Here is a 70,618-nt window from a genome sequence, read left to right on the forward strand (position 1 = left end):
GGATGACTACTACCTCCCACATGAGAAAAACACCACCACTAACTTCAGAAGAGCCTGGGACATAGCAGAGAAACATGCATCCATTCCAACAGATGGTCTGCAGAAAGTGCATTCCGTCTCTATGTATTTGTACACAAATAACAAACCCCAACCTCCTTCTGAATCCATCTACATAGACTTCAACAAAGCAGTTAGACAAGGCAGGTATGGGTATGGAACATCATTCCAGTACCATTCCCTGCACTTCTATCTGACTGACGCCATGCAGATTCTCAAACAAAGTCAAACAACATGTTGGACCACCTACCGTAGAACCAATGTAACTTTTGATCAGGAAGTTGTCAACAAAGAAATGCGCTTTGGTTATTTTGTCTCAAGTTCTTTACATAAGACTTTATACGATTTTGGAGACACATCTTGCTTTGAGATCAACACATGTTTTGGTGTTAACTTGACATATTACTCTGCCTATGCAAACGAGGGGGAAGTTTTGATTCCTCCCTATGAGGTATTCAAAGTGACCAACATCCAGACAAAGTCAGCAGTCAGTAACCTGTGGTGTAAAGTCGTGTACACTCTAAAGAGCACTGGGAAATGGAAGAGTGACCTGAATTGTAAAGCAATAGATACAGGCTACTGCTACATGAAGCTACTAACTATGTTCATTGTCACAATAGTGTTCATATATTTACAACACTAAAATAGTGATTTTGTCAGACAGTATAGGCAGCAGCTCTATAGAGATGAGATGACGACATGGAATGACATAATGAAGTCATAAAATAAAACCAATGTAACAGAAATATTTAATTAAAGTCATGTGAATAAATGTTGGTTAAAACGTATTAAGTGATAACAAGTAATGGTCAGTCACTACCATCATGGGACTTTTACTAAGAGTTTTATTATGTGTTACATCATTTAACCTACATAACGCATAGTGTATTGTTTAAAAAATAATACAACTATTTTTTATTGTCAAACTGAAACCAAACCAACCTCAAAAAGCACTAATCGCTCAGCACTACCTCCTATCGTGGAACCAAAGTGTATTTTGATCAGTACAAAATATCAGTTTCGGTACCTTCACTTTGAGCACTATAGGCAAGAAAATAGGCAGAGATTCATTTGGAGCGACGTCCTGCTTTGAGATCTCCACATGTTTTGGAGCTGACATATCACATTACTCTGTATTTACAGGAGAGAGAGAAGTCTTAATTCCTCCCTATGAGGTATTCACAGTGACCAACATCCAGAAGAAGTCACCAGAGAATAACCTGTGGTGTGAAGTTGTCTACACACTAGTGGCCACTGTAGTTTGGAAGAATTGAACAGCTCATACAGGCAACATAATGCTCTTTAATTATGTTCTGTATAGTACTGATCATCCCATCACCAATGTACAACGGGAAGTCATCTGAAACAAAGATGTCTTTCTCAGCTCTCAGGTGTAATGATCCTGTTAAATGGTTAATCCCGCATTACTTCCTCAGATTAAGAATTTAAAAAAATTGTGAAATTAAAAATGTAATGTGATTTGTAATTTGATTATATTTTCAGCATGTGCCCTCCAGCTTTTGATAAATAAATACAAAAATTGAGCATGATTAAATCCCATGTCCTATGTATCCACTACCTGTACATCAATTATAAAGATATGAATTTCATCTCACTTCAAGAAAATGTGTCTGTTCTTAGGTCATAATTAGAATGAACTACAAATATATTTAGATTTAAGGAAAGATTCAATGATATAGACAAAGGTAACCTGAAGCTTCATTGACTGTGCAGTTGGGCATCAGATTGCTATAGCATATTGATGTGGTTAGCTGATTTATGTTCCATATCTATCCAGGAGTTGTGAGATCTGGCAGGCGACTTCAATGTAGTCAGCCTGGAACGTAGCCTACCTCATTAACGGGGTTGGATGAGGGATGGGAAGGGACTCAGTTACCAAGAAGCTTTCAGCAGCAATCATGTTGACTAGCAGAGACAACAGAGGTCATTGGGTGGCAGTGAACTGTCATAACATCTACTGTCTATTCACAGGTTAACTGTCATAACTACCTACTGACTAAACGGGTTCTTTTGACAACTGTTTGCACTGAACTCAGCCTGATGATGACTGTGTCACACCTTCAAGACAGCCTCAGCCTTGATAGCAGGGGGTTTCTGAGGTGGGAAGACCACAAAAGTTACCTTGTTAGTGGGAAAGATATGAACAGAAGTCAGAAGTCACTCTGATGATTGACTGATGACTGGTATCGTTCCACATGTTATCAAATTAATAATATTTCATGAAATATTTAAATGGACAATAAGGATAATCTATTACATTCTATTGTGTGTACTTGTGTGTTCGTGCGCGCCTGGGGCTTTAGTGTTTGTGGTTTGAAGGGCACACTACTGTGTGTGCACAAATAACTAACCCAAACCCATCTACCTACACTATATTTGAACAAAGATAACTAATCCAAACCCAGCTCCCTAGACTGTGTTGGAACACAGATACCTAACCGAACCCCATCTACCTAGACTGTGTTGGAACACACAACTAAACCCATCTATCTAGACTGTATGAGAACACACAACTAAACCCATCTACCTACACTATATTTGAACAAAGATAACTAATCCAAACCCAGCTCCCTAGACTGTGTTGGAACACAGATACCTAACCGAACCCCATCTACCTAGACTGTATTAGAACACACAACTAAACCCATCTACCTTGACTGTATTTGAACACAAATAACTAACCCAAACCCATCTACCTTTACTATATTTTAACACAGATAACTAACCTAAATCCATCTACCTAGACTGTATTTGAAGGCAGATAACTAACCCAAACCCATCTACCTAGACTGTATTAGAACACATAACAAAACCCATCTACCTAGACTGTATTAGAACACACCACTAAACCCATCTACCTAGACTGTATTAGAACACACAACTAAACCCATCTACCTAGACTGTATTAGAACACATAACTAAACCCATCTACCTAGACTGTATTAGAACACACAACTAAACCCATCTACCTAGACTGTATTAGAACACACAACTAAACCCATCTACCTAGACTGTATTAGAACACATAACTAAACCCATCTACCTAGACTGTATTAGAACACACAACTAAACCCATCTACCTAGACTGTATTAGAACACATAACTAAACTCATCTACCTAGACTGTATTAGAACACATAACTAAACCCATCTACCTAGACTGTATTAGAACACACAACTAAACCCATCTACCTAGACTGTATTAGAACACACAACTAAACCCATCTACCTAGACTGTATTAGAACACATAACTAAACTCATCTACCTATGACATGTTTTCCTTGTTTTAGTGTTGGTCAGGACGTGAGCTGGGTGGGCATTCTATGTTGTGTGTCTGGTTTGTCTATTTCTATGTTTGGCCTGATATGGTTCTCAATCAGAGGCAGGTGTTAGTCATTGTCTCTGATTGGGAACCATATTTAGGTAGCCTGTTTGGTGTTGGGTTTGGTGGGTGATTGTTCCTGTCTTTGTGTTTGTGGCACCAGATAGGACTGTTTTGTTTTTCCCCCCACGTTTCTTGTTTTGTAGATTGTTGTATTTTCATCAGTATTTTCATTTTCATCAGATGTACAAAACTAACCACGCTGCATTTTTGTCCGCCTCTCTTTCACCAGAAGAAAACCGTTACAACATAGACTGTATTAGAACACAGTTAACTGTCGTGTCTTTACTATCATTAATTTGAAGACACAGTTTTATCAAAGATTCCCTGTAATTAGTATAACGCGAACAAAGTAATTAATCGCGTAACTGTAATTAACTAGGAAATAGGGGACACCAAGGAAAGTATTCAGATTACAAAGTTATAATTTCCCAATATAACCTTTCAGATATTTTCATATCTGATCAATAGTCTTCTGATTAATGATTTATTTATTTTATCTCACGTTAGTCTCATTCCAAACATCGTAAATTGTTGGTTATCTGCACGAATCCAGTCTTGACTATGAGTCATCCATACATCAATAGTCTTAAATCATTTATTTATTACTAAGAAATTCACAGAAATGCATAAACAAATAGTAAATATGGTTACATGAAATGATAGAATGTGCCCGGTTGTCGTTCTTCGCGTTCAATGATGCCGAATTCCTAGCTGCAGACTAGTAATTAGTATCAGACTTATTCTTATTCTGTCGGTATCGATAGTCTAAGAGTTTTAACCACGTGGTATGGTTAAAAGATTCAGCAATGGTCTACAACATTTGTCCTCTTCCTAATGGAGAAAAACATGGTCTACTGATAATTTCTCAAAGTGGGGTTTTATCCAGAATGGCAGAAAAGGGCTGTCCCAGGATGTCTGACCCTAACTGGCCTAGGGGGAGTCCTCTGATTTAGTTCAAATCAAAAGGGAATTGTATTTTTCTTCATTAAACAGTCCACAATCATATTACACCCTTATTCAACCAGTATCATCCTCACTCATTCATCTTATACAACAATTAGATGTAAACCTCTTATCTGAGACTATTATATAAACAGCATTATGGTAATGTGGCCACACCGTCTCTCTTGAGCTTCCCAAGCACACCAGTTCGTAGCTGGATTCTTCGCTGATCTTTTACACTTTCTCTGGAAGATGAAATTTGTTCGTACCTCACGTTCTGTGAGGTGGAAGGATTTCCTTTGTCTCCAAACCACTCTCTATAACTGTGTGTCCATGAGGCAGGGTCTTCCTTAGGAATGTATGACCTCACTCTGCCCACAGTAGTCTGGTTGTAGTAGCAGAGAGTGGGGGATGGTGCTCGATGTACTCAAAGAGGGCAACATCATGACATAACTAACTCAAACACATCTACCTAGACTGTATTGGAATAAAGATAACTACCCAAAACTCATCTACCTAAAGTGTAGTAGAACACAAAACTAAACCCATATACCTAGTCAAACGCTCCCTAAACCACTTATGCGAGCAGGCCTTTCTAATTGACCTGGCCCGGGTATCCTGGAAGGATATTGACCTCATGCTGTCAGTAGAGGATGACTGGTTGTTCTTCATAAGTAATTTCCTCACCATCTAAAATACGCATGCCCCTTTCAAAAAATGTAGAACTAAGAACAGATATAGCCCTTGCTTCACTCCAGACCTGACTGCCCTCGACTAGCACAAAAACATCCTGTGGCGTACTGCACTAGCATCGAATAGTCCCCGCGATACGCAACTTTTCAGGGAAGTCAGGAACCAATACACACAGTCAGTTAGAAAAGCAAAGGCTAACTAGCTTTTTCAAACAGAAATTTGTGTCCTGTAGCTCTAACACCAAAAAGTTTAGTGACACTGTAAAGTCCATGGAGAATAAGATCACCCCCTGCCCACTGCACTGAGGCTAGGAAACACTGTCACCATCGATAAATCCACAATAATCGAGAATTTCAATAAGCATTTCTCTACGGCTGGCCATGCTTTTCTCCTGGCTACCCCAACCCCGGCCAACAGCTCCGCACCCCCCGCAGCTACTTGCCCAAGCCTCCTTCGCCCAAATCCAGACAGCTGATGTTCTGAAAGTGCTGCAAAGCTGCAAAGAGCTGCAAAACCTGGACCTGTACAAATCAGCCGGGCTAGACAATCTGGACCCTCTATTTTTGTTGCAATCTCTCTTTGGTATCATCCAAGATTCCTAAAGATTGGAAAGCTGCCCCTGTCATCCCCTTTTTCAAAGGGGGTGACACTCTAGACCAAAACTGTTACAAATCTATATCCATCCTGCCCTTCTAAAGTCTTCGAAAGCCAAGTTAACAAACAGATCACTGACCATTTCGTATCCCACCGTACCTTCTCCGCTGTGCAATCCGGTTTCCGAGCTGGTCATGGGTGCACCTCAAGGTACTAAACGATATCATAACCGCCATCGATAAAAGACAGCACTGTGCAGCCGTCTTCATCGACCTGGCCAAGGCTTTCAGATAGAGTTCAGTGTGTCAGAGCCTGTTGTCCGGACCTCTGGCAGTCTCTATGGGGGTACGACAGGGTTCAATTCTCGGGCGGACTCTTTTCTCTGTATAAATCAATGATGTTGCTCTTGCTGCGGGTGTTTCATTCATCCACCTCTACTCAGACGACACCATTCTGTATACATCTGGCCCTTCTTTGGACACTGTGTTAACAAACCTCCAAACGAGCTTCAAACATACCCTCGTAAAACTGACTATCCTATCGATCCTCGACTTCGGCGATGTCATTTACTAAACAGCCTCCAACAGTCTACTCAGCAAACTGGATGCAGTCTATCACAGTGCCATCCGTTTTGTCACCAAAGCACCATATACCACCCACCACTGCGACCTGTATGCTCTAGTCGGCTGGCCCTCGCTACATATTCGTCGCCAGACCCTCCAGATCATCAGTCTTTGCTAGTTAAAGCTCCGTCTTATCTCAGCTCACTGGTCACCATAGCAACACTTCCTTACAATTCTCTGCTGCCAATGATTGGAGTGAATTGCAAAAATCGCTGAAGTTGGAGACTTATATCTATCTCCCTCACTAACTTTAAGCATCAGCTATCTGAGCAGGTTACCAATCACTGCAACTGTATGCAGCCCAACTGTAAATAGCCTATTCAACTACCTACAATTTGTTAGGTACGCTATCCTTACTAATCAAATAGCATATCATTACAGCAGTTGCTTGTATGTACTGGTATGTTAGCTGGCTACCGAACATTAGTTGGCTACTAATACGTCAAACTTGACAGTATATTAACTATATGCTATCTAACTAACTACCCAAAGTTTATTGACTTTATTATTCATGTCATGCTAAGCTTAGCTACGTGGTATAGTCCTTGTGTGTTCTCAATGGACATTGTTGATGAAGTTGTAAGATGTCTAGCTAGTCATTTGTTAGCTATGCTAACAAGTTAGCAAGAAGTTGCCTAGAAACAGCATCAACTTCTAATAGACAAGCGAAGCGTTAGTACACTCTACTGAAAGGATACCGTTCGTTTACAGTATACTAAAATGAAATTATAGTATGTAGTATGTACTCATTAAGTATGTAGTATACAGTATGTAAGTATGGGTATTCGAACACAGCACTGGTTTCTTATTGAAATGAACTGTAACCTTCTACTTCCTTCTTTCAAGACGGAAATGAATAACATCGATAAAAAGAAGACAATCGTCTTTTCTGTTATTTTTCTACTAGTTTTGATGGTAATCTTTGCTTTGATCTTAGGCATTCCCCATTCAAATGTGAGATATTTTACATTTTAATTAAATAATTAAAAAAAAATTGAAAAAAAAAATTTGAATTGTTTGCTCCTACAGTAGATCAGTGTTCCCAAACTGTACTACGGGCTGCCATAAGTCTTATACATGGAAACCTTTCTAAAAAAATAACTGTTACAGGATGGAGAAACTCAGAATGGAGGGATTCAAGATGGAGGGATTCAAGATGGAGGGATTCAAGAGATTCTACCTCTAGACATGGTTCGTTCTTCTGTTGATGACGAATATGATGGGTGCAGAGGTTTAATGTTATGGGCGGTTGAAAACGTGTACCTCTTCGATGAGTTAAACACTAATCCTCAATTCAATACATCCTGGAACATAGCAAAACCACACGTTATACCACATGGAGACAGTTTGAATACAGAGCATTCTATTGCTATCTATTTGTATACAAAAAACAAACCAGGAACAAATTCCAAATCAATGTACCTGGACTTTAACAAAGCAGTTCAAGAGGGCCATTCTGCATATATGACAACATCATTCAGGTACCATGCACTGTATTTCTACCTGACTGATGCCATTCAGATACTTAGAGAAAGACAAGAGACATGTAACAAGAAGTTTGATCAGAGTTCTCAACCACGAGATCCGTTTCGGCACCTTCGCCACAAGCTCTTTAAGATCCGACTTAACCAACTTTCAGAATGTGTCTTGCTTTGAGGTCCACACTTGCTTTGGCGCTGAGCTAACTTCTTACTCAGCCTTTCCTGAAGAGAGGTTTTAATTCTGCCATATGAGATTTTTGAAGTCACCAAAATCCAGAGAAAGTCACTAGTGAATAACCTGTTGTGTGAAGTAAACTAAAGAGCAAGGGAACAGACACTGATCTGAATTGCAAATACATTTTCAGTGGAGGAGAATCAAACATCATCAGAGCATCAGATACAGGCTACATTATTATGTTACTGATCATTACCACCACTTCTAACAATGAGAAGTAGCCTGATCTGACACAACAGCTGCCCCAGCTTCATAGTGTAGAGATCCTGGCCTTGTTCCAGGTCAGCTACATTGCAGACGCATGCCTAATCTCACACCTAGATAGGCTTTTATCAAATCAACTAACCACATCATTTAGAAATCTGATGCCCTACAGTGATGTCGATGACCTGGCACACAACGATGATGCAATGCAACATCTGCAATGAATTCCGCCTTTACTGCAAGCCCTGTTATGGCTTGATTTAACCTGCAATGATTGCAAATCCTTCAAATCACCTCATATTCTTGACTGTCATGCCTAATGGCTGTACAAAGAAATGACACGTTAGTACTGGCTTTAAAGCTTGCTTCACATTACATGGTTTACAAAATCCTACAGTTGTAATTCCTTTCACACTATGCAAGTCTTGACAGGATTGCATGTGTCCCATCATGTCTAATCTGTAATGAATTATATCAGACAAACTGACTCAATTGAACCTAAGGTCAGTTCGTAACGGGTTGTAAGAATAACAAGAGTGAGGAGAAAATAAAACTTGGAGGGCTCTCTGAGGCTGAGTGAGAGGGTTGGGTGAGAGAGCACTGAGAAGGGTTAGTCGTTTCCTGTGTTTTTGAGGTCACTGGCCGTACCCCTCTCAGAGTAGGAGTGCTGATCTAGGATCAGTTTGGCCTTTTAGATCATAATGAATAAGGTAATAGGGACAAGGGATCCTAGATCAGCCCCTGAGCTCCGTACTGCTCAATCAACCAATCACAACCAGCAGAGAGAGTGGGAGGAGTGGGAGGAGGACACAAAACATAGATGAATGATACAGCTACAGTAACAATCCTAAATACCATGCAGCCTTTTCATGGGGGGTGATATTCTGTCGGTTTCATTAAGTACATTGTTCATCTGACAAAACTGGTTTGAGAGACTCAGTCAAGCATAACCGACACAGGTTGATAACACTATAGTCTGGTATGTGATTCTACCATGAGACTAAACACACTGGCCATGTCCGACTCCCCATACTAACTAGTAGGCTGATGAGGAAATACAATGTTTTACACTATGTGAAGAGTCATTCATTTCAGCCTTTTAATGATTTTATTTATTTTATTTCTCCTTTATTTAACCAGGTAGGCTAGTTGAGAACAAGCTCTCATTTACAACTGCAACCTGGCCAAGATAAAGCAAAGCAGTACGACACAAACAACAACACAGAGTTACACATGGAATAAACAAACATACAGTCAATAATACAGTAGAAAAAGTCTATATACAGTGTTTGCAAATGAGGCAGGATAAGGGAGGGAAGGCAATAAATAGGCCATATTGGCAAAATAATTACAATATAGCAATTAAGATTCTTAATGCTATTGAGGAAGATAATTGTCACTTCAGACCCAGATTATAATTAGCTGATAATAAGATAAGTGGATAGACTGTAGAAGACACATTGTCATTAGCATGCTGTACTAGGCTCACCCATACTATTTGTTGCTTATTGCATACATTTTATCTAGACTACATTGTAAATAGCGTAGTAATAACCAGACAGATAACCATGTAGCGTAATATTAATGTAAGAGATCCAGCCGGCTCACCAGGCTCCAATCTAAATAGTGTGTAGTATGATCAGTACACAGTAGTTATAGTCAGTAGTAGTCAAGACAGATTTCAGACACGGTCTAGGTGGTTTGTCTAAGAGATCCGGCCGGCTCACCAGGCTCCATTCTAAATAGTGTGTAGATCAGAACACAGTAGTTTTAGTCAGTTGTAGTCAAGACAGATGTCAGACATGGTCTAAGTGGTTTGTCTAAGAGGCAGGTTGACAATAAACATCAAATAGTACAACAATCAAGGATATATTTTAGTCATTGACCTTTTATTAATTGATCTGATAAAGGGGTTTTCATATTCATATGACTGTCTCACACCTGCAAATGGGCCACACACTTATTTAGAAGTTGGATTCTGGGGGAACAAATGTTTTAAATAGATGGTTGACAGATCCTTCAGTTTAGGTAGGCTGCAGTGACATGGAGCATTGTTCACAGTTACCAGAAGAGGGAAGCATTTCACTTAACCAGCTAAAGGCCTGATTGACAGAGAAAGCTCAGACTGGGGTTATTCAAATCCAGTCTCACACAGTGGGGATCAGTATGCCGATAAAGGTGTTCCATAGGGATCAGTTCAGTGATTTGCCTAAATTCAACACATCTGTTCTTCCAGGTCGGTTAAATTAAAAACATGCCTGCTCCAGGACCACGGTTGCCTACAAGGTGCAGTACTTCCCAACCCTCTCCTCTGGGTTCACCAGACAGGCACACCTGCATCAATTAGTCAAGGGTTTGATGGTTAGTAGAATGAATCAGGTGTTTAGGACCACTGAAAACCAAACACACACTAATGTACCCAGAGGCCTTTAGTTAAAAGACACAGCTCATTCTGCACAACAGCCAGAAGAGGGCAGTGTTTCACTCCACAAGCTAAAGGAATGATTGGCAGACTAAGCTCTGACTAGACACACCTCTTTCTGCAGCACTCCAGGACCAGGGTTTTCTACTACACTGTAGGTGCAGTACTTCCCAACCCTCTCCGCTGGGTTCACCAGACAGGCACACCTGCATTAATTTGATGCACTACAGGGTTTGATGGTTAATAGACTGAATCAGGTGTGCCAGTTAAGTGCTAAAACCAAAATGTGAAATGTCTGATGGTCCCTGAGGAGAGGGTTGGGAAACCCTGGACTGGGGGCCTCAATCTTCACTTTAGTGCTGCTTTCCATTATTCTGGGTGATTGATTGATTAAAGTTTTATATTGGCTATTAGTATTCTAGACCTGAATCAGTCCCTGATTAGAGGAGAAGGATGATGATAAGGTTTAAGGGTCTTTCTGTACTGTTACTATAGGAAACCTTTTCTCAGTATCAGCAGTGGTGTTGCTGGTGCTGGTCATGTCCACAAATAGATCTGTATGAAAGAAGTGTGAACAAACCATTCTCAGAAGCCATGTGGTGTTTCCTGCCTGTGTGGGTGTGTGTGTATATGTATTAAAATGTGACCTCTATTGATCTGTGTGAACACACATCCCTCTACAGATATGTCTGCTGGATTAGATGCTACAGTATCTATATAGTGGCTGGACTCCAGCAGCTATGTTCCCAAACAGTAAGGCCACCTCCAATTAGTCTCAATCTGTTCCCTTACTTTACTTAACTCATTTCCTTGTCTCCTTTGCTTTGTTAAAATCAAAGATCTGAAAGACCTCACCATATGAATGCAATGTGATGGAACTCTATTCATCTTCCAGGTCTCTCACATCTCAGTCTTAACAAAGGAATGGAACCCTGTCAACCTACCAGGCCTCTCACATCTCAGTCATAACAAAGGACTGGAACCCTGTCAACCTACCAGGTCTCTCACAGCTCAGTCATAACAAAGGAATGGAACCCTGTCAACCTACCAGGTCTCTCACATCTCAGTCATAACAAAGGAATGGAACCCTGTCAACCTACCAGGCCTCTCACATCTCAGTCATAACAAAGGAATGGAATCCTGTCAACCTACCAGGTCTCTCACATCTCAGTCATAACAAAGGAACGGAAACAACCATAACCAGCACTATTAGAATATTGGGAAACTGTCTAAATCATACCCTGGACACTGGCATGAGAGACCACTGAAAACCAAACACACACTGATGTACCCAGAGGCCTTTAGTTATTTGACACGTTTCATTCTGCACGGCAGCCAGAAGAGGGCAGTATTGAACTCCACAAGCTGTAGGTGCAGTACTTTCCAACCCTCTCCACTGGGTTCACCAGACAGGCACACCTGCATCAATTAGTCAAGGGTTTGAGGGTTAGTAGACTGAATCAGGTGTGTCAGATTAGAGATAAAACAAACATGTTGGGAAACCCTGGACTGGGGGCCTCAAGGTTCACTGTAGCACTGCTTCCCTTTATTCTGGGTGATTGATTTATTAAAGTGGTATATTGGCTATTAGTATCCCAGACATAAATCAGTCCCTGATTAGAGGAGAAGGATGATGATGATGAGGTTGAAGGGTCTTTCTGTACTGTTACCATGGGAACCTTTTCTCAGTATCAGCAGTGTTGTTGCTGGTGTTGGTCATGTTCACACATAGATCAGCATTAAATACGTGTGAACAAACCATTCTCAAAAAGTCATTTGGTGTTGTGGGTGTGTGTGTGTGTGTGTGTGTGCGTGTGCGTGTGTGTGTTCACTGTGCTATGGTGTTTGAGGGGTACTTGTATCTGTATTTGCCTGTTGTCAGCAAGAGAGGAGGGACTGTGAACATAACCACAAGAGCTCTGTTATAACAAGGCCCCCTGAAAGTTGAACATTTGAATGCTGATTCTGTATCTTAAAAGACAATTCCTCTCCATTACAAGTTGACGTTGGACCAATACATTTTGACATCATGGCAAGACACAAGATCCTAACCTTTACTGTGATGTTATTCGTCCTGGCTTGGATTTTGGGTGTGGACTCCAAGATGGTAAGCTGCTACACTATTTTGAGAGAGAGTGAGTCAAAGAGGAAAATAACAGGCAACATTTTATTATGGACAAAGTTAAGTGTCACGTGACTCGTCTGAAGGTAACAGATATCGGTTTTAAACCGAAGTATGAAGGTAGTTTTGTGCCTACCCCAAAAAAGGCATTATATACAGTATGTGTAAAGAAATATATATATACATTTCCTGAGTTTTCTTATATCTCCTAGCTTTAGGACAGACACTTCAAAACCTTGTTTTTTCTGATTCATTTTTTGACTGTCCTTTCTGCATTTGATGAATGTCTTATCCAATGAGTTTCTATAGGGTTAGAAGGAAAGGCCAAAAACATTAAATTTTTCATCAAATTATTATTACTAATTATTATATATTTTTTGATTCCTAAAGGGATCCAAAATTCAAAATCAAATAGATATATGATCCATAGTATGACCATCTTAAAACAATTCCATGTCAACTCAGAACCTCCCACCCACCCCAACATCTTAAACTCAAAATAAATAACTAACAGACTTACAGCTGTCTCTCATCATAATAATATTATCTGCATTTTCTTGTTTCACACCTGTTTCTCTATTTCTCTTCCATTCACTAAAGGTCAGTCTCCCTCTGCATGATCCAAAATCCAACTTCCCCTTAGACATGGCTCCAGACTCTGTTGATGACTCCTACAAGGGCTGTGAGGAGAAGATGCTCAGGAAGGTGCATGACTATTACCTGCCAAAAGAGAGAGGAGAGAACAAAGATTTCAACCAGGCTTGGACCGCTGCTGAGGACCATTACACAAAAAAAGGAAAACTGTCTAAAAACTATTCCCTGGCAATCCAGGTGTATGTGAATGCAACATCCAACGTTTACAAGTCATTCAACGCTGCCACTCGTACCCAAAAGGAGAGCTACAAAACTATGTTCAAGTACCACTCCCTGCACTTCTTTTTGGCCAATGCCTTACGAATGCTGAACAAGAACAAGAACAACAAGAATAAGACTTTCCAAACCTTCCGTGGATCTAAAGACTCTTTCGAGGGTGTCCAATATGATGAAATGCGATTCGGACAGTTCACGTCGAGCTCTTTAGACAAGAAAATCACTAAACACTTTGGAAATCGCTCCTGTTTTGAGATCACCACCTACCTTGGTGCCCCACTGGGGGAGTACGCATCTCAGATGGCTCATGAGAAGGAGGTGCTGATTCCTCCCTACGAGGTGTTCAGAATTAAAGAGGTGCTGAAGAGAACAGACAAGAAAGACCTCTGGTGTGATGTCGTTTACAAACTGGAGAGTACTAAGAAAGAAAAAAGTGACCTGAATTGCAGTTTGTTTAAGCAACTCCATGGAGAATAAAATTAAACCAACAACACAGCTTTTCTGCATGCTGTCAAATTATGACATTTTGTGTTCTATTGTAGATAACCCTTAGTTTCCCCATCCATTGTTGCTCCCTCCCACAAATGCAGGAAATATGATTGTCAGATCTGTCCTGATATAAATGTTGGCCACATTGTTTGCTTAGATTGTTAAGATATCTTCTGCCAGTGAATTGGCGTGTGTGCATTGCAGCTTTTGTTAAAACCAATAAAGAAAAGCATTCAGCAATATTACATTTCCTGTCCTATTTATCTACTTCCTGTACATCTGTTATAGAGATCAATTTCAGCTCACTTGAAGAAAATTTGTTCTCAGTTTGATAATTAGAAGTGGCTACAAAGGTATTTAGATTTCGACGAAGATAAATAAATAGTTGTAGAAATAAATTACACTTATCAACGGCTTCAAAATAAACTTTATGCATGGAGGGATGGAGAGCGGTAGCAGGGTTAGTAGTTTCCTGTGTCTGTGAGGTCAGAGCCCTGTACTGCACAATCTATCAACCACAAGAAGGACAGAACGGTCTCATTCCAGGCCAACTATATTGCAGTTGAGTTGCACGCAGCAACCAATGGGCAAAAGATTCCTATACCACACGATATGGTTAACGGATGTGTTAAACACCTGAGCTCAGCACTGCTCAATCTATCAACCTCAATGAGGAGAGAGCGGTCTCGTTCCAGGCCGACTATATTGCAGTCAGGCTGCACACAGCAACCAATGGGCATTCGTTTGCTATATCAAATGATGTGGTTCGCTGATATGTTAAACACCTATCCAGGTGTTGTGAGTTCTGGAAGGCGACTTCCATGTAGTCAGCCTGGAACATGGTCAACGTCATGAGTGGGGTTGGAAGAGAGATGGGAAGGGACTCAGTTATCAAGAAGCTTTCAGCAGCCATCATGTTGACTACCAGAGACAACAGAGGCCATAGGGTTTGCAGTGAACTGTCATAACTACGTACTGACTAAACTGGTGCTTTGACACTACTATAAAACACAATATATTTAAGAGATGGGAATGATAATGAATATCTTGTAAGGTAATGATAACACCTGCACAGTTACTGAATGACATTTATCGTGGTCAGGTTGTTTGTGTTGTGGTTGTGGTTTGCATTAAACTCAGTCTAATGATGACTATGTCACACCTTTGAGAAGGCCTCAAACTTTAGTGTTGGTTCTTGCCACCTCCTATGTTATTGTCACACCCTGATCTGTTGCACCTGTCTTTGTGATGATTGTCTCCAACCCCCTCCAGGTGTCACCCATGTACCCCATTATCCCCTGTGTATTTATACCTGTGATCTCTGTTTGTCCATTGCCAGTTGGTTTTGTTCATCATACCTACCAGCGGTTTTCACCTTGCCTATAGGTCCTGTATTTCTATTTTTCCCGGTTTTGACCTTTATGTCTGACCTGACCCTGAGCCTGTCTGCCGTCCTGTACCCTTGCCCCACTACTCTGGATTTACCAACCTCTGCCTGACCCTGAGCGTGTCTGCCGTCCTGTACCTTTGCCTGCCAGTGTTCGATTTAATACACTTTTGTTACTTCAACACTGTCTGTACCTGGGTCATAACTCCAAACGTGATAGTTATTGTTTGGTGTGAAAATGGCATACAATTGTCAAGACAGCACAAACAGATCTGGGACTGAGGCTTGGAAAGAGCTAAACAGCAGTGAGAAGTTATGAGTGAAGTCACCCTGGTGACTGACTGGTATCATTCCATATTTAGCTAATGTGATATATTTTAATAAACAATGAAGATGTTCTATTTTATTATATTCTGTTTGATTCAAAATGCTAAAATGAAACTGTGGTGTGAAGTCGTCTACACAGTAGTGAGCACTGCAGTTCAGAGTGACGTTAAGAGAGAAAATGTCTGCTCCAAGCTGTTGCGCATGCAAAACGCTGCTGGCACCCAGTCATACAATGACGCGATGTGATCTTTCTCGCTAATTTTTCAAAATAAAAGCCTGAAACTATGTCTAAAGACTATTCACACCATGGGGAAGCCATAGGAAAAGGAATCTGGTTGATATCCCTTTAAATGGAGCGAAGGCAGGCAATGGAACAGAGAGCTTTCAGGAAAAACAGCACTTCAGGGTTGGATTTTCCTCAGGTTTTCGCCCGCAATATCAGTTCTATTATACACACAGACAATATTTTGACAGTTATGGAAACTTTAGAGTGTTTTCTATCCTCATCTGACAATTATATGCATATTCTAGATTCTGGGCATGAGAAATAGGCAGTTTAATTTAGGTGTGTTTTTCAACCAAACATCAAAGTACTGCCCCCTACAAACAGGTTAAATTACTATACAATATTCTTGCAACTAATAGAATGTTATATATATATATATATATGGGGGATACAATCTTCTCAGATATGCAGATTTTGCTATGAGGAGACAGAGTCATTAGATCATTTATTATGGTACTGTCCATATGTAGCTCGTTTTTGGTCACAGGTCCAGGAATGGCTGAAGAATTGCAACATTTGCCTAGAACTAACGCTGCAGATAGCAATACTGGGTGATTTGAAAAGCCATAGTCAATTAATCAATAATATAATAATTATTTTAGCAAAAATGTTTAACTTAATTTACAATCTGTAGAAGCTATTTGAATAGAAATATTCAGTACTTTTGTGAAACATCACAGCACAGTTGAAAAATATATGGCACATAGAAATCCAAAATGGATGGTGTTAAGAGATAGATGGGAGGGGTTGAATGGAGCTGAAGGGTGGGACTAATAACAAGATAAGGTCGCAGTTGTAAATCATAACTTGTTCTCAACTGGCCAACCTGGTTGAATAAAGGTGAAATAACAAAAGAAAAGAACCAATGTAAAACATACGGGTCTGTAAAATGTATATAGGTTCAGAGATTTTAGCACAGTTACAAATATAAATCAAACTGGATGGACATCATAAATAGAGAAAGGACAAAAAAATATATATAACTATTGTAAAATAGACTGTGTCTTTAAAATGTGTATAATATTGTGGCGAAATTATCCACGGAGCCGTCACTGTGCCCTGCCACTTTAAGAGCGCATGAGCAGTAAGGAAGGAGGAAATAAAGTAGTTTATAAAGTATTAAACTCAATCATCGTTGTGATCGCTCTACGTCGTGGTTATTTTTGTTTGGGGCCGCGCCGGTTGTGGATCGCATGGATTAGTAGCAACATTGTTGTGAAGCTTTAACCTACAAACCAACAAACCATCGGACAGTCAGACAGTACACCGTCATGCCTGAACACCACAGCTAAGATCTCTCTTGTTTCCTTTCTTTCATTCTCTTCCCTCTATCGTTCCAGTGCTTTACCCTGCAACAGAATCTCTATTTTCCTAATGCACTTCCCATTGAAGATCATTGGAGCTGGACTATTATTGCGCTGCCAGAAGTATTTGGGTGGACATTTTAGTTAAAAGGGGGGTTGCTTGCAAGTTGTGTATTGTTATTTGAACTGTATTGAGGTGGGGTGTACTAAGGACATGTGGCCGAGAAGATTGTGGACATTTTTTAAGGCCTTTGTGTCTATGAACACCCCCCACATTCCTACCCTCTGCACTCCTCCACTGGAAGATAATACAGATTATTGAAAATCCTATGACTGGGTTCTTTCTGGTATGAAGTTGCTGTTCAATTGCTCTGCCATTATTATTATTATTGTATGAGGTATTCTTGGTGGGGTTACCCCTGTGATGTGGGTTTTATAGGGTGTGTATTCTCTTTTCTCTCCACTGGCTATCTGGTAAACAGGCTACACTCTAGGCAGTCTCTTCTGCTGATGTGTGTGGGTCTGGTAGTGGTACTCTCTCTATTCTACTCTTTTCCTATGGTTAATACCTGCCTGGCGCCCGAACAAAGTCCTTCTTTACCCCTCTCTAATAAATAACGCTACAATATGTAGAAGCCTAAGTGTTATTGTTTGTTTACTCCAATTGGGGGAAGGGTGGTAGGGTTTGCGGGGAATAGAGGTATATTAAAAATATATATATATCTATATACTGTTACATTGGTGCCGTGACCTGGATCACTGGTTGCTGCAGAAAAGGAGGAGGCCAAAAGGGGGGTGAGTGTAACGGATGTGAAACAGTTAGCTGTGGTGCGCATTAAATAGCGTTTCAATCGGTGACGTCACTTGCTCTGAGACCTTGAAGTAGTGGTTCCCCTTGCTCTGCAAGGGCCGTGGCTTTTGTGGAGCGATGGGTAACGATGCTTCGTGGGTGACTGTTGTTGATGTGTGCAGAGGGTCCCTGGTTCGCGCCCAGGTATGGGCGAGGGGACGGTCTAAAGTTATACTGTTACATATGGGTATGAATACTTTCTGACGGCACTGAAGACCTTTTAAACAAATGTTTCAAGTGAGAATAAAGCAGGTCTGATTCTGAAAAATAAATACATTTTTGCAAAAAAAGTTATGTAGTTCCAGTAGTTAGCTACATGACAAACAAGTAATTAACGACTGAAAACACTACAAAGCTTTGAATTTTGTTAGACTACCACCAACCCAATGGGCACAGATGTTAGTTCAACCTCTAGTTGACAACTCAACCAAATGTAAATCAAAACTAACAGTGAATTCAATGTGAAATCAACAACAAATGTCATTGGATTTAGGTTAAAAGCTGGGTGATAAAAATATGAAACGCCCTTACGTTGATTACTTTTTGTAAATCCAATCAGTTATCCAGGGTGATTCAACGTCATCACATATTTTTTTGTTTTGAAATCACGTGGAAACAAAGTTGATTCAACCAGTTTTTGCCCAGTGGGGAACAATTGCTAAATTTTGTTCAGAACGGAAACAGCACCTATAAATATGTTTAACCATTTACTAAAGAATGAATAATTCAAGTCTTGGTGATAATAATAAATAGTCAATCACTGTCTGTTGCCCACAACAAATGACAGGATGTTTCAAGGCTATCCACCAATAAGAAGGAGACTTGAATTGTGTCTTTAATGGCACCCTATTCTATATATAGTGCACTACATGGGGAAACAGGGTGTAATTTGTGACACACTCTTGTAGACCAGACAGTTTGGTGTAACATCCTCTTCATCCCTTGTTCATTCCGTTTCGTGATATTTATTCTTTTATTCAGTGTTTTTGTCCTAGAAATGTAAGTGATTTGTCAACCCAAACACAAGTCATATTTTAATAAATGAATTAAGCTGATGCTGTGTTTGTTTATTAATTTGGGTTGAGTCATTGTGTGTTTAATTATACTTTTACATACTGTTCTCTAAATCTTAACAGAACTATAATTGGTTTCTCTTTTTGTTCTCTCTCTGATATTACCTTCATTTTCTTCTTCCTCTGCTATGGCTCATTCTGAATCCTAGATTCAATCCATAGAGCAGAAGATCTGCGCTATAGTGCTATTGAAATGGAAAGTTAATTTTCAATGAAGCTGACATATGTAGAGTTTACTGTGAATGCAGTCTTCACAAATGCAGGAACATTGCCTTTGTATTGCGTTATAGCGCAGATGTTCTGCACTATGGACTGAATCTAGTACGTGTGAGAGAATGGAGGAAGTTGTGTGCACTGTAGGCTGCTGTGTTTTACTGAATGTTGTCATGGTGATGTTAAACCACTTTCTCACAAATCCAGTTGAGTTTCCTGTCACATGACAAGTCATTCCTTTAGAGGACTCTGATCTTCCCTTATCTCAACACAGTCCTCCTCACCATTTTTCTGCTTGGCCCCCACAATTAGCAGGCTGTGGTTTATTTATACCACTACCTACAGGGTTAAAAATCATCAGATATCATGGTTAATACTAGTACCTACAGGGTTAATTAAAAATAGTCAGATATCATGGTTAATACCAGTACCTACAGAGTTAAAACCAGTCAGATATCATGACTAATACCAGGACCTACAGGGTTAACAACAGTCAGATATCATGGTTTACATGTTACTTTATAGCCCTAATCTAAAATGTATTAAATACAAAATTGTCCTTATCAATCTACACAAAAAAAACATAATGACTAATCGAAAACAGGTTCTGAGAAATATTTGTAAATGTATTGAAAATAAAAAAACTTTATACTTTATTTACATAGCTATTCAGACCCTTTGCTATGAGACCCGGAATTTAGCTCCGCTGCATCCTGTTTCTATTGATCATCCTTGAGATGTTTTTTTAAACTTGATTGGAGTCTACCTGTGGTAAACTCAATTGATTTGGAAAGGCAAACACCTGTCTATATAAGGTGTCATAGTTGACAGTGCATGTCAGAGCAAAAACCAAGCCATGAGGTCAAAGGAACTGTCCGTAGAGCTCTGAGACAGGATTGTGTCGAGGCACAGATCTGGGGAAGGGTACCAACAACTTCTGCATTATTGAAGGTCCCCAAGAGCACTGTGGCCTCCATCATTCTTAAAGAAACTTCCTAGAGATGGCCACCCGGCCAAACTGAGCAATAGGTGAAGGGCCTTGGTCAGGGAGGTGACCAAGAAACCAATGGTCACTCTGACAGAGCTCCAGAGTTCCTCTGTGTAGATGGGAGAACCTTCCAGAAGGACAACCATCTCTGCAGCACTCCACCAATTAGGGCTTTATGGTAGAGTGGCCAGACGGAAGCCACTCCTCAGTAAAAAGGCACATGACAGGCCGATTGGAGTTTGCCAAAATGCACCTAAACGACTCTCAGGCAATGAGAAACAAGATTCTCTGGTCTGATGAAAACAAGATTGAACTCTGTGGCCTGATTTCCAAGCGTCATGTCTGGAGGAAACCTGGCACCATCCCCATGGTGAAGCATGGTGTTGGCAGCATCATGCTGTGGGGATGTTTTTCAGTGGCAGGGACTGGAAGACTAGTCAGAATCGAGGCAAAGATGAATGGAGCAAAGTACAGAGGTCCTTGATGAAAACCTCAGACTGGGGAGAAGGTTCAACTCTCAACAGGACAACAACCCTAAACGCACAGCCATGGCAATGCAGGAGTGGCTTCGGGACAAGCCTCTGAATGTACTTGAGTGGCCCTGCCAGAGCCCAGACTTGAACCCGATTGAACATCTCCTAATAGAACTAAAAAAGCTGTGCAGCGACGCTCCCCATTCAACCTGACAGAGCTTGAGAGGATCTGCAGAGAAGAATGGGAGAAACTCCCCATCCAACCTGACAGAGCTTGAGAGGATCTGCAGAGAAGAATGGGAGAAACTCCCCATCCAACCTGACAGAGCTTGAGAGGATCTGCAGAGAAGAATGGGAGAAACTCCCCAAATACAGGTGTGCCAAGCTTGTAGCGTAATACCCAAGAAGATTCAAGAATGTAATCCCTGCCTAAGGTGCTTCAACAAAGTAGTGAGTAAAGGGTCTTAATACTTATGTAAATGTGATATATTTCAGTATTGTATCTTGATTGATTAGGGAAAAACCATTATAACCAATTTTAGAATTAGGCTGTAACGTAAATGTAAATGTTGGAACAAGTTAAGGGGTCTGCACTGTATATCACTCAATAGCCATTGTCAATGTTAAGATTTATAGTTCACTATGTAGCATAGCATGTAGGCTGTACACTAATATCCAATCCTAAACACACATCAGCCGGCCTGTAGAGTCTTGGTCTTCCATCTGCAGAAGAACACACACCCACACACACGCACGCACGCATGCACACACGCACGCACACACACATACTTACATCACTAATGCTGACGGAACCAAGTGTAAATCTCAACTAGATGTTGAACTGATGTATGTGCCCAGTGGGATGATTTTACCAACTGAGAGACTCTGTCAAAACTTCACTAGTGTTGTTTTATTATATGGTATTAGTGTTTGTATGGTTGTGTGTGTGTGTGTCACAGGAGGTTGGTGGCACCTTCATTGGGGAGGATGTGCTTGTGTTAATGACTGGAGCAAACAGGTGGACAACAGCAGAATGAAGGGTTGGATCATAAATAACCTTCCAAAAAGATTAAAAGAGGAAGAAAGATGTCAGGAAACAGAATGAACAAGGGATGGAGACGTTATACACAACAGTCTGGTCTTTAAGGGTGCATCCCAAGTGGCATCCTATTTCCCTATGTAGTGCACTATATAGAGAATAGGGTGCCATTAAGGACACATGTCAAGTCTCCTTCTTATTGGTGGATAGAGCCTTGACACATCCTGTCACCTGCTGTGGTCCACAGACAGAGAACAGAGAGGGAGAGGGTGTTGACCCCATTCATTACACACCATGCATGAGTGTGTAACAGTCAGGTCCTCTGGTGCTTGGTGTTGCCATTGGTTACCTACACGTTGTCCATTGTACAGTGAAGGTTGTGAGTCATTCTCACCTTTCATTAGCATTGTTTTTGTGTGTGTGTGTGCCCTCTCAGTATCCAATCACATTCAATCAGGAAGCTGGTAGACCTTGTTAATAAAAGACAATTGTTCCTTTTTTTTATTCAAAAGTGACTTTGTTATTCATATCACTAAAGTGATAAGCATTGGGGGCGGCAGGGTAGCCTAGTGGTTAGAGCGTTGGACTAGTAACCGGAAGGTTGCGAGTTCAAACCCCCGAGCTGACAAGGTACAAATCTGTCGTTCTGCCCCTGAACAGGCAGTTAACCCACTGTTCCCAGGCCGTCATTGAAAATAAGAATTTGTTCTTAACTGACTTGCCTGGTTAAATAAAGGTAAAATAAAAATAAAATAAATAAAAATAATTGGTCCCACTTTTTTTTACTAAGCATAAGTCTATGGCAAATCACATGACATGTTTCTAATAAAACCAATGAAGAATCATTTTACAGAGTACAGTATGTCTACATACTCTCCTCTAAAACTAAACACAACAATTATTCATATTATGTTTGCGCTCTTCCTCACTCTCTTAATTGTCTTCCTCCTCTATGTCTCTCTCTGACACTAAGGCTATATCTCAATTATTTTTTCCTAGATTCCTCTCCTACCTCCTCTCCTCCTTTCAACCCTATTAGAGAAGGTCCAAGGTCAGTCTCCTTGGATTCTGTTCTCCAATGTGTTTTGAGACAGAGTCTCAATTTCACCTCTATGTTGAGTTCATCTCTCACTTTAACCAGAAGGTGGAATCATCACTTCTTCAGGCTAGGGTCTTTTTTTCTGAATTTCCGCCTGACTGACGTGCCCAAAGTAAACTGCCTGTTACTCCGGCCCAGAAGCCAGGCTAAGCATATAATTGGTACCATTGGATGGAGAACACTTTGAAGTTTGTAGAAATGTTAAAATAATGTATGAGAGTATCAAATCAAATCAAATTTTATTTGTCACATACACATGGTTAGCAGATGTTAATGCGAGTGTAGCGAAATGCTTGTGCTTCTAGTTCCGACAATGCAGTAATAACAAGTAATCTAACTAACAATTCCAAAACTACTGTCTTGTACACAGTGTAAGGGGATAAAGAATATGTACATAAGGATATATGAATGAGTGATGGTACAGAGCAGCATAGGCAAGATACAGTAGATGGTATCGAGTACAGTATGTACAAATGAGATGAGTATGTAAACAAAGTGGCATAGTTTAAAGTGGCTAGTGATACATGTATTACATAAGGATACAGTCGTTGATATAGAGTACAGTATATACGTATGCATATGAGATGAATAATGTAGGGTAAGTAACATTATATAAGGTAGCATTGTTTAAAGTGGCTAGTGATATATTTACATCATTTCCCATCAATTCCCATTATTAAAGTGGCTGGAGTTGAGTCAGTGTCAGTGTGTTGGCAGCAGCCACTCAGTGTTAGTGGTGGCTGTTTAACAGTCTAATGGCCTTGAGATAGAAGCTGTTTTTCCGTCTCTCGGTCCCAGCTTTGATGCACCTGTACTGACCTCGCCTTCTGGATGATAGCGGGGTGAACAGGCAGTGGCTCGGGTGGTTGATGTCCTTGATGATCTTTATGGCCTTCCTGTGACATCGGGTGGTGTAGGTGTCCTGGAGGGCAGGTAGTTTGCCCCTGGTGATGCGTTGTGCAGACCTCACTACCCTCTGGAGAGCCTTACGGTTGAGGGCGGTGCAGTTGCCATACCAGGTGTTGATACAGCCCGCCAGGATGCTCTCGATTGTGCATCTGTAGAAGTTTGTGAGTGCTTTTGGTGACAAGCCAAATTTCTTCAGCCTCCTGAGGTTGAAGAGGCGCTGCTGCGCCTTCTTCACGATGCTGTCTGTGTGAGTGGACCAATTCAGTTTGTCTGTGATGTGTATGCCGAGGAACTTAAAACTTGCTACCCTCTCCACTACTGTTCCATCGATGTGGATAGGGGGGTGTATAACACAATAGATATGGTAGGAGAAAATCCAAAGAAAAACCAAACAGAATGTCTTTTTTTTTGAGAGCCCATGCTCTTACAATGGAAGGTATAGGGTCATATACAAATCCAGCTCATAGATTGCAATTCCTATGGCTTCCACTAGATATCAACAGTCGTTGTTCAAGGTTTCAGTTTTGTTTCTTCCCAAACAAGGAATAATTTTGAGTTGTAGTACTGGGAGTCAGAGTTGGAAATCAGTCTGGTGCGTGACGAAGAGGACGCGGACCTGCTAATTATGCTTTTCTATTGGACATACTACTTTCCCTATGAAATGTTAGAGTTGAATTACATTTTAGGGTATCTGAGGATTCAATAGAAACGTATTTGGACTTGTTTTATCAAAGTTTAGCCGTAGCTTTTAGGATTCCTTTCTCTGCATGTTGAACGAGTGGATTACTCAAATCGATGGTTCCAACTAAACTGACTTTTTGGGAAAGAAGGATTTTTATCTTGCATAACGACCATACATGTTGTAGTTGGGACCCTTTGGATTGCAAATCAGAGGAAGATTTTTTAAAAGTAAGTTAATATTTAACCGATATTTGTGATTTTACAAAGCCTGTGCTGGTTGAAAAATATTTTGATGTGGGGCGCCGTCCTCAAACAATTGCATGGCATGCTTTCGCTGTAAAGCCTATTGTAAATCAGACAATGCAGTTAGATTAACAACAATTTAAGCTTTTAACCGTTATAAGATACTTGTATGTACCTAAATGTTTAATATCCATAATTTTGATGATTATTTATTTGAAATGCGCACCCTCCAATTTCCCCCGGAAGTTGTCGACAGGTGTCCAGCTAGTGGGATGCTTAGCTTTAAGTGATAACCATTAAGGACCAATTCCAACTATTAAAATAATAACTACATATGTGTGTGTGAGTGAGAGAGAGACTAGATCTTCTGCACAGATTCTGACAGTAAATCTCAGAAAGACCAAAATAATGGTGTTCCAAAAAAAGGTCCAGATGCCAGAACCTCAAATACAAATTCCATCTTGACACTGTTGACCTAGAGCACACAAACAACTATACATACCTTGGCCTAAACATCAGTGCCACAGTTGACTTCGACAAAGCTGTGAATGTTCTGAGAGACAAGGCAAGGAGGGCCTTCTCTGCCATCAAAACGAACATAAAATTCGACATACCAGTTAAGATCTGGTTAAAAAGACTTGAATCAGTTATAGAACCCATTGCCCTTTTATGGTTGTGAGGTCTGGGGTCCACTCACCAACCAAGAATTCACAAAATGGGACAAACACCAAATTGAGACAATGCATGCAGAATTCTGCGAAAAATATCCTCCTTGTACAACGTAAAACACCAAATAATGTATGCAGAGCAGAATTAAGCCGATACCCGCTAACGATCAAAATCTAGAAATTATCCATTCGAATCTACAACCACCTAAAGCGAAGCAATTCCCAAACTTTCCATAAAGCCATCACCTACAAATAGATTAATCTGGAGAAGGATCCCCTAAGCAAGCTGGTTCTGGGGCTCTGTTCACAAACACAAACAGACCCCACAAAGCTCCAGGACAACAACACAATTAGACCCAACCAAATCATAAGAAAACAAAAAGATAATTACCTGAGACACAGGAAAGAATTATCAAAAAAACTGAGCAAACCAGAATGCTATTTGGCCCTAAACAGAGAGTACACAGTGGCAGAATACCTGACCACTGTGACTGACCCAAACTTAAGGAAAGCTTTGACTATGTACAGACTCAGTGAGCATAGCCATGCAATTGAGAAAGGCCGCCGTAGGCAGACCTGGCTCTCAAGAGAAGACAGGCTATGTGCACACTGCCCAAAAAATGAGGTGGAAACTGAGTTGCACTTTCTAACATCCTGTAAATGTATGACCATATTAGAGACACATTTCCCTCAGATTACACAGATCCACTAAGAATTTGAAAACAAACCAGATTTTGATATACTCTCATATCTACTGGATGAAATACCACAATGTGCCATCACAGTAGCAAGATGTCTTGTGGCAACAGGTCACACAAGGGCAACTAGTGAAGAACAAACACCATTGTAAATACAACCCATATTTATGTTTATTTATTTTCCCTTTTGTACTTTAATAATTTGCACATTGTTACAACACTGTATATATACATAATATGCCATTTGACATGTCTTTATTCTTTTGGAACGTCTGTGAGTGTAATGTTTACTGTTCATTTTTATTGTTTATTTCACTTCTGTATATTATCTACTTCACTTGCATTGGCAATGTTAGCATGTTTCCCATGCCAATAAAGCCCTTGAATTGAATTGAGAGAGAGACACACAGAGAGAGACACACAGAGAGAGAGTGTTTGTTACTGTGGGTTATTGTTATACCACTTTCTCACATATCCAGTTATGATATTTGTGACAATTTTCATCATTCCATGTCTTTGCAGGGTCATCTTGTCCATAGTATATCTCAACACAGTCCTCTTGCCCATTATCATCAGGCTGTCCTGCGCTCCAGTACCTAAACAACACAGAGAACCAGACAGTCAGACACTGTGGTACCAACATTCTCCTCAATTATAGACATAGTCCTATGTTTTAAAGACACACGCTGTAAGATGATCATACCATTATCAAGAATGGGCTATCAACACATGTCGAGTACCTTTTCATATGTAAATATTGCCTGGTTTCTATAATCTATAGTTCTCATGAATGACATTCATGAGTGGAAACGTACTTTTTTATGAACATGATTGGAAGCAATATGTCTTTGTTGTTTTTTATCAACTTATCACAAGGTAAAATGGTCAAATCTCTCACCCTGTGGTCAGTGGGGTGCCGTCCACCCACTTCCAGATCCCCTCAGTAACAGAGTCAGTCAGACCAATCCAGGCTCTCAGGTGGAGGTTGAAGAGAAATGTCTGTTGTTGAAAAAGATAAAAAACTAACTTTTTAAACATATTTATAAAAAACTGCACACACATTAGTTTACTGATGAAAAGTATTCTCTCACTCACTCACCTGTTCCTCTCTGCTGTTTATGATCACCAGGTCTGCTCCTCTCCCCTGACAGTCCTGTCTGCTCTCCTCCCAGGTTTTGGTCTCAGTAGACAGGAAGTACAAACTGGAGTCAAAGTATCTCCATCCCTCCTGACAATGCTGCTCTGTTGAAGAGCACAGGTGAACACATTGAGAAACTTAGCCAGTATCTTTATACTCATAAACCCAATGATATATAATTATTGTTGATTTGACTTCTAATTTATCACAGTTTATGCATCACCTATCACAAAAAGCTTTAGCTGAATATGGCCTTTCTCTTCAGTCAGGTTGTTGTATCTGGTCTGTAGCTGGTCTCTCTCTTCAGTCAGGTTGTTGTATCTGGTCTGTAGCTGGTCTCTCTCTGCAGTTGCGTTAGTCTTATAAAGGGAACAACTCTGTGACAAGTTGTTCCTTTTATCCTCAGAATCTTTGATGGCTCTGTTATCTACAAGGTATAAACACATAGTTACTAGGTAAAACAACAGTTAAATAGGCTTAGTAACCTACACTTCTTACAATTAAGCAATGAACTTGTACACTCACAGTAGACAGACAGGCCTATGATCCCAGCCAGTAGGAGAACACACAGCAGCCCCAGAAACACTGCAGCAACTAGGAAGGGTCTCTTCCCTGAGCTATCAGGCTCTGTGGACACATACAATATACTGTTATGTTTTGTGTGTGTGTGTGTGTGTGTTTTACCTGAGTGCTGGTCTCCTGGTCCATTATTAGGAGCAGAGTCTGCTGTCTCTTCTCTCTTGGTGCTGGTCTCACCGTCTCTCAGGGTGTCTGCACTGACGTAGATATCCACAATCCTCTCCTCCATCTGACCTCTGTCAAACGTGACCTTCTTGTTCATATCTGGTTCAGTATAGATGACCTTTGACATCTTTAACAATGCCTGGGTCTTTCTTTCTGTGTAGGTCTACTATACATGAAGTCTCTGCTTCTAGAATTAATGTGGTGGTCTTCCAACATGGCCACCAGGAGGAGTCGTACGTCAACTGTAAGACCTCTATTCTCTGTTTCTAGTGATGTCTCTGTCTCTGAGTCATCTGTGTGTCTCTGTCTGTGTCACTGCTGTAGCTGTTAACTCTAGGGACGTATCAACAAAATTACACGGGAAGTTGTGGCTATGCTAACACAAAAATGTTTACAAGTTTGAAAATGTGTGTGCTTAGTTGTGTGCGTAGTTGTGTGAGAGATTGTTACAGTGGTTATTGTGAAAGCATTTTCTGCGGCACATTTTAAACCATGTCATGTCTATACATGGTCATCTTGTCCAGAGTATATCTCAACACAGTCCTCCTGCTCAGGGAACAGGACTTGCTATTTGTGATGATGGACAGGACACCCTCATACCAGGAAGATATAGATCATAGAGTGGAAGTGAAGAAAAAAGGCTAACTGTTAACATAAATTAAATATCATATGTAACAGTCAAACATGAGCATTTGATGTTGTGTTTATATGTAACTTGACAACAAAGACTGACTGTCAAAGATTATTAGAACACACAGCAGCCCCAGTCACACTGCAGCAACTCCAGAGGGTCTCTTCCACCACTGAACATGTACTGAATAACACATTATTAAAGTAAGATATTTAGTTATGTGTATTACTCATCTAGGATTGGGACAAATAAAGGTATAGAAATACTGGGTAATCTCACCTGTTTAATATATTGTGTGTGTGTGTGTGTGTGTTCGTGGAATCGTACCTGAAGCAACAATTCCATCTCTTGGACTAGGCTTGAAGGCTCCTACATTGGAATATAATTGGCCATCGATGTTTGTGTTCTTCATAGCATCAGGCTCATCGTTATTAAATCCATCTGGGTTTTCATAGACTCCCTTTGACATCTTAACACACTTGTGGTCAAATACAGTAACTTCTACTTCTAACCTCAACTCTAATGTACGTTTGTAGCTGTGTCTTCTCCCTGCGCTGTTCTGCGTCTGTGACTTTTTAGGTAGTGAAACTCCTTATCAGTCAACCACAGTGGATGACAAATTGTGAAATCAACACAACACTGGCCACCATGTGACTTCCACCAGCCTTAGTTTGATAATATACATTATGTGACTCTATATCATGATATATGATGTATGTGTGAATTCACAGGGTCCCAATTTTTCAAGTTCTAAAATCCTTGTTAATTGACATATGCACTACATATATCCTGACTGAGTTTACTGCAACCCCAGCCTTCACATGGAGAACACATTATGGCTCTCACTCTGTGACTGGAGGTGTAGAGGGGAGTTGCCCTTAGATGCTGATCTTGTTCCGTTTTATATTTATTCCACAAATGGTTAAGGTTGGGATTGGGGGAAAGTAACCTGATCCTAGATCTGTACTTAGGGGAAACTTCCCCCTGTGTTGTGACCGGCCACCAATGGCCATGTAGGGGTCTATGCTCTATCTATGCTGACTGTGAAGAGTTACTCAGAATGAAAAAGCAGAAGATCTGACAATATCTCCATAGTTTCACTTTGACAGATTTAAGAGGAAGAAGAATAAAAACCCTTCACTTGTATTATGATAAAACGTTCATATTTCCACCCTGTCTTTCAAATCAAATCAAATCAAATGTTATTTGTCACATACACATGGTTAGCAGATGTTAATGCGAGTGTAGCGAAATGCTTGTGCTTCTAGTTCCGACAATGCAGCAATAACCAAGGAGTAATCTAGCTAACAATTAAAAAACTACTACCTTATACACAAGTGTAAAGGGATAAAGATTATGTACATAAAGATATATGAATGAGTGATGGTACAGAGCGGCATAGGCAAGATGCAGTAGATGGTATCGAGTACAGTATATACATATGAGATGAGTATGTAAACAAAGTGGCATAGTTTAAAGTGGCTAGTGATACATGTATTACATAAAGATGCAGTAGATGATATAGAGTACAGTATATACATATACATATGAGATAAATAATCTAGGGTATGTAAACATTATATTAAGTAGCATTGTTTAAAGTGGCTAGTGATATATTTTACATCAATTCCCATTATTAAAGTGGCTGGAGTTGAGTCGGTGTGTTGGCAGCTGCCCCTCAATGTTAGTGGTGGCTGTTTAACAGTCTGATGGCCTTGAGATAGAAGCTGTTTTTCAGTCTCTCGGTCCCAGCTTTGATGCACATGTACTGACCTCACCTTCTGGACGATAGCGGGGTGAACAGGCAGTGGCTCGGGTGGTTGTTGTCCTTGATGATCTTTATGGCCTTCCTGTGACATCGGGTGGTGTAGACAGACAGGCCTAGGTGTCCTGGAGGGCAGGTAGTTTGCCCCCGGTGATGCGTTGTGCAGACCTCACTACCCTCAGGAGAGCCTTACGGTTGTGGTCGGAGCAGTTGCCGTACCAGGCGGTGATACAGCCCGACAGGATGCTCTCGATTGTGCATCTGTAGAAGTTTGTGAGTGCTTTTGGTGACAAGCTGAATTTCTTCAGCCTTCTTCACGATGCTGTCTGTGTGGGTGGACCAATTCAGTTTGTCTGTGATGTGTACGCCGAGGAACTTAACTGACTACCCTCTCCACTACTGTTCCATCGATGTGGATAGGGGGATGTTCCCTCTGCTGTTTCCTGAAGTCCACAATCATCTCCTTAGTTTTGTTGATGTTGAGTGTGAGGTTATTTTCCTGACACCACACTCCGAGGGCCCTCACCTCCTCCCTGTAGGCCGTCTCGTCGTTGTTGGTAATCAAGCCTACCACTGTTGTGTCGTACGCAAACCTGATGATTGAGTTGGAGGCGTGCGTGGCCACGCAGTCGTGGGTGAACAGTGGGTCTGGCGACGAATATGTAGCGAGGGCGAGCCGACTAGAGCATACATGTCGCAGTGGTGGGTGGTATAAGGTGATTTGGTAACAAAATGGATGGCACTGTGATAGACTGCATCCAGTTTGCTGAGCAGAGTATTGGAAGCTATTTTGTAGATGACATCGCCAAAGTCGAGGATCGGTAGGATAGTTAGTTTTACTAGGGTAAGTTTGGCGGCGTTAGTAAAGGAGGCTTTGTTGCGAAATAGAAAGCCGATTTCTAGATTTGATTTTGGATTGTAGATGAGTCTGGAAGGAGAGTTTACAGTCTAACCAGACACCTAGGTATTTATAGTTGTCCACATATTCCAGGTCGGAACCGTCCATGGTGGTGATGCTATTCGGGCGGGCGGGTGCGGGCAGCGAACGGTTGAAAAGCATGCATTTGGTTTTACTAGTGTTTAAGAGAAGTTGGAGGCCACGGAAGGAGTGTTGTATGGCATTGAAGCTCATTTGGAGGTTAGTTAGCACAGTGTCCAAGGAAGGGTCAGAAGTATGCAGAATAGTGTTGTCTGCGTTGAGCAAGAGCAGCAACATTGATATATACAGAGAAAAGAGGCGGCCCGAGAATTGAACCCTGTTGTACCTCCATAGGGACTGCCAGAGGTCCGGACAACATGCCCTCCGATTTGACACACTGAACTCTTTCTGCAAAGTAGTTGGTGAATCAGGCGAGGCAGTCATTAGAAAAACCAAGGCTATTGAGTCTGCAGATAAGAATACAGGGATTGACAGAGTCGAAAGCCTTGGCCAGGTCGATGAAGACAGCTGCACAGTATTGTCTTTTATCGATGGCAGTTATGATATCGTTTAGTACATTTTTTATTTGTATCTTTATTGAACTATGCAAGTCAGTTATTAAGAACAAATTCTTATTTTCAATGACAGCCTAGGAACAGTGGGTTAACTACCTTGTTCAGGGGCTGAGCGACAGATCTTTATCTTGTCAGCTCAGGGATTTGAACTTGCAACCTTTCGGTTATTAGCTCAACGCTCTAACCACTAGGCTGCCCCATTGAGCGTAGCTGAGGTGCACCCGTGACCGGCTCGGAAACAGGATTGCACAGCGGAGAAGGTACGGTGAGATTCGAAATGGTCATTGATCTGTTTATTAACTTGGCTTTCGAAGACTTTAGATGGGCAGGATCGATATAGGTCTGTAACAGTTTGCTTCTATGGTGTCACCCCCTTTGAAGAGGGTGATGACCACGGCAGCTTTCCAATCTTTAGGGATCTTGGACGATACGAAAGAGAGGTTGAACAGGCTGGTAATAGGGGTTGCAACAATGACGGCAGATAGTTTTAGAAAGAGAGGGTCCAGATTGTCTAGCCCAGCTGATTTGTAGGGGTCCAGATTTTGCAGCTCTTTCAGAACATCAGCTGACTGGATTTGGGAGTTACATCACAAACGATTAACAAATTTGACAGGATTGCGTGCTTCTACATCTGCATTGCTTGCTATTGGAGTTTTAGGCTGGGTTTCTATATAACACTTTGACATCGGCTGATGAAAAAGGGCTTTATAAATACATTTGATTGAAATTTGATTTCCCACCGACCGTTTCTACATTCTCAAAAATATAATTATTGTTTAATTCTTCAATTTTGTGGATGTAGGCGTTTTGGCAGGGGAAGATCCTTGTCTCACATAGGTTTCTTTCCCCTCACACTTGCCAAACCCAAAGTTTCTACAAGGTATTTATGACCATCATAAAACCTGTGATGGGAGAGAGAGTGAGAGAGAATGGCTGTGATATACACACAAAAGGGCACCTTGTGACACCTTTGGCATATTGAGCAAGGCCTGGGTCTTTCTTTCTATGTAGGTCTACTATACATTAAGTCTCTGCTTCTAGAATTAATGTGGTGGTCTTCCAACATGGCCACCAGGAGGTGTCGTACATCAACTGCAAGACCTCTATACGTTAAGTCTCTGATTCTAGTGATATCTCTGTCTCTGAGTCATCAGTGTGTCTCTGTCTGTGTGACTGATGTATCAAATCAAATTGTATTTGTGACATACACATGGTTAGCAGATGTTAATGCGAGTGTAGCGAAATGCTTGTGCTTCTAGTTCCGACAATGCAGTAATAACCAACGAGTAATCTAACCTAACAATTCCACAACAACTACCTTATACACACAAGTGTAAAGGGATATAGAATATGTACATAAAGATATATGAATGAGTGATGGTACAGAACGGCATTGGCAAGATGCAGTAGATGGTATCGAGTACAGTATATACATATGACGTGAGTATTGTAGGGTATGTAAACATTATATTAAGTGGCATTATTTAAAGTGGCTAGTGATACATTTTTTACATCAATTTCCATTATTAAAGTGGCTGGAGTTTAGTCAGTATGTTGGCAGCAGCCACTCAATGTTAGGTCTAATGGCCTTGAGATAAAAGCTGTTTTTCGGTCTCTCGGTCCCTGCTTTGATGCACCTGTACTGACCTCGTCTTCTGAATGATAGTGAGGTGAACAGGCCGTGGCTCGGGTGGTTGTTATCCTTGATGATCTTTATGGCCTTCCTCTGACATCGGGTGGTGTAGGTGTCCTGGAGGGCAGGTAGTTTGCCCCTGGTGATGCGTTGTGCAGACCTCACTACCCTCTGGAGAGCCTTAGGGTTGTGGGCGGAGCAGTTGCCGTACCAGGTGGTGATACAGCCCGACAGGATGCTCTCGATTGTGCATCTGTCGACGTTTGTGAGTGCTTTTGGTGACGAGCCAAATTTCTTCAGCTTCCTGAGGTTGAAGAGGCGCTGCTGCTTCTTCTTCACAACGCTTTATGTGTGGGTGGACCAATTCAGTTAGTCCGTGATGTGTATGTCGAGGAACTTAACTTACTACCCTCTCCACTACTGTCCCTTCGATGTGGATAGGGGGATGCTCCCTCTGCGTTTTCCTGAAGTCCACGATCATCTCCTTTGTTTTGTTGACATTGAGTGTGAGGTTATTTTCCTGAATCCACACTCCGAGGGCCCTCACCTCCTTCCTGTAGGCCCTCTCGTCGATATTGGTAATCAAGCCTACCACTGTAGTGTCGTCCGCAAACTTGATGATTGAGTTGGAGGCGTGCATGGCTAAACAGTTGTGGGTGAACAGGGAGTACAGGAGAGGGCTTAGAACGCACCCTTGTGGGGTCCCAGTGTTGCGGATCTGCAGGGTGGAGATGTTGTTACCTACCCTCACCACCTGGGGGCTGCCCGTCAGGAAGTCCCGTACCCAGTTGCACAGGGCAGGGTCGAGACCCAGGGTCTCGAGCTTGATGACAAGTTTGGAGGGTACTATGGTGTTAAATGCTGAGCTGTAATCGATGAAGAGCATTCTCACATAGGTATTCCTCTTGTCCAGATGGGTTAGGGCAGTGTGGTTGCGATTGCGTCGCCTGTGGACCTATTGGGGCGGTAAGCAAATTGGAGTGGGTCTAGGGTGTCAGGTAGGGTGGAGGTGATATGGTCCTTGACTAGTCTCTCAAAGCACTTCATGATGACGGAAGTGAGTGCTACGGGGCGTTAGTCGTTTAGCACAGTTACCTTAGCTTTCTTGGGAACATTAACAATGGTGGCCCACTTGAGGCATGTGGGGACAGCAGACTGGGATACGGATTGATTGAATATGTCCGTAAACACACCAGATGTAGATGTTAACTCTAGAGTATTATCATCAACATGACACGGGTATGCCAATACAAAAATACATCAAGTTACATACTTGTGTGCATTTGTGCATGTGAGAGATTGTTACAGTGGTTATTGTAAAACTATTTTCTGCAGCACAATATACATCATTCCATGTCTCTACATGGTCAGCTTGTCAAGAGTATATCTCAACACAGTCCTCCTGCCCAGGGAATGGGACTTGCTATTTGTGATGATGGACAGGACACTATCATACCAGGAAGATATAGATCACAGAGGGGAAGTGGAGAACAAAGACTAGCTGGTAACATATATTAAATATCATATGTAACAGCCCCAAGATAATTCAGGGAGTTTCCAGAACTCCCCCTTCCTTTCTGCTGATTTGGACCCTCTGTTTACTACCAAATATACATCAACATGTTCAGGAGGTCCAGGACTACAAACATGGGTCATTATAATGTCCAGACAATAGATTTGACACTACAAACTGTTCCAAGTGGATATTGAGGGTGGGAAGGCTTAACCAGTGAGGATGAGATGTTGAGTGACATCTGTTTGAACAACTGAAAACATCCACTTCACTCTTTTGGGACCCTTATAAGGGAACATCAGTCAAATATGAGCATTTGATATTGTATGTGACTTGACAACAAAGACTGACGGTCAAAGATGACTTAGTAACATAATTTGAGATCCTTTGATATCTCTACTACACTCATTGATTGGTGATACAGTCACCTCCTTCCTATACTGTGTATGTAATGGTGGTTTGGTACTGTTGAGAGTGTTATCACCAGGCCACAATTAGAATATATTCTTTAGAATTATTTGAATTGGAATTTATGTTTTTGCACAAAGTCAACTGTACTAATTTCAAATTATATCTGATGACGTGTGAAACAAAATGAATAGTACACAGGAAGGTACAATCAGGAAATAAGTAGGACTTTTATTAATAAGATACTACAAACAAATACAATAATAGGTGCATTTGCATGTGTGTGTGTGTACGTGTATGCATGTGTGCTTGCGTGTGTGTGAAAATCTGTGTAAGGGTGTGTTTGGGATTGAGGCAGAGTGTGTGAGCGAGATCAAGACAGAGGCTCTATCTGTGTGTGTGTGAGAGAGAGAGAGAATGAAGGAGGAAGTTGTGTGCACTGCAGGCTACAGTATGTTGTCAGGATGATGTTAAACCACTTTCTCACAAATCCAGTTGAGTTTCCAGTCACATGGCATGTCATTCCATGCCTTAAGTGGAAAGATCCAATCTTTATGTATCTCAACACAGTCCTCCTCCCCACTAGGATCTCCACTATCAGGCTGATGGTCATTCCAGTACCTACAGGGTTAAAAACCATCAGAAACCATGTTTAATACCAGTACCTAAAGGGTTAAATACCATCAGATATCATGTTTAATACCAGTACCAACAGGGTTAAAAACAGTCAGATATCATGGTTAATACCAGTACCTACAGGGTTAAACACAATCAGATATCATGGTTAATACTAGTACCTACAGGGTTAAAAACAGTCAGATATCATGGTTAATACCAGTACCTACAGGGTTAAAAACAGTCAGATTTCATGGTTAATACCAGTACCTACAGGGTTAAAAACAGTCAGATATCATGGTTAATACCAGTACCTACAGGGTTAAAAACAGTCAGATATCATGGTTAATACCAGTACCTACAGGGTTAAAAACAGTCAGATATCATGGTTAATACAAGTACCTACAGGGTTAAAAATAGTCAGATATCACAGAACATCACAATCCTAAATAATATACTGACATTATTCAGCTTAATTCAGCTTTGTTGAATACCACCATCAATGACAATAACCTGTAGGGATAGAGGTTGAATGAACTGAACATTGGAGCCTTATTGTCATAGTAGTTATCATCTCTTACTTCGTGGTCAGTGTTGGTCTATCAGTTGAGTATGAAGAACCTAGAGTATGAACAACACAGAGAATCAGTCCTACTCCTTACACTGTGGTCAGTGTTGTAAGAGCAGTAGTCTCTTACCTTGGGGTGGTCAGTGTTATTATAGAGCAGTAGTCTCTTACCTTGGGGTGGTCAGTGTTATTAGAGCAGTAGTCTCTTACCTTGGGGTGGTCAGTGTTATTATAGAGCAGTAGTCTCTTACCTTGGGGTGGTCAGTGTTATTAGAGCAGTAGTCTCTTACCTTGGGGTGGTCAGTGTTATTAGAGCAGTAGTCTCTTACCTTGGGGTGGTCAGTGTTATTAGAGCAGTAGTATATCACCTTGGGTTGGTCAGTGTTATTATAACAGTAGTATATTACCTTGGGGTGGTCAGTGTTATTATAACAGTAGTATATTAACTTGGGTTGGTCAGTGTTATTATAACAGTAGTATATTACCTTGGGTTGGTCAGTGTTATTATAGCAGTAGTATATTACCTTGGGGTGGTCAGTGTTATTATAACAGTAGTATATTAACTTGGGTTGGTCAGTGTTATTATAACAGTAGTATATTACCTTGGGTTAGTCAGTGTTATTAGAGCAGTAGTGTATTACCTTGGGTTGGTCAGTGGGGTGCCGTCCACCCATTTCCAAGTCCCCTCACTAACAGAGTCAGTCAGACCAATCCAGACTCTCTTCTTGAGTTTGAAGAGAAACTCCTGTTGTTGAGAGAGATAAGTATATATTAATATGTTTGATCATATCTACCCCTGCAATGCCATTTCTTCTCTCTCTCTTTCTGTCTCTGTCTCTCTCTCACTCTCACTCTCTCTCTCTCACCTGTTCCATATCACTGTTTATGATCACCAGGTCTGCTCCTCTCTTCAAACAGTCCTGTCTGCTCTCCTTCCAGGTTTTAGTCTCAGTAGACAGGAAGTACCAACTGGATTCAAACTTCTGCCAGCCTTCAGGACAGGTTTGTTCTACAAGATGAAAACATGCATTTCCTTCAATGTATCACGCTGGACACTTAATGACAGAATACAGACATACAATAATGTGCTTGGGATGAATGTTAACTCACTACAATTGGTAAGCTGGTCTCTCTCTTTAGTCAGGGTGTTGTAACTGGTCTGTAGCTGGTCTCTCTCTTTAGTCAGGGTGTTGTAACTGGTCTGTAGATGGTCTCTCTCTTTAGTCAGGTTGTTGTTACTTGTCTGTAGCTGGTTTCTCTCTTCAGTCATGGCATTGTAACTGGTCTGTAGCTGGTTTCTCTCTGTTGAGTTGTGATGACCAATGACTCCATCTGTATAAGGGAAGAGTTATTCAAACATGTAACTACCAAACCATTTATGGATAAGTATGATTAAGTATGCTACTTAAGTCTCAGTAAAAACATACTAAACTTACAGTAGACAGACAGGCCTATGATCCCAGCCAGTAGGAGAACACATAGCAGCCCCAGACACACTGCAGCAACTCCAGAGGGTCTCTTCCACCACTGAACATGTACTGAATCACACATTATTAAAGTAAGATCTTTAGTAATGTGTATTACTGTATCATCTAGGAATGGGACGAATAAAGGTATAGAAATACTGGGTAATCTCACCTGTTTAATATATATTGTGTGTGTGTGTGTGTGTGTTCGTGGAATCGTACCTGAAGCAACAATTCCATCTCTTGGACTAGGCTTGAAGGCTCCTACATTGGAATATAATTGGCCATCGATGTCTGTGTTCTTCATAGCATCAGGCTCATCGTTATTAAATCCATCTGGGATTTCATAGACTCCCTTTGACATCTTAACACACTTGTGGTCAAATACAGTAACTTCTACTTCTTACCTCAACTCTAATGTGCATCTAGCTGTGTTGTCTCCCTGTGCTGTTCTGCGTCTGTGTGACTTTTTAGGTAGTGAAACTCCTTATCAGTCAACCACAGTGGATGACAAATTGTGAAATCAACACAACACTGGCCACCATGTGACTTCCACCAGCCTTAGTTTGATAATATACATTATGTGACTCTATATCATGATATATGATGTATGTGTGAATTCACAGGGTCACAATTTTGTATCTGCTAAAATAAATTGGGATCCTGTTAATTGACATATACACTACATATATCATGACTGAGTTTACAGCATCCATAGCCTTCAAATGGAGAACACATTATGGATCTCACTCTGACTGGAGGTGTAGGGGGGAGTTGCCCTTAGATGCTGATCTTGTTCAGTTGTATATTTATTCCACAAATGGTTAAGGTTGGGATTGAGGGAAAGTAACCTGATCAAAGATCTGTACTTAGGGGAAACTTCCCCCTGTGTTGTGACCGGCCACCAATGGCCATGTAAGGGTCTATGCTCTATCTATGCTGACTGTGAAGAGTTACTCAGAATGAAAAAGCAGAAGATCTGACAATATCTCCATAGTTTCAGTTTGACAGATTTAAGAGGAAGAAGAATAAAAACCCTTCACATGTATTATGATAAAACGTTCATATTTCCACCCTGTCTTTCAAATCAAATCAAATCAAATGTTATTTGTCACATACACATGGTTAGCAGATGTTAATGCGAGTGTAGCGAAATGCTTGTGCTTCTAGTTCCGACAATGCAGCAATAACCAAGGAGTAATCTAGCTAACAATTAAAAAACTACTACCTTATACACAAGTGTAAAGGGATAAAGATTATGTACATAAAGATATATGAATGAGTGATGGTACAGAGCGGCATAGGCAAGATGCAGTAGATGGTATCGAGTACAGTATATACATATGAGATGAGTATGTAAACAAAGTGGCATAGTTTAAAGTGGCTAGTGATACATGTATTACATAAAGATGCAGTAGATGATATAGAGTACAGTATATACATATACATATGAGATAAATAATCTAGGGTATGTAAACATTATATTAAGTAGCATTGTTTAAAGTGGCTAGTGATATATTTTACATCAATTCCCATTATTAAAGTGGCTGGAGTTGAGTCGGTGTGTTGGCAGCTGCCCCTCAATGTTAGTGGTGACTGTTTAACAGTCTGATGGCCTTGAGATAGAAGCTGTTTTTCAGTCTCTCGGTCCCAGCTTTGATGCACATGTACTGACCTCACCTTCTGGACGATAGCGGGGTGAACAGGCAGTGGCTCGGGTGGTTGTTGTCCTTGATGATCTTTATGGCCTTCCTGTGACATCGGGTGGTGTAGACAGACAGGCCTAGGTGTCCTGGAGTAGGTGTCCTGGAGGGCAGGTAGTTTGCCCCCGGTGATGCGTTGTGCAGACCTCACTACCCTCAGGAGAGCCTTACGGTTGTGGTCGGAGCAGTTGCCGTACCAGGCTGTGATACAGCCCGACAGGATGCTCTCGATTGTACATCTGTAGAAGTTTGAGTGCTTTTGGTGACAAGCTGAATTTCTTCAGCCTTCTTCACGATGCTGTCTGTGTGGGTGGACCAATTCAGTTTGTCTGTGATGTGTACGCCGAGGAACTTAACTGACTACCCTCTCCACTACTGTTCCATCGATGTGGATAGGGGGATGTTCCCTCTGCTGTTTCCTGAAGTCCACAATCATCTCCTTAGTTTTGTTGATGTTGAGTGTGAGGGTATTTTCCTGGCACCACACTCCGAGGGCCCTCACCTCCTCCCTGTAGGCCGTCTCGTCGTTGTTGGTAATCAAGCCTACCACTGTTGTGTCGTCCGCAAACCTGATGATTGAGTTGGAGGCGTGCGTGGCCACGCAGTCGTGGGTGAACAGTGGGTCTGGCGACGAATATGTAGCGAGGGCGAGCCGACTAGAGCATACATGTCGCAGTGGTGGGTGGTATAAGGTGATTTGGTAACAAAACGGATGGCACTGTGATAGACTGCATCCAGTTTGCTGAGCAGAGTATTGGAAGCTATTTTGTAGATGACATCGCCAAAGTCGAGGATCGGTAGGATAGTTAGTTTTACTAGGGTAAGTTTGGAGGCGTTAGTGAAGGAGGCTTTGTTGCGAAATAGAAAGCCGATTTCTAGATTTGATTTTGGATTGTAGATGAGTCTGGAAGGAGAGTTTACAGTCTAACCAGACACCTAGGTATTTATAGTTGTCCACATATTCCAGGTCGGAACCGTCCATGGTGGTGATGCTATTCGGGCGGGCGGGTGCGGGCAGCGAACGGTTGAAAAGCATGCATTTGGTTTTACTAGTGTTTAAGAGAAGTTGGAGGCCACGGAAGGAGTGTTGAATGGCATTGAAGCTCATTTGGAGGTTAGTTAGCACAGTGTCCAAGGAAGGGTCAGAAGTATGCAGAATAGTGTTGTCTGCGTAGAGCAAGAGCAGCAACATTGATATATACAGAGAAAAGAGGCGGCCCGAGAATTGAACCCTGTTGTACCTCCATAGGGACTGCCAGAGGTCCGGACAACATGCCCTCCGATTTGACACACTGAACTCTTTCTGCAAAGTAGTTGGTGAACCAGGCGAGGTAGTCATTAGAAAAACCAAGGCTATTGAGTCTGCAGATAAGAATACAGGGATTGACAGAGTCGAAAGCCTTGGCCAGGTCGATGAAGACAGCTGCACAGTATTGTCTTTTATCGATGGCAGTTATGATATCATTTAGTACATTTTTTATTTGTATCTTTATTGAACTATGCAAGTCAGTTATTAAGAACAAATTCTTATTTTCAATGACGGCCTAGGAACAGTGGGTTAACTACCTTGTTCAGGGGCTGAGCGACAGATCTTTATCTTGTCAGCTCAGGGATTTGAACTTGCAACCTTTCGGTTATTAGCTCAACGCTCTAACCACTAGGCTGCCCCATTGAGCGTAGCTGAGGTGCACCCGTGACCGGCTCGGAAACAGGATTGCACAGCGGAGAAGGTACGGTGAGATTCGAAATGGTCATTGATCTGTTTATTAACTTGGCTTTCGAAGACTTTAGATGGGCAGGATCGATATAGGTCTGTAACAGTTTGCTTCTATGGTGTCACCCCCTTTGAAGAGGGTGATGACCACGGCAGCTTTCCAATCTTTAGGGATCTTGGACGATACGAAAGAGAGGTTGAACAGGCTGGTAATAGGGGTTGCAACAATGGCGGCGGATAGTTTTAGAAAGAGAGGGTCCAGATTGTCTATCCCAGCTGATTTGTAGGGGTCCAGATTTTGCAGCTCTTTCAGAACATCAGCTGACTGGATTTGGGAGTTACATCACAAACGATTAACAAATTTGACAGCATTGCTTGCTATTGGAGTTTTAGGCTGGGTTTCTATATAACACTTTGACATCGGCTGATGAAAAAGGGCTTCATAAATACATTTGATTGAAATTTGATTTCCCACCGACCGTTTCTACATTCTCAAAAATATAATTATTGTTTAATTCTTCAATTTTGTGGATGTAGGCGTTTTGGCAGGGGAAGATCCTTGTCTCACATAGGTTTCTTTCCCCTCACACTTGCCAAACCCAAAGTTTCTACAAGGTATTTATGACCATCATAAAACCTGTGATGGGAGAGAGAGTGAGAGAGAATGGCTGTGATATACACACAAAAGGGCACCTTGTGACACCTTTGGCATATTGAGCAAGGCCTGGGTCTTTCATTCTATGTAGGTCTACTATACATTAAGTCTCTGCTTCTAGAATTAATGTGGTGGTCTTCCAACATGGCCACCAGGAGGTGTCGTACATCAACTGCAAGACCTCTATACGTTAAGTCTCTGATTCTAGTGATATCTCTGTCTCTGAGTCATCAGTGTGTCTCTGTCTGTGTGACTGATGTATCAAATCAAATTGTATTTGTGACATACACATGGTTAGCAGATGTTAATGTGAGTGTAGCGAAATGCTTGTGCTTCTAGTTCCGACAATGCAGTAATAACCAACGAGTAATCTAACCTAACAATTCCACAACAACTACCTTATACACACAAGTGTAAAGGGATATAGAATATGTACATAAAGATATATGAATGAGTGATGGTACAGAACGGCATTGGCAAGATGCAGTAGATGGTATCGAGTACAGTATATACATATGACGTGAGTATTGTAGGGTATGTAAACATTATATTAAGTGGCATTATTTAAAGTGGCTAGTGATACATTTTTTACATCAATTTCCATTATTAAAGTGGCTGGAGTTTAGTCAGTATGTTGGCAGCAGCCACTCAATGTTAGGTCTAATGGCCTTGAGATAAAAGCTGTTTTTCGGTCTCTCGGTCCCTGCTTTGATGCACCTGTACTGACCTCGTCTTCTGAATGATAGTGAGGTGAACAGGCCGTGGCTCGGGTGGTTGTTGTCCTTGATGATCTTTATGGCCTTCCTCTGACATCGGGTGGTGTAGGTGTCCTGGAGGGCAGGTAGTTTGCCCCTGGTGATGCGTTGTGCAGACCTCACTACCCTCTGGAGAGCCTTAGGGTTGTGGGCGGAGCAGTTGCCGTACCAGGTGGTGATACAGCCCGACAGGATGCTCTCGATTGTGCATCTGTCGACGTTTGTGAGTGCTTTTGGTGACGAGCCAAATTTCTTCAGCTTCCTGAGGTTGAAGAGGCGCTGCTGCTTCTTCTTCACAATGCTTTATGTGTGGGTGGACCAATTCAGTTAGTCCGTGATGTGTATGTCGAGGAACTTAACTTACTACCCTCTCCACTACTGTCCCTTCGATGTGGATAGGGGGATGCTCCCTCTGCGTTTTCCTGAAGTCCACGATCATCTCCTTTGTTTTGTTGACATTGAGTGTGAGGTTATTTTCCTGAATCCACACTCCGAGGGCCCTCACCTCCTTCCTGTAGGCCCTCTCGTCGATATTGGTAATCAAGCCTACCACTGTAGTGTCGTCCGCAAACTTGATGATTGAGTTGGAGGCGTGCATGGCTAAACAGTCGTGGGTGAACAGGGAGTACAGGAGAGGGCTTAGAACGCACCCTTGTGGGGTCCCAGTGTTGCGGATCTGCAGGGTGGAGATGTTGTTACCTACCCTCACCACCTGGGGGCTGCCCGTCAGGAAGTCCCGTACCCAGTTGCACAGGGCAGGGTCGAGACCCAGGGTCTTGAGCTTGATGACAAGTTTGGAGGGTACTATGGTGTTAAATGCTGAGCTGTAATCGATGAAGAGCATTCTCACATGGGTATTCCTCTTGTCCAGATGGGTTAGGGCAGTGTGGTTGCGATTGCGTCGTCTGTGGACCTATTGGGGCGGTAAGCAAATTGGAGTGGGTCTAGGGTGTCAGGTAGGGTGGAGGTGATATGGTCCTTGACTAGTCTCTCAAAGCACTTCATGATGACGGAAGTGAGTGCTACGGGGCGGTAGTCGTTTAGCACAGTTACCTTAGCTTTCTTGGGAACATTAACAATGGTGGCCCACTTGAGGCATGTGGGGACAGCAGACTGGGATACGGATTGATTGAATATGTCCGTAAACACACCAGATGTAGATGTTAACTCTAGAGTATTATCATCAACATGACACGGGTATGCCAATACAAAAATACAACAAGTTACATACTTGTGTGCATTTGTGCATGTGAGAGATTGTTACAGTGGTTATTGTAAAACTATTTTCTGCAGCACAATATACATCATTCCATTTCTCTACATGGTCAGCTTGTCAAGAGTACATCTCTACACAGTCCTCCTGCCCAGGGAATGGGACTTGCTATTTGTGATGATGGACAGGACACTATCATACCAGGAAGATATAGATCACAGAGGGGAAGTGGAGAACAAAGACTAGCTGGTAACATATATTAAATATCATATGTAACAGCCCCAAGATAATTCAGGGAGTTTCCAGAACTCCCCCTCCCTTTCTGCTGATTTGGACCCTCTGTTTACTACCAAATATACATCAACATGTTCAGGAGGTCCAGGACTACAAACATGGGTCATTATAATGTCCAGACAATAGATTTGACACTACAAACTGTTCCAAGTGGATATTGAGGGTGGGAAGGCTTAACCAGTGAGGATGAGATGTTGAGTGACATCTGTTTGAACAACTGAAAACATCCACTTCACTCTTTTGGGACCCTTATAAGGGAACATCAGTCAAATATGAGCATTTGATATTGTATGTGACTTGACAACAAAGACTGACGGTCAAAGATGACTTAGTAACATAATTTGAGATCCTTTCATATCTCTACTACACTCATTGATTGGTGATACAGTCAACTCCTTCCTATACAGTGTATGTAATGGTGGTTTGGTACTGTTGAGAGTGTCATCACCAGGCCTCAATTAGAATATATTCTTTAGAATTATTTGAATTGGAATTTATGTTTTTGCACAAAGTCAACTGTACTAATTTCAAATTATATCTGATGACGTGTGAAACAAAATGAATAGTACACAGGAAGGTACAATCAGGAAATAAGTAGGACTTTTATTAATAAGATACTACAAACAAATACAATAATAGGTGCATTTGCATGTGTGTGTGTGTACGTGTATGCATGTGTGCTTGCGTGTGTGTGAAAATCTGTGTAAGGGTGTGTTTGGGATTGAGGCAGAGTGTGTGAGCGAGATCAAGACAGAGGCTCTATCTGTGTGTGTGTGAGAGAGAGAGAGAATGAAGGAGGAAGTTGTGTGCACTGCAGGCTACAGTATGTTGTCAGGATGATGTTAAACCACTTTCTCACAAATCCAGTTGAGTTTCCAGTCACATGGCATGTCATTCCATGCCTTAAGTGGAAAGATCCAATCTTTATGTATCTCAACACAGTCCTCCTCCCCACTAGGATCTCCACTATCAGGCTGATGGTCATTCCAGTACCTACAGGGTTAAAAACCATCAGAAACCATGTTTAATACCAGTACCTAAAGGGTTAAATACCATCAGATATCATGTTTAATACCAGTACCAACAGGGTTAAAAACAGTCAGATATCATGGTTAATACCAGTACCTACAGGGTTAAACACAATCAGATATCATGGTTAATACTAGTACCTACAGGGTTAAAAACAGTCAGATATCATGGTTAATACCAGTACCTACAGGGTTAAAAACAGTCAGATTTCATGGTTAATACCAGTACCTACAGGGTTAAAAACAGTCAGATATCATGGTTAATACCAGTACCTACAGGGTTAAAAACAGTCAGATATCATGGTTAATACCAGTACCTACAGGGTTAAAAACAGTCAGATATCATGGTTAATACAAGTACCTACAGGGTTAAAAATAGTCAGATATCACAGAACATCACAATCCTAAATAATATACTGACATTATTCAGCTTAATTCAGCTTTGTTGAATACCACCATCAATGACAATAACCTGTAGGGATAGAGGTTGAATGAACTGAACATTGGAGCCTTATTGTCATAGTAGTTATCATCTCTTACTTCGTGGTCAGTGTTGGTCTATCAGTTGAGTATGAAGAACCTAGAGTATGAACAACACAGAGAATCAGTCCTACTCCTTACACTGTGGTCAGTGTTGTTAGAGCAGTAGTATATTACCTTGGGGTGGTCAGTGTTATTATAGAGCAGTAGTCTCTTACCTTGGGGTGGTCAGTGTTATTATAACAGTAGTCTCTTACCTTGGGGTGGTCAGTGTTATTATAGAGCAGTAGTCTCTTACCTTGGGGTGGTCAGTGTTATTAGAGCAGTAGTCTCTTACCTTGGGGTGGTCAGTGTTATTAGAGCAGTAGTCTCTTACCTTGGGGTGGTCAGTGTTATTAGAGCAGTAGTATATCACCTTGGGTTGGTCAGTGTTATTATAACAGTAGTATATTACCTTGGGGTGGTCAGTGTTATTATAGCAGTAGTATATTAACTTGGGTTGGTCAGTGGGGTGCCGTCCACCCATTTCCAAGTCCCCTCACTAACAGAGTCAGTCAGACCAATCCAGACTCTCTTCTTGAGTTTGAAGAGAAACTCCTGTTGTTGAGAGAGATAAGTATATATTAATATGTTTGATCATATCTACCCCTGCAATGCCATTTCTTCTCTCTCTCTTTCTGTCTCTGTCTCTCTCTCACTCTCACTCTCTCTCTCTCACCTGTTCCATATCACTGTTTATGATCACCAGGTCTGCTCCTCTCTTCAAACAGTCCTGTCTGCTCTCCTTCCAGGTTTTAGTCTCAGTAGACAGGAAGTACCAACTGGATTCAAACTTCTGCCAGCCTTCAGGACAGGTTTGTTCTACAAGATGAAAACATGCATTTCCTTCAATGTATCACGCTGGACACTTAATGACAGAATACAGACATACAATAATGTGCTTGGGATGAATGTTAACTCACTACAATTGGTAAGCTGGTCTCTCTCTTTAGTCAGGGTGTTGTAACTGGTCTGTAGCTGGTCTCTCTCTTTAGTCAGGGTGTTGTAACTGGTCTGTAGATGGTCTCTCTCTTTAGTCAGGTTGTTGTTACTTGTCTGTAGCTGGTTTCTCTCTTCAGTCATGGCATTGTAACTGGTCTGTAGCTGGTTTCTCTCTGTTGAGTTGTGATGACCAATGACTCCATCTGTATAAGGGAAGAGTTATTCAAACATGTAACTACCAAACCATTTATGGATAAGTATGATTAAGTATGCTACTTAAGTCTCAGTAAAAACATACTAAACTTACAGTAGACAGACAGGCCTATGATCCCAGCCAGTAGGAGAACACACAGCAGCCCCAGACACACTGCAGCAACTCCAGAGGGTCTCTTCCACCACTGAACATGTACTGAATCACACATTATTAAAGTAAGATCTTTAGTAATGTGTATTACTGTATCATCTAGGAATGGGACGAATAAAGGTATAGAAATACTGGGTAATCTCACCTGTTTAATATATATTGTGTGTGTGTGTGTGTGTGTTCGTGGAATCGTACCTGAAGCAACAATTCCATCTCTTGGACTAGGCTTGAAGGCTCCTACATTGGAATATAATTGGCCATCGATGTCTGTGTTCTTCATAGCATCAGGCTCATCGTTATTAAATCCATCTGGGATTTCATAGACTCCCTTTGACATCTTAACACACTTGTGGTCAAATACAGTAACTTCTACTTCTTACCTCAACTCTAATGTGCATCTAGCTGTGTTGTCTCCCTGTGCTGTTCTGCGTCTGTGTGACTTTTTAGGTAGTGAAACTCCTTATCAGTCAACCACAGTGGATGACAAATTGTGAAATCAACACAACACTGGCCACCATGTGACTTCCACCAGCCTTAGTTTGATAATATACATTATGTGACTCTATATCATGATATATGATGTATGTGTGAATTCACAGGGTCACAATTTTGTATCTGCTAAAATAAATTGGGATCCTGTTAATTGACATATACACTACATATATCATGACTGAGTTTACAGCATCCCTAGCCTTCAAATGGAGAACACATTATGGATCTCACTCTGACTGGAGGTGTAGGGGGGAGTTGCCCTTAGATGCTGATCTTGTTCAGTTGTATATTTATTCCACAAATGGTTAAGGTTGGGATTGAGGGAAAGTAACCTGATCAAAGATCTGTACTTAGGGGAAACTTCCCCCTGTGTTGTGACCGGCCACCAATGGCCATGTAAGGGTCTATGCTCTATCTATGCTGACTGTGAAGAGTTACTCAGAATGAAAAAGCAGAAGATCTGACAATATCTCCATAGTTTCAGTTTGACAGATTTAAGAGGAAGAAGAATAAAAACCCTTCACATGTATTATGATAAAACGTTCATATTTCCACCCTGTCTTTCAAATCAAATCAAATCAAATGTTATTTGTCACATACACATGGTTAGCAGATGTTAATGCGAGTGTAGCGAAATGCTTGTGCTTCTAGTTCCGACAATGCAGCAATAACCAAGGAGTAATCTAGCTAACAATTAAAAAACTACTACCTTATACACAAGTGTAAAGGGATAAAGATTATGTACATAAAGATATATGAATGAGTGATGGTACAGAGCGGCATAGGCAAGATGCAGTAGATGGTATCGAGTACAGTATATACATATGAGATGAGTATGTAAACAAAGTGGCATAGTTTAAAGTGGCTAGTGATACATGTATTACATAAAGATGCAGTAGATGATATAGAGTACAGTATATACATATACATATGAGATAAATAATCTAGGGTATGTAAACATTATATTAAGTAGCATTGTTTAAAGTGGCTAGTGATATATTTTACATCAATTCCCATTATTAAAGTGGCTGGAGTTGAGTCGGTGTGTTGGCAGCTGCCCCTCAATGTTAGTGGTGACTGTTTAACAGTCTGATGGCCTTGAGATAGAAGCTGTTTTTCAGTCTCTCGGTCCCAGCTTTGATGCACATGTACTGACCTCACCTTCTGGACGATAGCGGGGTGAACAGGCAGTGGCTCGGGTGGTTGTTGTCCTTGATGATCTTTATGGCCTTCCTGTGACATCGGGTGGTGTAGACAGACAGGCCTAGGTGTCCTGGAGTAGGTGTCCTGGAGGGCAGGTAGTTTGCCCCCGGTGATGCGTTGTGCAGACCTCACTACCCTCAGGAGAGCCTTACGGTTGTGGTCGGAGCAGTTGCCGTACCAGGCTGTGATACAGCCCGACAGGATGCTCTCGATTGTACATCTGTAGAAGTTTGAGTGCTTTTGGTGACAAGCTGAATTTCTTCAGCCTTCTTCACGATGCTGTCTGTGTGGGTGGACCAATTCAGTTTGTCTGTGATGTGTACGCCGAGGAACTTAACTGACTACCCTCTCCACTACTGTTCCATCGATGTGGATAGGGGGATGTTCCCTCTGCTGTTTCCTGAAGTCCACAATCATCTCCTTAGTTTTGTTGATGTTGAGTGTGAGGGTATTTTCCTGGCACCACACTCCGAGGGCCCTCACCTCCTCCCTGTAGGCCGTCTCGTCGTTGTTGGTAATCAAGCCTACCACTGTTGTGTCGTCCGCAAACCTGATGATTGAGTTGGAGGCGTGCGTGGCCACGCAGTCGTGGGTGAACAGTGGGTCTGGCGCCGAATATGTAGCGAGGGCGAGCCGACTAGAGCATACATGTCGCAGTGGTGGGTGGTATAAGGTGATTTGGTAACAAAACGGATGGCACTGTGATAGACTGCATCCAGTTTGCTGAGCAGAGTATTGGAAGCTATTTTGTAGATGACATCGCCAAAGTCGAGGATCGGTAGGATAGTTAGTTTTACTAGGGTAAGTTTGGAGGCGTTAGTGAAGGAGGCTTTGTTGCGAAATAGAAAGCCGATTTCTAGATTTGATTTTGGATTGTAGATGAGTCTGGAAGGAGAGTTTACAGTCTAACCAGACACCTAGGTATTTATAGTTGTCCACATATTCCAGGTCGGAACCGTCCATGGTGGTGATGCTATTCGGGCGGGCGGGTGCGGGCAGCGAACGGTTGAAAAGCATGCATTTGGTTTTACTAGTGTTTAAGAGAAGTTGGAGGCCACGGAAGGAGTGTTGAATGGCATTGAAGCTCATTTGGAGGTTAGTTAGCACAGTGTCCAAGGAAGGGTCAGAAGTATGCAGAATAGTGTTGTCTGCGTAGAGCAAGAGCAGCAACATTGATATATACAGAGAAAAGAGGCGGCCCGAGAATTGAACCCTGTTGTACCTCCATAGGGACTGCCAGAGGTCCGGACAACATGCCCTCCGATTTGACACACTGAACTCTTTCTGCAAAGTAGTTGGTGAACCAGGCGAGGTAGTCATTAGAAAAACCAAGGCTATTGAGTCTGCAGATAAGAATACAGGGATTGACAGAGTCGAAAGCCTTGGCCAGGTCGATGAAGACAGCTGCACAGTATTGTCTTTTATCGATGGCAGTTATGATATCATTTAGTACATTTTTTATTTGTATCTTTATTGAACTATGCAAGTCAGTTATTAAGAACAAATTCTTATTTTCAATGACGGCCTAGGAACAGTGGGTTAACTACCTTGTTCAGGGGCTGAGCGACAGATCTTTATCTTGTCAGCTCAGGGATTTGAACTTGCAACCTTTCGGTTATTAGCTCAACACTCTAACCACTAGGCTGCCCCATTGAGCGTAGCTGAGGTGCACCCGTGACCGGCTCGGAAACAGGATTGCACAGCGGAGAAGGTACGGTGAGATTCGAAATGGTCATTGATCTGTTTATTAACTTGGCTTTCGAAGACTTTAGATGGGCAGGATCGATATAGGTCTGTAACAGTTTGCTTCTATGGTGTCACCCCCTTTGAAGAGGGTGATGACCACGGCAGCTTTCCAATCTTTAGGGATCTTGGACGATACGAAAGAGAGGTTGAACAGGCTGGTAATAGGGGTTGCAACAATGGCGGCGGATAGTTTTAGAAAGAGAGGGTCCAGATTGTCTATCCCAGCTGATTTGTAGGGGTCCAGATTTTGCAGCTCTTTCAGAACATCAGCTGACTGGATTTGGGAGTTACATCACAAACGATTAACAAATTTGACAGCATTGCTTGCTATTGGAGTTTTAGGCTGGGTTTCTATATAACACTTTGACATCGGCTGATGAAAAAGGGCTTCATAAATACATTTGATTGAAATTTGATTTCCCACCGACCGTTTCTACATTCTCAAAAATATAATTATTGTTTAATTCTTCAATTTTGTGGATGTAGGCGTTTTGGCAGGGGAAGATCCTTGTCTCACATAGGTTTCTTTCCCCTCACACTTGCCAAACCCAAAGTTTCTACAAGGTATTTATGACCATCATAAAACCTGTGATGGGAGAGAGAGTGAGAGAGAATGGCTGTGATATACACACAAAAGGGCACCTTGTGACACCTTTGGCATATTGAGCAAGGCCTGGGTCTTTCATTCTATGTAGGTCTACTATACATTAAGTCTCTGCTTCTAGAATTAATGTGGTGGTCTTCCAACATGGCCACCAGGAGGTGTCGTACATCAACTGCAAGACCTCTATACGTTAAGTCTCTGATTCTAGTGATATCTCTGTCTCTGAGTCATCAGTGTGTCTCTGTCTGTGTGACTGATGTATCAAATCAAATTGTATTTGTGACATACACATGGTTAGCAGATGTTAATGCGAGTGTAGCGAAATGCTTGTGCTTCCAGTTCCGACAATGCAGTAATAACCAACGAGTAATCTAACCTAACAATTCCACAACAACTACCTTATACACACAAGTGTAAAGGGATATAGAATATGTACATAAAGATATATGAATGAGTGATGGTACAGAACGGCATTGGCAAGATGCAGTAGATGGTATCGAGTACAGTATATACATATGACGTGAGTATTGTAGGGTATGTAAACATTATATTAAGTGGCATTATTTAAAGTGGCTAGTGATACATTTTTTACATCAATTTCCATTATTAAAGTGGCTGGAGTTTAGTCAGTATGTTGGCAGCAGCCACTCAATGTTAGGTCTAATGGCCTTGAGATAAAAGCTGTTTTTCGGTCTCTCGGTCCCTGCTTTGATGCACCTGTACTGACCTCGTCTTCTGAATGATAGTGAGGTGAACAGGCCGTGGCTCGGGTGGTTGTTGTCCTTGATGATCTTTATGGCCTTCCTCTGACATCGGGTGGTGTAGGTGTCCTGGAGGGCAGGTAGTTTGCCCCTGGTGATGCGTTGTGCAGACCTCACTACCCTCTGGAGAGCCTTAGGGTTGTGGGCGGAGCAGTTGCCGTACCAGGTGGTGATACAGCCCGACAGGATGCTCTCGATTGTGCATCTGTCGACGTTTGTGAGTGCTTTTGGTGACGAGCCAAATTTCTTCAGCTTCCTGAGGTTGAAGAGGCGCTGCTGCTTCTTCTTCACAACGCTTTATGTGTGGGTGGACCAATTCAGTTAGTCCGTGATGTGTATGTCGAGGAACTTAACTTACTACCCTCTCCACTACTGTCCCTTCGATGTGGATAGGGGGATGCTCCCTCTGCGTTTTCCTGAAGTCCACGATCATCTCCTTTGTTTTGTTGACATTGAGTGTGAGGTTATTTTCCTGAATCCACACTCCGAGGGCCCTCACCTCCTTCCTGTAGGCCCTCTCGTCGATATTGGTAATCAAGCCTACCACTGTAGTGTCGTCCGCAAACTTGATGATTGAGTTGGAGGCGTGCATGGCTAAACAGTCGTGGGTGAACAGGGAGTACAGGAGAGGGCTTAGAACGCACCCTTGTGGGGTCCCAGTGTTGCGGATCTGCAGGGTGGAGATGTTGTTACCTACCCTCACCACCTGGGGGCTGCCCGTCAGGAAGTCCCGTACCCAGTTGCACAGGGCAGGGTCGAGACCCAGGGTCTCGAGCTTGATGACAAGTTTGGAGGGTACTATGGTGTTAAATGCTGAGCTGTAATCGATGAAGAGCATTCTCACATGGGTATTCCTCTTGTCCAGATGGGTTAGGGCAGTGTGGTTGCGATTGCGTCGTCTGTGGACCTATTGGGGCGGTAAGCAAATTGGAGTGGGTCTAGGGTGTCAGGTAGGGTGGAGGTGATATGGTCCTTGACTAGTCTCTCAAAGCACTTCATGATGACGGAAGTGAGTGCTACGGGGCGGTAGTCGTTTAGCACAGTTACCTTAGCTTTCTTGGGAACATTAACAATGGTGGCCCACTTGAGGCATGTGGGGACAGCAGACTGGGATACGGATTGATTGAATATGTCCGTAAACACACCAGATGTAGATGTTAACTCTAGAGTATTATCATCAACATGACACGGGTATGCCAATACAAAAATACAACAAGTTACATACTTGTGTGCATTTGTGCATGTGAGAGATTGTTACAGTGGTTATTGTAAAACTATTTTCTGCAGCACAATATACATCATTCCATTTCTCTACATGGTCAGCTTGTCAAGAGTACATCTCTACACAGTCCTCCTGCCCAGGGAATGGGACTTGCTATTTGTGATGATGGACAGGACACTATCATACCAGGAAGATATAGATCACAGAGGGGAAGTGGAGAACAAAGACTAGCTGGTAACATATATTAAATATCATATGTAACAGCCCCAAGATAATTCAGGGAGTTTCCAGAACTCCCCCTTCCTTTCTGCTGATTTGGACCCTCTGTTTACTACCAAATATACATCAACATGTTCAGGAGGTCCAGGACTACAAACATGGGTCATTATAATGTCCAGACAATAGATTTGACACTACAAACTGTTCCAAGTGGATATTGAGGGTGGGAAGGCTTAACCAGTGAGGATGAGATGTTGAGTGACATCTGTTTGAACAACTGAAAACATCCACTTCACTCTTTTGGGACCCTTATAAGGGAACATCAGTCAAATATGAGCATTTGATATTGTATGTGACTTGACAACAAAGACTGACGGTCAAAGATGACTTAGTAACATAATTTGAGATCCTTTCATATCTCTACTACACTCATTGATTGGTGATACAGTCAACTCCTTCCTATACAGTGTATGTAATGGTGGTTTGGTACTGTTGAGTGTCATCACCAGGCCTCAATTAGAATATATTCTTTAGAATTATTTGAATTGGAATTTATGTTTTTGCACAAAGTCAACTGTACTAATTTCAAATTATATCTGATGACGTGTGAAACAAAATGAATAGTACACAGGAAGGTACAATCAGGAAATAAGTAGGACTTTTATTAATAAGATACTACAAACAAATACAATAATAGGTGCATTTGCATGTGTGTGTGTGTACGTGTATGCATGTGTGCTTGCGTGTGTGTGAAAATCTGTGTAAGGGTGTGTTTGGGATTGAGGCAGAGTGTGTGAGCGAGATCAAGACAGAGGCTCTATCTGTGTGTGTGTGAGAGAGAGAGAGAATGAAGGAGGAAGTTGTGTGCACTGCAGGCTACAGTATGTTGTCAGGATGATGTTAAACCACTTTCTCACAAATCCAGTTGAGTTTCCAGTCACATGGCATGTCATTCCATGCCTTAAGTGGAAAGATCCAATCTTTATGTATCTCAACACAGTCCTCCTCCCCACTAGGATCTCCACTATCAGGCTGATGGTCATTCCAGTACCTACAGGGTTAAAAACCATCAGAAACCATGTTTAATACCAGTACCTAAAGGGTTAAATACCATCAGATATCATGTTTAATACCAGTACCAACAGGGTTAAAAACAGTCAGATATCATGGTTAATACCAGTACCTACAGGGTTAAACACAATCAGATATCATGGTTAATACTAGTACCTACAGGGTTAAAAACAGTCAGATATCATGGTTAATACCAGTACCTACAGGGTTAAAAACAGTCAGATTTCATGGTTAATACCAGTACCTACAGGGTTAAAAACAGTCAGATATCATGGTTAATACCAGTACCTACAGGGTTAAAAACAGTCAGATATCATGGTTAATACCAGTACCTACAGGGTTAAAAACAGTCAGATATCATGGTTAATACAAGTACCTACAGGGTTAAAAACAGTCAGATATCATGGTTAATACCAGTACCTACAGGGTTAAAAACAGTCAGATATCATGGTTAATACCAGTACCTACAGGGTTAAAAACAGTCAGATATCATGGTTAATACAAGTACCTACAGGGTTAAAAATAGTCAGATATCACAGAACATCACAATCCTAAATAATATACTGACATTATTCAGCTTAATTCAGCTTTGTTGAATACCACCATCAATGACAATAACCTGTAGGGATAGAGGTTGAATGAACTGAACATTGGAGCCTTATTGTCATAGTAGTTATCATCTCTTACTTCGTGGTCAGTGTTGGTCTATCAGTTGAGTATGAAGAACCTAGAGTATGAACAACACAGAGAATCAGTCCTACTCCTTACACTGTGGTCAGTGTTGTTAGAGCAGTAGTCTCTTACCTTGGGGTGGTCAGTGTTATTATAGAGCAGTAGTCTCTTACCTTGGGGTGGTCAGTGTTATTAGAGCAGTAGTCTCTTACCTTGGGGTGGTCAGTGTTATTATAGAGCAGTAGTCTCTTACCTTGGGGTGGTCAGTGTTATTAGAGCAGTAGTCTCTTACCTTGGGGTGGTCAGTGTTATTAGAGCAGTAGTCTCTTACCTTGGGGTGGTCAGTGTTATTAGAGCAGTAGTATATCACCTTGGGTTGGTCAGTGTTATTATAACAGTAGTATATTACCTTGGGGTGGTCAGTGTTATTATAACAGTAGTATATTAACTTGGGTTGGTCAGTGTTATTATAACAGTAGTATATTACCTTGGGTTAGTCAGTGTTATTAGAGCAGTAGTGTATTACCTTGGGTTGGTCAGTGGGGTGCCGTCCACCCATTTCCAAGTCCCCTCACTAACAGAGTCAGTCAGACCAATCCAGACTCTCTTCTTGAGTTTGAAGAGAAACTCCTGTTGTTGAGAGAGATAAGTATATATTAATATGTTTGATCATATCTACCCCTGCAATGCCATTTCTTCTCTCTCTCTTTCTGTCTCTGTCTCTCTCTCACTCTCACTCTCTCTCTCTCACCTGTTCCATATCACTGTTTATGATCACCAGGTCTGCTCCTCTCTTCAAACAGTCCTGTCTGCTCTCCTTCCAGGTTTTAGTCTCAGTAGACAGGAAGTACCAACTGGATTCAAACTTCTGCCAGCCTTCAGGACAGGTTTGTTCTACAAGATGAAAACATGCATTTCCTTCAATGTATCACGCTGGACACTTAATGACAGAATACAGACATACAATAATGTGCTTGGGATGAATGTTAACTCACTACAATTGGTAAGCTGGTCTCTCTCTTTAGTCAGGGTGTTGTAACTGGTCTGTAGCTGGTCTCTCTCTTTAGTCAGGGTGTTGTAACTGGTCTGTAGATGGTCTCTCTCTTTAGTCAGGTTGTTGTTACTTGTCTGTAGCTGGTTTCTCTCTTCAGTCATGGCATTGTAACTGGTCTGTAGCTGGTTTCTCTCTGTTGAGTTGTGATGACCAATGACTCCATCTGTATAAGGGAAGAGTTATTCAAACATGTAACTACCAAACCATTTATGGATAAGTATGATTAAGTATGCTACTTAAGTCTCAGTAAAAACATACTAAACTTACAGTAGACAGACAGGCCTATGATCCCAGCCAGTAGGAGAACACATAGCAGCCCCAGACACACTGCAGCAACTCCAGAGGGTCTCTTCCACCACTGAACATGTACTGAATCACACATTATTAAAGTAAGATCTTTAGTAATGTGTATTACTGTATCATCTAGGAATGGGACGAATAAAGGTATAGAAATACTGGGTAATCTCACCTGTTTAATATATATTGTGTGTGTGTGTGTGTGTGTTCGTGGAATCGTACCTGAAGCAACAATTCCATCTCTTGGACTAGGCTTGAAGGCTCCTACATTGGAATATAATTGGCCATCGATGTCTGTGTTCTTCATAGCATCAGGCTCATCGTTATTAAATCCATCTGGGATTTCATAGACTCCCTTTGACATCTTAACACACTTGTGGTCAAATACAGTAACTTCTACTTCTTACCTCAACTCTAATGTGCATCTAGCTGTGTTGTCTCCCTGTGCTGTTCTGCGTCTGTGTGACTTTTTAGGTAGTGAAACTCCTTATCAGTCAACCACAGTGGATGACAAATTGTGAAATCAACACAACACTGGCCACCATGTGACTTCCACCAGCCTTAGTTTGATAATATACATTATGTGACTCTATATCATGATATATGATGTATGTGTGAATTCACAGGGTCACAATTTTGTATCTGCTAAAATAAATTGGGATCCTGTTAATTGACATATACACTACATATATCATGACTGAGTTTACAGCATCCCTAGCCTTCAAATGGAGAACACATTATGGATCTCACTCTGACTGGAGGTGTAGGGGGGAGTTGCCCTTAGATGCTGATCTTGTTCAGTTGTATATTTATTCCACAAATGGTTAAGGTTGGGATTGAGGGAAAGTAACCTGATCAAAGATCTGTACTTAGGGGAAACTTCCCCCTGTGTTGTGACCGGCCACCAATGGCCATGTAAGGGTCTATGCTCTATCTATGCTGACTGTGAAGAGTTACTCAGAATGAAAAAGCAGAAGATCTGACAATATCTCCATAGTTTCAGTTTGACAGATTTAAGAGGAAGAAGAATAAAAACCCTTCACATGTATTATGATAAAACGTTCATATTTCCACCCTGTCTTTCAAATCAAATCAAATCAAATGTTATTTGTCACATACACATGGTTAGCAGATGTTAATGCGAGTGTAGCGAAATGCTTGTGCTTCTAGTTCCGACAATGCAGCAATAACCAAGGAGTAATCTAGCTAACAATTAAAAAACTACTACCTTATACACAAGTGTAAAGGGATAAAGATTATGTACATAAAGATATATGAATGAGTGATGGTACAGAGCGGCATAGGCAAGATGCAGTAGATGGTATCGAGTACAGTATATACATATGAGATGAGTATGTAAACAAAGTGGCATAGTTTAAAGTGGCTAGTGATACATGTATTACATAAAGATGCAGTAGATGATATAGAGTACAGTATATACATATACATATGAGATAAATAATCTAGGGTATGTAAACATTATATTAAGTAGCATTGTTTAAAGTGGCTAGTGATATATTTTACATCAATTCCCATTATTAAAGTGGCTGGAGTTGAGTCGGTGTGTTGGCAGCTGCCCCTCAATGTTAGTGGTGACTGTTTAACAGTCTGATGGCCTTGAGATAGAAGCTGTTTTTCAGTCTCTCGGTCCCAGCTTTGATGCACATGTACTGACCTCACCTTCTGGACGATAGCGGGGTGAACAGGCAGTGGCTCGGGTGGTTGTTGTCCTTGATGATCTTTATGGCCTTCCTGTGACATCGGGTGGTGTAGACAGACAGGCCTAGGTGTCCTGGAGTAGGTGTCCTGGAGGGCAGGTAGTTTGCCCCCGGTGATGCGTTGTGCAGACCTCACTACCCTCAGGAGAGCCTTACGGTTGTGGTCGGAGCAGTTGCCGTACCAGGCTGTGATACAGCCCGACAGGATGCTCTCGATTGTACATCTGTAGAAGTTTGAGTGCTTTTGGTGACAAGCTGAATTTCTTCAGCCTTCTTCACGATGCTGTCTGTGTGGGTGGACCAATTCAGTTTGTCTGTGATGTGTACGCCGAGGAACTTAACTGACTACCCTCTCCACTACTGTTCCATCGATGTGGATAGGGGGATGTTCCCTCTGCTGTTTCCTGAAGTCCACAATCATCTCCTTAGTTTTGTTGATGTTGAGTGTGAGGGTATTTTCCTGGCACCACACTCCGAGGGCCCTCACCTCCTCCCTGTAGGCCGTCTCGTCGTTGTTGGTAATCAAGCCTACCACTGTTGTGTCGTCCGCAAACCTGATGATTGAGTTGGAGGCGTGCGTGGCCACGCAGTCGTGGGTGAACAGTGGGTCTGGCGCCGAATATGTAGCGAGGGCGAGCCGACTAGAGCATACATGTCGCAGTGGTGGGTGGTATAAGGTGATTTGGTAACAAAACGGATGGCACTGTGATAGACTGCATCCAGTTTGCTGAGCAGAGTATTGGAAGCTATTTTGTAGATGACATCGCCAAAGTCGAGGATCGGTAGGATAGTTAGTTTTACTAGGGTAAGTTTGGAGGCGTTAGTGAAGGAGGCTTTGTTGCGAAATAGAAAGCCGATTTCTAGATTTGATTTTGGATTGTAGATGAGTCTGGAAGGAGAGTTTACAGTCTAACCAGACACCTAGGTATTTATAGTTGTCCACATATTCCAGGTCGGAACCGTCCATGGTGGTGATGCTATTCGGGCGGGCGGGTGCGGGCAGCGAACGGTTGAAAAGCATGCATTTGGTTTTACTAGTGTTTAAGAGAAGTTGGAGGCCACGGAAGGAGTGTTGAATGGCATTGAAGCTCATTTGGAGGTTAGTTAGCACAGTGTCCAAGGAAGGGTCAGAAGTATGCAGAATAGTGTTGTCTGCGTAGAGCAAGAGCAGCAACATTGATATATACAGAGAAAAGAGGCGGCCCGAGAATTGAACCCTGTTGTACCTCCATAGGGACTGCCAGAGGTCCGGACAACATGCCCTCCGATTTGACACACTGAACTCTTTCTGCAAAGTAGTTGGTGAACCAGGCGAGGTAGTCATTAGAAAAACCAAGGCTATTGAGTCTGCAGATAAGAATACAGGGATTGACAGAGTCGAAAGCCTTGGCCAGGTCGATGAAGACAGCTGCACAGTATTGTCTTTTATCGATGGCAGTTATGATATCATTTAGTACATTTTTTATTTGTATCTTTATTGAACTATGCAAGTCAGTTATTAAGAACAAATTCTTATTTTCAATGACGGCCTAGGAACAGTGGGTTAACTACCTTGTTCAGGGGCTGAGCGACAGATCTTTATCTTGTCAGCTCAGGGATTTGAACTTGCAACCTTTCGGTTATTAGCTCAACGCTCTAACCACTAGGCTGCCCCATTGAGCGTAGCTGAGGTGCACCCGTGACCGGCTCGGAAACAGGATTGCACAGCGGAGAAGGTACGGTGAGATTCGAAATGGTCATTGATCTGTTTATTAACTTGGCTTTCGAAGACTTTAGATGGGCAGGATCGATATAGGTCTGTAACAGTTTGCTTCTATGGTGTCACCCCCTTTGAAGAGGGTGATGACCACGGCAGCTTTCCAATCTTTAGGGATCTTGGACGATACGAAAGAGAGGTTGAACAGGCTGGTAATAGGGGTTGCAACAATGGCGGCGGATAGTTTTAGAAAGAGAGGGTCCAGATTGTCTATCCCAGCTGATTTGTAGGGGTCCAGATTTTGCAGCTCTTTCAGAACATCAGCTGACTGGATTTGGGAGTTACATCACAAACGATTAACAAATTTGACAGCATTGCTTGCTATTGGAGTTTTAGGCTGGGTTTCTATATAACACTTTGACATCGGCTGATGAAAAAGGGCTTCATAAATACATTTGATTGAAATTTGATTTCCCACCGACCGTTTCTACATTCTCAAAAATATAATTATTGTTTAATTCTTCAATTTTGTGGATGTAGGCGTTTTGGCAGGGGAAGATCCTTGTCTCACATAGGTTTCTTTCCCCTCACACTTGCCAAACCCAAAGTTTCTACAAGGTATTTATGACCATCATAAAACCTGTGATGGGAGAGAGAGTGAGAGAGAATGGCTGTGATATACACACAAAAGGGCACCTTGTGACACCTTTGGCATATTGAGCAAGGCCTGGGTCTTTCATTCTATGTAGGTCTACTATACATTAAGTCTCTGCTTCTAGAATTAATGTGGTGGTCTTCCAACATGGCCACCAGGAGGTGTCGTACATCAACTGCAAGACCTCTATACGTTAAGTCTCTGATTCTAGTGATATCTCTGTCTCTGAGTCATCAGTGTGTCTCTGTCTGTGTGACTGATGTATCAAATCAAATTGTATTTGTGACATACACATGGTTAGCAGATGTTAATGCGAGTGTAGCGAAATGCTTGTGCTTCCAGTTCCGACAATGCAGTAATAACCAACGAGTAATCTAACCTAACAATTCCACAACAACTACCTTATACACACAAGTGTAAAGGGATATAGAATATGTACATAAAGATATATGAATGAGTGATGGTACAGAACGGCATTGGCAAGATGCAGTAGATGGTATCGAGTACAGTATATACATATGACGTGAGTATTGTAGGGTATGTAAACATTATATTAAGTGGCATTATTTAAAGTGGCTAGTGATACATTTTTTACATCAATTTCCATTATTAAAGTGGCTGGAGTTTAGTCAGTATGTTGGCAGCAGCCACTCAATGTTAGGTCTAATGGCCTTGAGATAAAAGCTGTTTTTCGGTCTCTCGGTCCCTGCTTTGATGCACCTGTACTGACCTCGTCTTCTGAATGATAGTGAGGTGAACAGGCCGTGGCTCGGGTGGTTGTTGTCCTTGATGATCTTTATGGCCTTCCTCTGACATCGGGTGGTGTAGGTGTCCTGGAGGGCAGGTAGTTTGCCCCTGGTGATGCGTTGTGCAGACCTCACTACCCTCTGGAGAGCCTTAGGGTTGTGGGCGGAGCAGTTGCCGTACCAGGTGGTGATACAGCCCGACAGGATGCTCTCGATTGTGCATCTGTCGACGTTTGTGAGTGCTTTTGGTGACGAGCCAAATTTCTTCAGCTTCCTGAGGTTGAAGAGGCGCTGCTGCTTCTTCTTCACAACGCTTTATGTGTGGGTGGACCAATTCAGTTAGTCCGTGATGTGTATGTCGAGGAACTTAACTTACTACCCTCTCCACTACTGTCCCTTCGATGTGGATAGGGGGATGCTCCCTCTGCGTTTTCCTGAAGTCCACGATCATCTCCTTTGTTTTGTTGACATTGAGTGTGAGGTTATTTTCCTGAATCCACACTCCGAGGGCCCTCACCTCCTTCCTGTAGGCCCTCTCGTCGATATTGGTAATCAAGCCTACCACTGTAGTGTCGTCCGCAAACTTGATGATTGAGTTGGAGGCGTGCATGGCTAAACAGTCGTGGGTGAACAGGGAGTACAGGAGAGGGCTTAGAACGCACCCTTGTGGGGTCCCAGTGTTGCGGATCTGCAGGGTGGAGATGTTGTTACCTACCCTCACCACCTGGGGGCTGCCCGTCAGGAAGTCCCGTACCCAGTTGCACAGGGCAGGGTCGAGACCCAGGGTCTCGAGCTTGATGACAAGTTTGGAGGGTACTATGGTGTTAAATGCTGAGCTGTAATCGATGAAGAGCATTCTCACATGGGTATTCCTCTTGTCCAGATGGGTTAGGGCAGTGTGGTTGCGATTGCGTCGTCTGTGGACCTATTGGGGCGGTAAGCAAATTGGAGTGGGTCTAGGGTGTCAGGTAGGGTGGAGGTGATATGGTCCTTGACTAGTCTCTCAAAGCACTTCATGATGACGGAAGTGAGTGCTACGGGGCGGTAGTCGTTTAGCACAGTTACCTTAGCTTTCTTGGGAACATTAACAATGGTGGCCCACTTGAGGCATGTGGGGACAGCAGACTGGGATACGGATTGATTGAATATGTCCGTAAACACACCAGATGTAGATGTTAACTCTAGAGTATTATCATCAACATGACACGGGTATGCCAATACAAAAATACAACAAGTTACATACTTGTGTGCATTTGTGCATGTGAGAGATTGTTACAGTGGTTATTGTAAAACTATTTTCTGCAGCACAATATACATCATTCCATTTCTCTACATGGTCAGCTTGTCAAGAGTACATCTCTACACAGTCCTCCTGCCCAGGGAATGGGACTTGCTATTTGTGATGATGGACAGGACACTATCATACCAGGAAGATATAGATCACAGAGGGGAAGTGGAGAACAAAGACTAGCTGGTAACATATATTAAATATCATATGTAACAGCCCCAAGATAATTCAGGGAGTTTCCAGAACTCCCCCTTCCTTTCTGCTGATTTGGACCCTCTGTTTACTACCAAATATACATCAACATGTTCAGGAGGTCCAGGACTACAAACATGGGTCATTATAATGTCCAGACAATAGATTTGACACTACAAACTGTTCCAAGTGGATATTGAGGGTGGGAAGGCTTAACCAGTGAGGATGAGATGTTGAGTGACATCTGTTTGAACAACTGAAAACATCCACTTCACTCTTTTGGGACCCTTATAAGGGAACATCAGTCAAATATGAGCATTTGATATTGTATGTGACTTGACAACAAAGACTGACGGTCAAAGATGACTTAGTAACATAATTTGAGATCCTTTCATATCTCTACTACACTCATTGATTGGTGATACAGTCAACTCCTTCCTATACAGTGTATGTAATGGTGGTTTGGTACTGTTGAGTGTCATCACCAGGCCTCAATTAGAATATATTCTTTAGAATTATTTGAATTGGAATTTATGTTTTTGCACAAAGTCAACTGTACTAATTTCAAATTATATCTGATGACGTGTGAAACAAAATGAATAGTACACAGGAAGGTACAATCAGGAAATAAGTAGGACTTTTATTAATAAGATACTACAAACAAATACAATAATAGGTGCATTTGCATGTGTGTGTGTGTACGTGTATGCATGTGTGCTTGCGTGTGTGTGAAAATCTGTGTAAGGGTGTGTTTGGGATTGAGGCAGAGTGTGTGAGCGAGATCAAGACAGAGGCTCTATCTGTGTGTGTGTGAGAGAGAGAGAGAATGAAGGAGGAAGTTGTGTGCACTGCAGGCTACAGTATGTTGTCAGGATGATGTTAAACCACTTTCTCACAAATCCAGTTGAGTTTCCAGTCACATGGCATGTCATTCCATGCCTTAAGTGGAAAGATCCAATCTTTATGTATCTCAACACAGTCCTCCTCCCCACTAGGATCTCCACTATCAGGCTGATGGTCATTCCAGTACCTACAGGGTTAAAAACCATCAGAAACCATGTTTAATACCAGTACCTAAAGGGTTAAATACCATCAGATATCATGTTTAATACCAGTACCAACAGGGTTAAAAACAGTCAGATATCATGGTTAATACCAGTACCTACAGGGTTAAACACAATCAGATATCATGGTTAATACTAGTACCTACAGGGTTAAAAACAGTCAGATATCATGGTTAATACCAGTACCTACAGGGTTAAAAACAGTCAGATTTCATGGTTAATACCAGTACCTACAGGGTTAAAAACAGTCAGATATCATGGTTAATACCAGTACCTACAGGGTTAAAAACAGTCAGATATCATGGTTAATACCAGTACCTACAGGGTTAAAAACAGTCAGATATCATGGTTAATACAAGTACCTACAGGGTTAAAAATAGTCAGATATCACAGAACATCACAATCCTAAATAATATACTGACATTATTCAGCTTAATTCAGCTTTGTTGAATACCACCATCAATGACAATAACCTGTAGGGATAGAGGTTGAATGAACTGAACATTGGAGCCTTATTGTCATAGTAGTTATCATCTCTTACTTCGTGGTCAGTGTTGGTCTATCAGTTGAGTATGAAGAACCTAGAGTATGAACAACACAGAGAATCAGTCCTACTCCTTACACTGTGGTCAGTGTTGTTAGAGCAGTAGTCTCTTACCTTGGGGTGGTCAGTGTTATTATAGAGCAGTAGTCTCTTACCTTGGGGTGGTCAGTGTTATTAGAGCAGTAGTCTCTTACCTTGGGGTGGTCAGTGTTATTATAGAGCAGTAGTCTCTTACCTTGGGGTGGTCAGTGTTATTAGAGCAGTAGTCTCTTACCTTGGGGTGGTCAGTGTTATTAGAGCAGTAGTCTCTTACCTTGGGGTGGTCAGTGTTATTAGAGCAGTAGTATATCACCTTGGGTTGGTCAGTGTTATTATAACAGTAGTATATTACCTTGGGGTGGTCAGTGTTATTATAACAGTAGTATATTAACTTGGGTTGGTCAGTGTTATTATAACAGTAGTATATTACCTTGGGTTAGTCAGTGTTATTAGAGCAGTAGTGTATTACCTTGGGTTGGTCAGTGGGGTGCCGTCCACCCATTTCCAAGTCCCCTCACTAACAGAGTCAGTCAGACCAATCCAGACTCTCTTCTTGAGTTTGAAGAGAAACTCCTGTTGTTGAGAGAGATAAGTATATATTAATATGTTTGATCATATCTACCCCTGCAATGCCATTTCTTCTCTCTCTCTTTCTGTCTCTGTCTCTCTCTCACTCTCACTCTCTCTCTCTCACCTGTTCCATATCACTGTTTATGATCACCAGGTCTGCTCCTCTCTTCAAACAGTCCTGTCTGCTCTCCTTCCAGGTTTTAGTCTCAGTAGACAGGAAGTACCAACTGGATTCAAACTTCTGCCAGCCTTCAGGACAGGTTTGTTCTACAAGATGAAAACATGCATTTCCTTCAATGTATCACGCTGGACACTTAATGACAGAATACAGACATACAATAATGTGCTTGGGATGAATGTTAACTCACTACAATTGGTAAGCTGGTCTCTCTCTTTAGTCAGGGTGTTGTAACTGGTCTGTAGCTGGTCTCTCTCTTTAGTCAGGGTGTTGTAACTGGTCTGTAGATGGTCTCTCTCTTTAGTCAGGTTGTTGTTACTTGTCTGTAGCTGGTTTCTCTCTTCAGTCATGGCATTGTAACTGGTCTGTAGCTGGTTTCTCTCTGTTGAGTTGTGATGACCAATGACTCCATCTGTATAAGGGAAGAGTTATTCAAACATGTAACTACCAAACCATTTATGGATAAGTATGATTAAGTATGCTACTTAAGTCTCAGTAAAAACATACTAAACTTACAGTAGACAGACAGGCCTATGATCCCAGCCAGTAGGAGAACACATAGCAGCCCCAGACACACTGCAGCAACTCCAGAGGGTCTCTTCCACCACTGAACATGTACTGAATCACACATTATTAAAGTAAGATCTTTAGTAATGTGTATTACTGTATCATCTAGGAATGGGACGAATAAAGGTATAGAAATACTGGGTAATCTCACCTGTTTAATATATATTGTGTGTGTGTGTGTGTGTGTTCGTGGAATCGTACCTGAAGCAACAATTCCATCTCTTGGACTAGGCTTGAAGGCTCCTACATTGGAATATAATTGGCCATCGATGTCTGTGTTCTTCATAGCATCAGGCTCATCGTTATTAAATCCATCTGGGATTTCATAGACTCCCTTTGACATCTTAACACACTTGTGGTCAAATACAGTAACTTCTACTTCTTACCTCAACTCTAATGTGCATCTAGCTGTGTTGTCTCCCTGTGCTGTTCTGCGTCTGTGTGACTTTTTAGGTAGTGAAACTCCTTATCAGTCAACCACAGTGGATGACAAATTGTGAAATCAACACAACACTGGCCACCATGTGACTTCCACCAGCCTTAGTTTGATAATATACATTATGTGACTCTATATCATGATATATGATGTATGTGTGAATTCACAGGGTCACAATTTTGTATCTGCTAAAATAAATTGGGATCCTGTTAATTGACATATACACTACATATATCATGACTGAGTTTACAGCATCCCTAGCCTTCAAATGGAGAACACATTATGGATCTCACTCTGACTGGAGGTGTAGGGGGGAGTTGCCCTTAGATGCTGATCTTGTTCAGTTGTATATTTATTCCACAAATGGTTAAGGTTGGGATTGAGGGAAAGTAACCTGATCAAAGATCTGTACTTAGGGGAAACTTCCCCCTGTGTTGTGACCGGCCACCAATGGCCATGTAAGGGTCTATGCTCTATCTATGCTGACTGTGAAGAGTTACTCAGAATGAAAAAGCAGAAGATCTGACAATATCTCCATAGTTTCAGTTTGACAGATTTAAGAGGAAGAAGAATAAAAACCCTTCACATGTATTATGATAAAACGTTCATATTTCCACCCTGTCTTTCAAATCAAATCAAATCAAATGTTATTTGTCACATACACATGGTTAGCAGATGTTAATGCGAGTGTAGCGAAATGCTTGTGCTTCTAGTTCCGACAATGCAGCAATAACCAAGGAGTAATCTAGCTAACAATTAAAAAACTACTACCTTATACACAAGTGTAAAGGGATAAAGATTATGTACATAAAGATATATGAATGAGTGATGGTACAGAGCGGCATAGGCAAGATGCAGTAGATGGTATCGAGTACAGTATATACATATGAGATGAGTATGTAAACAAAGTGGCATAGTTTAAAGTGGCTAGTGATACATGTATTACATAAAGATGCAGTAGATGATATAGAGTACAGCATATACATATACATATGAGATAAATTATCTAGGGTATGTAAACATTATATTAAGTAGCATTGTTTAAAGTGGCTAGTGATATATTTTACATCAATTCCCATTATTAAAGTGGCTGGAGTTGAGTCGGTGTGTTGGCAGCTGCCCCTCAATGTTAGTGGTGGCTGTTTAACAGTCTGATGGCCTTGAGATAGAAGCTATTTTTCAGTCTCTCGGTCCCAGCTTTGATGCACATGTACTGACCTCACCTTCTGGACGATAGCGGGGTGAACAGGCAGTGGCTCGGGTGGTTGTTGTCCTTGATGATCTTTATGGCCTTCCTGTGACATCGGGTGGTGTAGACAGACAGGCCTAGGTGTCCTGGAGTAGGTGTCCTGGAGGGCAGGTAGTTTGCCCCCGGTGATGCGTTGTGCAGACCTCACTACCCTCAGGAGAGCCTTACGGTTGTGGTCGGAGCAGTTGCCGTACCAGGCTGTGATACAGCCCGACAGGATGCTCTCGATTGTACATCTGTAGAAGTTTGAGTGCTTTTGGTGACAAGCTGAATTTCTTCAGCCTTCTTCACGATGCTGTCTGTGTGGGTGGACCAATTCAGTTTGTCTGTGATGTGTACGCCGAGGAACTTAACTGACTACCCTCTCCACTACTGTTCCATCGATGTGGATAGGGGGATGTTCCCTCTGCTGTTTCCTGAAGTCCACAATCATCTCCTTAGTTTTGTTGATGTTGAGTGTGAGGTTATTTTCCTGGCACCACACTCCGAGGGCCCTCACCTCCTCCCTGTAGGCCGTCTCGTCGTTGTTGGTAATCAAGCCAACCACTGTTGTGTCGTCCGCAAACCTGATGATTGAGTTGGAGGCGTGCGTGGCCACGCAGTCGTGGGTGAACAGTGGGTCTGGCGACGAATATGTAGCGAGGGCGAGCCGACTAGAGCATACATGTCGCAGTGGTGGGTGGTATAAGGTGATTTGGTAACAAAACGGATGGCACTGTGATAGACTGCATCCAGTTTGCTGAGCAGAGTATTGGAAGCTATTTTGTAGATGACATCGCCAAAGTCGAGGATCGGTAGGATAGTTAGTTTTACTAGGGTAAGTTTGGCGGCGTTAGTGAAGGAGGCTTTGTTGCGAAATAGAAAGCCGATTTCTAGATTTGATTTTGGATTGTAGATGAGTCTGGAAGGAGAGTTTACAGTCTAACCAGACACCTAGGTATTTATAGTTGTCCACATATTCCAGGTCGGAACCGTCCATGGTGGTGATGCTATTCGGGCGGGCGGGTGCGGGCAGCGAACGGTTGAAAAGCATGCATTTGGTTTTACTAGTGTTTAAGAGAAGTTGGAGGCCACGGAAGGAGTGTTGAATGGCATTGAAGCTCATTTGGAGGTTAGTTAGCACAGTGTCCAAGGAAGGGTCAGAAGTATGCAGAATAGTGTTGTCTGCGTAGAGCAAGAGCAGCAACATTGATATATACAGAGAAAAGAGGCGGCCCGAGAATTGAACCCTGTTGTACCTCCATAGGGACTGCCAGAGGTCCGGACAACATGCCCTCCGATTTGACACACTGAACTCTTTCTGCAAAGTAGTTGGTGAACCAGGCGAGGTAGTCATTAGAAAAACCAAGGCTATTGAGTCTGCAGATAAGAATACAGGGATTGACAGAGTCGAAAGCCTTGGCCAGGTCGATGAAGACAGCTGCACAGTATTGTCTTTTATCGATGGCAGTTATGATATCATTTAGTACATTTTTTATTTGTATCTTTATTGAACTATGCAAGTCAGTTATTAAGAACAAATTCTTATTTTCAATGACGGCCTAGGAACAGTGGGTTAACTACCTTGTTCAGGGGCTGAGCGACAGATCTTTATCTTGTCAGCTCAGGGATTTGAACTTGCAACCTTTCGGTTATTAGCTCAACGCTCTAACCACTAGGCTGCCCCATTGAGCGTAGCTGAGGTGCACCCGTGACCGGCTCGGAAACAGGATTGCACAGCGGAGAAGGTACGGTGAGATTCGAAATGGTCATTGATCTGTTTATTAACTTGGCTTTCGAAGACTTTAGATGGGCAGGATCGATATAGGTCTGTAACAGTTTGCTTCTATGGTGTCACCCCCTTTGAAGAGGGTGATGACCACGGCAGCTTTCCAATCTTTAGGGATCTTGGACGATACGAAAGAGAGGTTGAACAGGCTGGTAATAGGGGTTGCAACAATGGCGGCGGATAGTTTTAGAAAGAGAGGGTCCAGATTGTCTATCCCAGCTGATTTGTAGGGGTCCAGATTTTGCAGCTCTTTCAGAACATCAGCTGACTGGATTTGGGAGTTACATCACAAACGATTAACAAATTTGACAGCATTGCTTGCTATTGGAGTTTTAGGCTGGGTTTCTATATAACACTTTGACATCGGCTGATGAAAAAGGGCTTTATAAATACATTTGATTGAAATTTGATTTCCCACCGACCGTTTCTACATTCTCAAAAATATAATTATTGTTTAATTCTTCAATTTTGTGGATGTAGTTTTGTGGATGCGTTTTGGCAGGGGAAGATCCTTGTCTCACATAGGTTTCTTTCCCCTCACACTTGCCAAACCCAAAGTTTCTACAAGGTATTTATGACCATCATAAAACCTGTGATGGGAGAGAGAGTGAGAGAGAATGGCTGTGATATACACACAAAAGGGCACCTTGTGACACCTTTGGCATATTGAGCAAGGCCTGGGTCTTTCTTTCTATGTAGGTCTACTATACATTAAGTCTCTGCTTCTAGAATTAATGTGGTGGTCTTCCAACATGGCCACCAGGAGGTGTCGTACATCAACTGCAAGACCTCTATACGTTAAGTCTCTGATTCTAGTGATATCTCTGTCTCTGAGTCATCAGTGTGTCTCTGTCTGTGTGACTGATGTATCAAATCAAATTGTATTTGTGACATACACATGGTTAGCAGATGTTAATGCGAGTGTAGCGAAATGCTTGTGCTTCTAGTTCCGACAATGCAGTAATAACCAACGAGTAATCTAACCTAACAATTCCACAACAACTACCTTATACACACAAGTGTAAAGGG

General features: G+C 41.9%; 7 protein-coding genes and 1 pseudogene across 8 annotated transcripts in view; 3 read left to right on the forward strand and 5 right to left on the reverse strand.

The window, feature by feature from the left end:
- Window positions 1-1,607, forward strand: part of LOC110534777 (ecto-ADP-ribosyltransferase 5) — a 13,470-nt gene extending 11,863 nt beyond the window's left edge. Inside the window, exon 5 of the mRNA XM_090187904.1 lies at window positions 1-1,607. This exon is cut by the window's left edge and continues 83 nt beyond it. Within this exon, the coding sequence (XP_090044030.1) occupies window positions 1-700 (700 nt within the window). The 3' untranslated portion in view covers window positions 701-1,607.
- A 5,850-nt stretch (window positions 1,608-7,457) lies between these two features.
- LOC149980288 (NAD(P)(+)--arginine ADP-ribosyltransferase 2-like) lies at window positions 7,458-8,252 on the forward strand (annotated as a pseudogene).
- Window positions 8,253-12,521: 4,269 nt separating this feature from the next.
- LOC118936494 (ecto-ADP-ribosyltransferase 5) lies at window positions 12,522-14,380 on the forward strand. Its single transcript, XM_036933946.2, has 2 exons — window positions 12,522-12,764; window positions 13,380-14,380. Exons 1-2 carry the CDS (start codon window positions 12,687-12,689, stop codon window positions 14,124-14,126), a joined length of 825 nt encoding a protein of 274 aa, XP_036789841.2. The 5' UTR covers window positions 12,522-12,686; the 3' UTR covers window positions 14,127-14,380.
- Window positions 14,381-26,522: 12,142 nt separating this feature from the next.
- Window positions 26,523-29,467, reverse strand: LOC118936371 (uncharacterized). 2 transcript variants are annotated; one of them, XM_036933943.2, is made up of 6 exons: window positions 29,217-29,467; window positions 28,040-28,141; window positions 27,738-27,941; window positions 27,476-27,618; window positions 27,275-27,375; window positions 26,523-26,972 (listed from the first exon to the last, which is right to left on the reverse strand). In XM_036933943.2, exons 1-6 carry the CDS (start codon window positions 29,356-29,358, stop codon window positions 26,831-26,833), a joined length of 834 nt encoding a protein of 277 aa, XP_036789838.2. In that variant the 5' UTR covers window positions 29,359-29,467; the 3' UTR covers window positions 26,523-26,830. The 2 variants fall into 2 exon arrangements, with proteins under 2 accessions (XP_036789838.2, XP_090044038.1); XM_090187912.1 differs by lacking the exon at window positions 29,217-29,467 and adding an exon at window positions 28,199-28,477 and having other exon boundaries at window positions 26,537-26,972.
- Window positions 29,468-35,913: 6,446 nt separating this feature from the next.
- Window positions 35,914-39,050, reverse strand: LOC110534518 (uncharacterized). Its single transcript, XM_090187910.1, has 6 exons — window positions 38,574-39,050; window positions 38,322-38,423; window positions 37,996-38,217; window positions 37,752-37,894; window positions 37,527-37,630; window positions 35,914-36,323 (listed from the first exon to the last, which is right to left on the reverse strand). Exons 1-6 carry the CDS (start codon window positions 38,713-38,715, stop codon window positions 36,173-36,175), a joined length of 864 nt encoding a protein of 287 aa, XP_090044036.1. The 5' UTR covers window positions 38,716-39,050; the 3' UTR covers window positions 35,914-36,172.
- Window positions 39,051-46,682: 7,632 nt separating this feature from the next.
- Window positions 46,683-48,239, reverse strand: LOC149980289 (uncharacterized). The gene is made up of 4 exons (XM_090188565.1): window positions 47,482-48,239; window positions 47,156-47,377; window positions 46,912-47,054; window positions 46,683-46,790 (listed from the first exon to the last, which is right to left on the reverse strand). Exons 1-4 carry the CDS (start codon window positions 47,873-47,875, stop codon window positions 46,683-46,685), a joined length of 867 nt encoding a protein of 288 aa, XP_090044691.1. The 5' UTR covers window positions 47,876-48,239.
- Window positions 48,240-54,426: 6,187 nt separating this feature from the next.
- On the reverse strand, window positions 54,427-57,607 carry LOC149980290 (uncharacterized). The gene is made up of 6 exons (XM_090187908.1): window positions 57,102-57,607; window positions 56,850-56,951; window positions 56,524-56,745; window positions 56,280-56,422; window positions 56,055-56,158; window positions 54,427-54,836 (listed from the first exon to the last, which is right to left on the reverse strand). Exons 1-6 carry the CDS (start codon window positions 57,241-57,243, stop codon window positions 54,686-54,688), a joined length of 864 nt encoding a protein of 287 aa, XP_090044034.1. The 5' UTR covers window positions 57,244-57,607; the 3' UTR covers window positions 54,427-54,685.
- A 6,187-nt stretch (window positions 57,608-63,794) lies between these two features.
- On the reverse strand, window positions 63,795-66,843 carry LOC149980291 (uncharacterized). Its single transcript, XM_090187909.1, has 6 exons — window positions 66,338-66,843; window positions 66,086-66,187; window positions 65,760-65,981; window positions 65,516-65,658; window positions 65,291-65,394; window positions 63,795-64,204 (listed from the first exon to the last, which is right to left on the reverse strand). Exons 1-6 carry the CDS (start codon window positions 66,477-66,479, stop codon window positions 64,054-64,056), a joined length of 864 nt encoding a protein of 287 aa, XP_090044035.1. The 5' UTR covers window positions 66,480-66,843; the 3' UTR covers window positions 63,795-64,053.
- Between the last annotated feature and the right edge of the window lie 3,775 nt (window positions 66,844-70,618).

This window comes from Oncorhynchus mykiss, chromosome 10, assembly GCF_057628025.1.
Source record: "Oncorhynchus mykiss isolate SJ-2025 chromosome 10, ASM5762802v1, whole genome shotgun sequence".
Classification (NCBI taxonomy): Eukaryota; Metazoa; Chordata; class Actinopteri; order Salmoniformes; family Salmonidae; genus Oncorhynchus; species Oncorhynchus mykiss.

Bases quoted from the DNA above. Each gene is read 5' to 3' on its own strand.
- LOC118936494 (XM_036933946.2), top strand. From the start codon at position 12,687: ATGGCAAGACACAAGATCCTAACCTTTACTGTGATGTTATTCGTCCTG. The intron at 12,765-13,379 runs GTAAGCTGCTAC...CATTCACTAAAG, and splicing joins TGGGTGTGGACTCCAAGATG to GTCAGTCTCCCTCTGCATGA.
- LOC118936371 (XM_090187912.1), bottom strand. From the start codon at position 28,385: ATGTCAAAGGTCATCTATACTGAACCAGATATGAACAAGAAGGTCACG. The intron at 27,376-27,475 runs GTGAGTGAGTGA...TTTCAACAACAG, and splicing joins TAAACAGCAGAGAGGAACAG to ACATTTCTCTTCAACCTCCA. The intron at 26,973-27,274 runs GTGAGAGATTTG...TGTGTTGTTTAG, and splicing joins GGCACCCCACTGACCACAGG to GTACTGGAGCGCAGGACAGC.
- LOC110534518 (XM_090187910.1), bottom strand. From the start codon at position 38,715: ATGTCAAAGGGAGTCTATGAAATCCCAGATGGATTTAATAACGATGAG. The intron at 38,218-38,321 runs GTAAGTTTAGTA...TCCCTTATACAG, and splicing joins CATAGGCCTGTCTGTCTACT to ATGGAGTCATTGGTCATCAC. The intron at 37,895-37,995 runs GTGAGTTAACAT...TTCATCTTGTAG, and splicing joins AGACCAGCTTACCAATTGTA to AACAAACCTGTCCTGAAGGC.
- LOC149980289 (XM_090188565.1), bottom strand. From the start codon at position 47,875: ATGTCAAAGGGAGTCTATGAAATCCCAGATGGATTTAATAACGATGAG. The intron at 47,055-47,155 runs GTGAGTTAACAT...TTCATCTTGTAG, and splicing joins AGACCAGCTTACCAATTGTA to AACAAACCTGTCCTGAAGGC. The intron at 46,791-46,911 runs GTGAGAGAGAGA...TCTCAACAACAG, and splicing joins TAAACAGTGATATGGAACAG to GAGTTTCTCTTCAAACTCAA.
- LOC149980290 (XM_090187908.1), bottom strand. From the start codon at position 57,243: ATGTCAAAGGGAGTCTATGAAATCCCAGATGGATTTAATAACGATGAG. The intron at 56,952-57,101 runs GTACGATTCCAC...TGTGTGATTCAG, and splicing joins AGATGGAATTGTTGCTTCAG to TACATGTTCAGTGGTGGAAG. The intron at 56,746-56,849 runs GTAAGTTTAGTA...TCCCTTATACAG, and splicing joins CATAGGCCTGTCTGTCTACT to ATGGAGTCATTGGTCATCAC.
- LOC149980291 (XM_090187909.1), bottom strand. From the start codon at position 66,479: ATGTCAAAGGGAGTCTATGAAATCCCAGATGGATTTAATAACGATGAG. The intron at 65,659-65,759 runs GTGAGTTAACAT...TTCATCTTGTAG, and splicing joins AGACCAGCTTACCAATTGTA to AACAAACCTGTCCTGAAGGC. The intron at 65,395-65,515 runs GTGAGAGAGAGA...TCTCAACAACAG, and splicing joins TAAACAGTGATATGGAACAG to GAGTTTCTCTTCAAACTCAA.